The 72,089-nt window shown below is 38.5% G+C and overlaps 2 protein-coding genes across 4 annotated transcripts in view; both read right to left on the bottom strand.

The window, feature by feature from the left end:
* Positions 1–26,278: 26,278 nt before the first annotated feature.
* LOC118017371 (cell cycle control protein 50C-like) lies at positions 26,279–49,993 on the bottom strand. Its single transcript, XM_035015226.1, has 7 exons — positions 49,695–49,993; positions 45,454–45,564; positions 37,907–38,008; positions 36,852–36,939; positions 36,307–36,447; positions 30,709–30,918; positions 26,279–28,080 (listed from the first exon to the last, which is right to left on the bottom strand). The coding sequence occupies exons 1-7, from the start codon at positions 49,884–49,886 to the stop codon at positions 27,890–27,892; spliced, it is 1,035 nt and encodes a 344-aa protein (XP_034871117.1). The 5' UTR covers positions 49,887–49,993; the 3' UTR covers positions 26,279–27,889.
* Positions 49,994–52,958: 2,965 nt separating this feature from the next.
* CMSS1 (cms1 ribosomal small subunit homolog) overlaps positions 52,959–72,089 on the bottom strand; it is a 380,974-nt gene continuing 361,843 nt past the window's right edge. For all 3 annotated transcript variants that reach the window (XM_035015221.1, XM_035015223.1, XM_035015224.1), the window contains exons 5-10: positions 68,474–68,533; positions 67,221–67,323; positions 63,657–63,717; positions 63,147–63,234; positions 54,686–54,774; positions 52,959–53,265 (exon numbers count right to left, since the gene is read on the bottom strand). In XM_035015221.1, coding sequence (XP_034871112.1) covers positions 53,182–53,265; positions 54,686–54,774; positions 63,147–63,234; positions 63,657–63,717; positions 67,221–67,323; positions 68,474–68,533 — 485 coding nt within the window. In that variant the 3' untranslated portion in view covers positions 52,959–53,181. The remainder of the gene's footprint in view (positions 53,266–54,685; positions 54,775–63,146; positions 63,235–63,656; positions 63,718–67,220; positions 67,324–68,473; positions 68,534–72,089) is intronic.

Here is a 72,089-nt window from a genome sequence, read left to right as displayed (position 1 = left end):
TGACTTGGGAAATGATGCAGTTTTAGGACGATTATTTGGGCCTCCTTTCATCGAGAAGAGCTTTTGATTCTGTGGATGCCTATTGCATTTTACCAGCTGATTTCACTAATTATGTACTTCTGATTTCATATTCCTTTTTTAATCATCTTAAATTTAAAAATGTCATATAGAAAACTATTTCTTTTTTTTAAAGATTTTATTTATTTATTCGTAAGAGACAGAGAGGGAGAGAGGCAGAGGGAGAAGCAGGCTCCCCGCTGAGCAGGGAGCCCGACGCAGGACTCGATCCCAGGATCCTGGGATCACGACCTGAGCCGAAGGCAGATGCTCAACCATCTGAGCCACCCAGGCGCCCTGGAAAACTATTTCTGTGGCTCAGCTACGTTTGTAACATTGTCCAGACATACATGCTGGTGTGACATAAAAGCAAGTCGTATCACCTTAGCAAGTACTCTGTTCTCCCAGTCACGTCCCGCTGCACAAGTCACTTCTAGGACAGAGATCCTCTATCCCAACACTGAACTTCAAGCAAATGGGCACCTTACCTGCGATGAGTGACCACTGGACAGGGCCACTTAGACATGGTTCTTGTTCAAAACCTTGCCCCCCACGGCTGGTTTGTCCTAGTGTTTCCAGGAGGTTCATTCCAGTCCAGGTCCACTTCAAGAATACAATCTGGTTTAACTTGGCTTCAGAACTTGCCCTCAAAGGTGGGGGAGTCGGGAGCCTCCATGATCAGGATATTATCCAAAAGGTGGTACTTTCTTCATTGGCAGAGGCCATCCAAGTCGCCTTACAGATGCTTTCCCTCAATCAAGGACCACAGTGCTAATATCCAAGGATTTAGCAAATAAATAAATAAATAAACATGGAGGAACTGAGTTTGGGGTCTAACTCTGAGATCTGAAATTTAAGAAGTTACATATTGTTAATTCATTTGGGAATAAGAGGTGGATTTCAGCGACTTCATCACCTGTCAATATAAGGGATCTTGGAATTGTATGAACTTCTTGGCTTGAAGTATAGTCACAACTTCCAGGGTGTCATGTGGTGTTAAGGTTAGGGTAAGGGAATGAATGTACTGTATACACACTGGTAGAAGACAAAAAAGGTCTAAAGCCAAAATACAGCAGTGGCATTATGGGTGACTTTTATTGTCATCTGTATACTTTTCTATTTTCTCAAATTACATTTTTTTAAAAGATTTTATTTATTTATTTGACACAGAGAGAGACAGCAAGAGGGAAACACAAGCAGGGGGAGTGGGAGAGGGAGAAGCAGGCTTCCCGTTGAGCAGGGAGCCCAATGCGGGGCTCGATCCCAGCTCTGGGATCATGACCTGAGCCAAAGGCAGACGCTTAACGACTGAGCCACCCAGGCATCCTTCTCAAATTTCGTTTTAATGATCATGAATTTGTTTTGTGTTTTATTATTTCAAAATTCAAAAGAAAGAAGAAAAATAAATGATCAGATTTCAACAAAGGAACAGTTATTTGTAAATTACTTTGTTTATGGTGAAATAGCTAGTGTGATTTCAAAAGGGCATTGCACTACTTCCTTTGGATATGGAAATTACTGGACTCTGGTCTGATCCACTGATGGCAAAGGAACACCTGAAAGACTCTTAATAAGATCCTCATAAATACACACAAAGGGAACCCTTAAAATGAGAGTGGGATAGAAATAAAATTTTTTTATAATTTATAATTCTCTTCTTTAATCAAAATGTACTACTATAAGTATGGGATTGTTTTTCTCTACAATGATGTTTTCCATCTCAACCTCATGCTAAAGCTACAAAGTTTGACCGAGACTCAGTTGTGGCTTCCTTTAGCATTTTTTATTGCCACTCATTATTCTTAATATCTCCAAGGTAAAGAGCACCGGGCTTGGAAAAGATGTGGAGGAAATTTGGGCACAACTTTGGCACACCCTAGCAGTGTAAACACGGTCAGGTTATTTAAGTGTTCTGGGTTTCAGTTTTTCCATTTGTAAAGCAGAGCGTGGGTGCTCTTATAACTACCACCTCGGTTATTATAAGAATAAAATAAGAATATATGCAACAAGACTTAAAAGTTTATAGATGGGTTCTTTTGGCAACAGATGATAAGATGGAGTTAGGAGTACAAAAGGTTTTTGGGGGAGTGACACCTGTAAAAGGAAAGGGGAGTAAGAATTGAGCAGCTCAGACTGCCATGCTTCCTCTGCTGGCCCAACAGGGAGCAGCAGAGCAATGGTGGCCAGTTCAAGGAGTGCCTGTTGGATGGGAATGGCCAGTTCCTCGTACCACTGCCTTGCTTCAGTCATTGTTTGGGGGCCACCCAGTGAAGAGTGTGAACTCAGGTCCAATGCAGAGCAGATCTTGAAGGTGTTAGCTAACCGCACTTCTTGAAGCTCAGTACCACGTTCTTTCTTGAAAAGGAAGACCTGAGTGGTGGATCTTAGGTCTGCCACAACCGGCCCCTAATATGAGTCTACCTGGGACTGCCACTTGAGACAGGGAACAAGTTACACCTTGAGATTACTAGTTCCCTTTCTCTGGCCACAAACTTCTGTCCTTTGATACTGTCCACTCTCTCTCTGAGCACTGAACATGCTCCTCCCAACCCCCCTTACCCCTACTCCTCTATCCCTTCCTGTCCTGGCAGTCACCTCTTTCTGATCTCTCTTGCCTCTGTAGCAAAATTCATCAGCTTGGACTCAAGATCTGGCATTTCGATGTTGCCTTCTCTTGCTCCTCTTGATCCTCTGACTGTCTCTCATGCTTGTCAGACTGACTTCTAATTTTGAGTCACCCCATAGTCTGCTCTTTTCCAAAACCTGAGCAATAAGTCTTATTGGAGAAATGCATGTAAATCTACTGAATGGTAAACTACACTTCGGTGACAGCCAATTTAATCAAGGCATTTACTGAAGCAATGCTTTTATCTAATTCTTATTGTCTCTCTTTGCACTTCTCTAACTTTCAGGAGATAATTGACATTTATCCAATACTTCCTTGTGCCAGAGAGAGCTATGTATTTGAAACACTGACTTCCACTCTTCTCCCTCCAAGTTTTATATGGCTGGGTGATACTACCCTGACTCTTGTTCAATACCCAGAACAGTGCCGTAAACTTATTTGGCACTAAAAAAATTGTTGCAGTTTTTGAATAATGAATAAGTAATTGAATGAAGAAAACTAAAACTAAAATTTTTATATGCCTATTGCATGCTAGGGCCAGGATCAAATATTTTATGCATGTTCTTACATTTAATCCTTACAGCATTCCCACTTTATAGGTTTAATAGTTTTCTTTTATACATTTATTTGTTGCCTATCTCATTACTAAATATAAGTCCTTGAGGGCAAATAGCATGTCTGATTAATTTCTGTAGCTTTGTAGTTCCACTTCCCAAGCAATGCCTGATACATAGATGATGCTAAGTATAAGATAGATAAGGGATGAGATAAGAACCAACAAATGAAAGGTCAGTGTCAAGGCTCAAACCCAAGTCTGTTCAACTCTAAGCCTTTTCCCTTTGTGGCTATGTCATGTGGCTCTGTCTGTATTAAGTGTTGTCAGCTGCCCAAGGCCTTACAACAATTTTAAGAATAAAATTTGAATTAGAAGAAAATGATCCTCCACACCATACTCCAATCAAAACCATGAACAGTAATTATAGTTGTCACTTGCTTTATTTACTTCTAAAAAATGTACCTAATATTGTAGGAGGGATAATTGGCTAGTTCATGAATTTTCTGTTTCCTCTTCAAACATTTACTTATAATTGTCTTCTTACCTTAATATGAGGTCATCTGTGGTTCAGTAAATGGTACTGTGTTTGGGCATCATTTGGGTGTTAGTTGAATTCCATAAGCCTTCCATTTCTTACCATGAGAAAGATATTAGCCAAAATTTGCATATGCTAAAAGTAGAGACAAAATTATAAAGCATGAGTTAAGACATTTAGCAGAAAATTATAATTAAGCTCTTAGTTAATTTTCCTTTCTGCTAGAATTTGGCTTTTAGTCAACGGATACTGTTTCACAGTAGTGTTCACTATGTGGCAAGCCCCAGAAAGAAGCTTCTGGACAGCTTGTAGTTCCCAAAGGTATGCAAATCTTTAAACCGTGTATTGAAATTGAGCAATAGAGTTGAGATTCTAGATCTCCATTCCCACCACTACTTATAAAGGAACCAAACAACTGTGAATGCATTTTGGAGATTAATGAGACTGTTACGGAACATGGACAGGATCACCCAATGGAAGAACCAAGTGGCCCTCGGAGATCTTGGAGGATAGGAGGTTTATTTAAAGCCAGCAGGCTCAGAGGAGAGCAGTCGCCAAAGGTCTGAACCCTGAGCACAAAGGGGGCAATTTATACACTTCTACTTCTGCATACTTGGCACTTTTGGTGCGTGCGCGAAGCGGGGCAGGGAGAAGAACTCGGATTGGTGTGCTCGGGAAGCACAGCAGGGAGAAGAACCCGGAAGAGCCCCGGGGCAAGGACTGAGACTCTCCCGCTGGCTCGGTTGGCCATCTTAAGACACAGATTTTCCTTATCAAGACCTTCATTCATATGGCGTTTTATGAACCTTTCAGTGTAAATGCCAACTATTTTTAAATCTTGTGATTCCATAAGGAAAATGTTTTCCTAAACAATTTGGACTGCTCTGTAATAATTCTAATGGTTTCTCTATTTAAGTACCTTTCAAAAATAGCCACAACATGTCTTTTAGAAATAGGTGGATTAAAAAAAAAGAAAAGAAAAAGACATAGATGGGTGAGTATTAACCAAATAGAAGCATACATTGAAGTTTCTGCTAAAGCAATGAAATCAAAATAATCTATAAAATGAGGGAGTTGAACTAAATGATCTCTAAGGCTGCTTTCAGTCATAAGGGAAAAAATCCTATGGCTCTAACTCTGAAAAAGCTTAGCCAATGCTAAAGCCGGAATACAATTCACATGTCTCGTTTTTCATGCCTTACATGATAAATTCTTGCTCATTAATGTAACTCATATCTGGAGGGAAGTTAGCAACCTATGTAAATTCATCCACTTGTTTTTATTAACTTATCATTTCATCTACATGTTTAATAAAACGGTCATAACATAACAAGAACTTCTAGTTAAAGGAAGAGGCATTTTCGGAAATGTGTTTTCCTTATTTATTTTTTTTGCAAAAGTGGTGACAGAATTTCAAAACCCAGTTTTATATTCCACAGTTATAATTTTATGCCATATTTTTATGAAAAAAAGAGCTGTTGCAGCACCTCTCTCAATCATAATAATATCTTACATTCATATCATGCTTTACAGTTTAATAAACTTATTTTTTCAGTTTTTAAATTTCCTATCACATTCACCTCATTGCCTCCTCAAAAGCTTCTCATCACTTCTTGAGCACCTTGTCTCCTGGTCCCCTCATCCTTCATCTTTGATCACCTCAGTGGCCCTGAGGAGAGAGTTTAGCAGATATTCTCATTCAGAGATGAGCAAAGCAAAACTCAGGAAAGTGAGGTAACCAGCTGGTGGGTGATGAGGCCTCAGATTACAATTTATATTATGTCTGTAAAGTCAATTTGAATAAACTTTTTGAATGAAAAGGAATCATTTTGGTAACTGAAAATGGATATACGGCCTGACACATAGCTAAACCAGTATTTGTTGAACTAATAAATGGACTTTAAATTTTTAATGGGACCTCATTTTTTAGAAACTGTTTCTTTGGTACAATTCTTTTGCAGCACAATAAGGCAACATATAGCAAGAACCATAGGAAAGTCTGTTGGATACTCTTTGATCCAGGAATTACATTTCAAATAATTTTTCATAAAGAAAATATCCTATAGAAGTAACATCCTTGAAGATGTTCTCAAAGTTATCAATCCCAACCAAAATACTGAAACAACCTCAAAGCCAAGGATTTAGTATCTGTGAAAGGTATTATTTATGGCTGCTCAGTAGGTTTCTCCCCTAATCACTTCCTTTATCCCTCCTTTATCCCCTAATCACTTCCTTTATTAAACCTAATGGTAGGCACATGATCCAAGGCAACCAGTCAGATTACCCATCTCCACAGCCCACAGTGATTGGTTTAGGGATGAGCCAGTGAAAGTCCTTTCTTATGACTTCTCCTTTAGAATTAGGCAGGTCTCTTCTTGCCTCTATGGTCCAAGACCAGACAAATAAAACCCTGGCATTGTCAGCCACACGGAGAAAGCCCAACTAAGACCAACTAAGGCCAATACACAAGCAGAGGCAAGAAATGAAGAGAGAACTGTCATAGTCCTGAAAACATTGAGCCCTGGCTCCAGTCACACCTAACATCTCTTCCACCCATGCCCACACCAGTTACTCAAGCCATTAAGTCTTTATTTTTTTAGGCTAGCTTAAGCTGGGTTTCTGATATAATTAAGAGCCCTGATTACTACTACAGAAAGGAATGCTATGTAGTATTTAAAATAGCAAGTATGGGGGTGCCTGGGTGGCTCAGGCAGTTAAGCATCCGACCCCTGATTTTGGCTCAGGTCATGATCTCAGGATTGTGAGACTGAACCCCCATAGGGCTCCATGCTAGACTTGGAGCCTGCTTGAGATTCTCCCTCTCCCTTTCCCCCTCCCATCCTCTTAAAAAAACATAAAAAATAAAATAAAATAGCAAAGGCAGAAACATCGGAAAATGTTTACAACAAAATGTTAAGTGGTAGCAACAAAAGAAAAAAGAGTAGGTGTGTATATATAAGTATACAAGGAAGAAGGTGGATGTGTTTAACAGTGCTTACTCCTGAATAGGAGTGGAGAGGTACACTTTTCCTTTATATACTTCTTTTTTTTTTAGGAAATAAACCTGTTTAACTTTATTTAATCCAAACTTCTTTGACTACAGAACTTTTTCTTTCAAAAGTATCACTCAATGGGGTGCATGGGTGGCTCAGTCATTAAGCGTCTGCCTTCCGCTTAGGTCATGATCCCAGGGTCCTGGGATAGAGCCCTGCATCGGGCTCCTGCTTGGCGGGAAGCCTGCTTCTCCCTCTCCCACTCCCCCTGCTTGTGTTCCCTCTCTCGCTGTGTCTCTCTCTGTCAAATAAACAAATAAAATCTTTTTTTTAAAAAAAAGTATCACTCATTAACATTACAAAACACTAATTTTCTATAAAATGCATTGAGAGACTCTAGTATAGACAGAATTACTGATTTACATTATTCAACAGTTGCTTAAAAACTCCCAGTGGCAAGGAATTTATTTCTTTACAATGCAATTTAATGTAATTTAGAAAATTGTAACACATAGGAAATAGTTTTGTGTGTGTGAGTTCAAATTATACTATTTCCAAGAGTTGGTTTTAGATATATTATCTGAAGCAATGACAAAATGTGTAATCCTTCTTTCATGACTGCCCTCCAAATACCTTTCTTCTTTTCTAATTAAAAAAAATTTTTTTTAAAGATTTTATGTATTTATTTGACAGAGAAAGACACAGCAAGAGAGGAAACACAAGCAGGGGGAGTGAGAGAGGGAGAAGCAGGCTTCCCACAGAGCAGGGAGCCCGATGCGGGGCTTGATCCCAGGACCCTGGGATCATGACCTGAGCCGAAGGCAGCAGCTTAACGACTGAGCCACCCAGGCACCCCTTCTTTTCTAATTTTTTGAATGAAGATGCATTTCTTTTTTTTTTTTTCTATTTATTTGTTTATTTATTTATTTATTTTTGATGTAGTGTTCCATGATTCATTGTTTGCATATAACACCCAGTGCTCTATTCAATACGTGCCCTCTTTAATACCCATCACCAGGCTAACCCATCCCCCCACTCCCCTCCCCTCCAGAACCGTCAGTTTGTTTCTCAGAGTATATACTTCTATTACTTGAAAATATTTAGTCACCTGGAAGATAATACGAAAGTATTATTGTGCTAAAAGTTGTGATTTTAGTTGTTTAAAACTTTTAAAAAATAACTTGAGATGATTGTAATTCTTTATTGGCTTTTCAGCAAGAAAAAAGACATTTTATTTTTTTACTTTTTCATAAATAAATATACTTATATATTTATACTCTTTTTAAGTTTTTCTTTTCATTCTAGTTGTTAACATACAGTGTTATATTAGTCCCCTTTATTTAATTAAATTAATTAATTAATTTTTAAAATTTAAATTCAGTTAGCCAACATACAGATAGTACATCATCAGTTTCAGATGTAAAGTTCAGTAATTCATCAGTTGCATATAACAACCAGTGCTCATCAAATCACATGCCCTCCTTAATGCCTATCATCCAATTACCCTGTCCCCCCCCACCTTCCTTTCAGCAACCCTCCATTTGTTTCCTATAGTTAAGAGTCTCTCATGGTTTGTCTCCTTCTCTGATTTCTTCCCATTCAGTTTTCCCTCCCTTCCCCTATGATCCTCTGCACTGTTTCTTATATTCCACATATGAGTAAAACCATATGATAATTTTCTTTCTCTGATTGACTTATTTCACTCAGCATAATACCCTCCAGTTCCATCCACATTGATGTAAATGTCAGTATCCATCCTTTCTGATGGCTGAGTAATATTCCATTGTATATATATATATATACCACATTTTCTTTATCTATTCTGTTGATGGACATCTTGGCCCTTGCATAGTTCTTTCCATAGTTTGGCTATTGTGGACATTGCTGCTATGAACATTAGTTTATAATTTGGATCCTTTGGATAATTGCATTTGTATCTTTGGGGTAAATACTTCGTAGTGCAATTGCTGGGTCATAGAGTAGCTCTATTTTTAACTTTTTGAAGAACCTCCATACTGTTTTCCAGAGTGGCTGCACCAGCTTGCATTCCCACCTACAGTGTAAGAAGGTTCCCCTTTCTCCACAACCTCACCAAAATTAGTTGTTTCCTGTCTTGTTAATTTTAGCCATTCTGACTGGTGTGAGGTGCTATCTCATTGTGTTTTTTTTTTTTTTAAAGATTTTATTTATTTATTCATGAGAGACAGAGAGAGAGAGAGAGGCAGAGGGAGAAGCAGGCTCCCAAGGAGCAGGGAGCCCGATGCGGGACTCGATCCCAGGACGCTGGGATCGTGACCTGAGCTGAAGGAAGACGCTTAACCATCTGAGCCACCCAGGTGCCCCTCTCATTGTGGTTTTGATTTGTGTTTCCCGAAGTGATGTGGATCACTTTTTCATGTGTCTGTTGGCCATTTGTATGTCTTCTTTGAAGAAATGTCTGTTGGTGTCTTCTGTCCATTTCTTGATTGGATTTTTTGTTCTTTGGGTGTTGAGTTTGATAAGTTCTTTATAGATTTGGATACTAACCCTTTATCAGATATGTCATTTGCAAATATCTTTTCCTATTCCGTAGGTTGTATTTTGGTTTTGTTGACTGTTTCCTTTGCTGTGCAGAAGCTTTTTATTTTGATAAAGCCCCAATAGTTTATTTTTGCTTTGTTTCCCTTGGCTTTGGAGACATGTCTAGCAAGAAGTTGCTGCAGCCGAGGTCGAAGAGGTTGCTGCCTGCGTTCTCTTCTAGGATTTTGATGGATTCCTGTCTCACATTTGATTCTTTCATCCATTTTGATTCTATTTTTGTGTATGGTGTAAGAAAATGATCCAGTTTCGTTCTTCTGCATGTGGCTGTCCAATTTTCCCAACACCATTTGTTGAAGAGACTGTCCTTTTTCCATTGGATATTCTTTCCTGCTTTGTCAAAGATTAGTTGACCCTAGAATTGGGAGAAGAATAAAATACATAAACTCTGTCATAACTTTAAAAATTAAAACTAACAAAGGGTAAGAGTAATCTCATTTTTTGGGAGTTTGCTCATAAATTATAATTCCATTGCCAAGTTAATATTTTACTTTAACTTTACGTTGTTAGTGTGGTCATTCAGTGCTAGATTCTTGGTTTTCCTGGCCATTTCCTTACCACTCTTTTTTCTAACTCCTTTTAATGATTGTATGATCATAAAATTTGTTCGAGTTGATTTATACTAAGACTAGTTGTGGAGGAAATCATCATTTCTTTTGCTTTGTATTAGTATTAGCTCTGGTGGTTAATTCCATATAAGATATTTCAGCTCTTGGGGTGCGTGAGTGGCTCAGTTGGTTAAGCGTCTGCCTTCGGCTTAGGTCATGATCTCAGGGTCTTGAGAGTGAGCCCTCCATCGGGCTCCCTGCTCAGCTCGGAGTTTGCTTCTCCCTCTCCCTCTGCTGCTCTCCCTGCTGTTGCTCCCTCTCACTCTCTCTCTGTCAAATAAATAAATAAAACCTTACAAAAAAAAAAAAAAGGATATATCAGCTCTCTTCTAGTCAGATTTCCTCACCTGGAAGATGAGAAATTTAGGTATACAATTTTGTGTTTTTATAAAAAATATATACAGATTTTACCCTAAGATGTGATTAGTTATTTGGTTTGGTTTATTTAATTTTGTTTAGAATAAAAATTTACCAGTGAATAATTTTAAATGGTCATTTCTTTTGGTAACTTTAGAGTAATAAATTTCTACATATTCATATCTACTAAGAGAAGTGTTATATACCTATACTCCATTCTTTCTACCTACATATTGGGACGTGTGAGATGTTGGTATAATTAGTAACTTACTATTGTAAAGCACTACTTCCTACAAAGAGGGGAAAAAAGCACAATTAACACAAGGCACAACATTTCTTCACCTTTAGTGCAATAAAGCACTGTTTTAGCTCTGGCCAACAAAGTGAAAAGTAACTTAAGTACTTTGAATATGTCATTTATTTTCTCTTTACCTCATTTTTTTTTCACTTACAGAGACATAAAAATAGCTTGACAATTTCCTGAGATCTGGGTATCAATTGAGATTAAAAACAAAAATCTTATTGGCGTCTACTATAGGGAAAAGTGCACATAGTAGAAGTATACAGCTTGATGAATCTTTACGAACTGAACATGCTCATGTAATAAACATACAAAAGAGGCAGATGTCACCATACCTTAGAAACATCCTTCATACCCCTTCAAGTCACTGTTCCTTTGCCAAAAGAGTATTCACTATCCTGACCTCTAATACTACAGATTTTGCCTGTGCTTGAACTTTATATAAAAGGACTCATACACTATGTACTCTTTTATGCCTGACTTGTTTCACTCAACATTTGCAGTTATGGATCATTCCTTTTCCTTGCTGTATGGTGTTCAGTTTTATGAAAATATTGGACTTTATTTATACATTTTCTGTTGATGGACATTTGGGTAGTTTTCACTTCGGGCTTTATGAATTTGAAAACAAATATATTCATTTTTGTTGGGTATATAACTAGAGTTGGGATCGCTTGGTCATGGCTCATATGTATGCTTGGTTTTAATAGATAAGCCAAACAATTATTCAAAAATAGTTGATGCAGTTAACACCCCCACAAGTAATTTATGAGATACCTGGTTGCTACACATCTTTGCCAACACTTGGTATTTTCTCTTTTGAGGTTTAATTTACATAAAATAATTTCATAAATCATAAATCTCCTTCAAATGCAAGATATTTCCCAATTTTATTTTGCTAGTTTGTCTTGATCCAAAGTAATTTAGGGTGACTTGAGGGTAACACTGTGCATGTCACTTCATTACTCACAGTTACTGCTCTCTGGAGCTGGCTTAATTAAGCTTCGCCTTTGTTAGGCCAAATAAAAGTAAGCTCAATAACCAAACTGAATTAAACTTTACTAACTTTACTTGAGTGTTTCTCAGAAATGCTAATTATACGCCTTAATTCTACCAACAACAGACTAATTTCTCCCAATTTGGAAAACATGGAGAAGTTAAACTTTATACCACAGGCCAAGAAAATTAACACACAGCAAATACTTGAAATGCAAATCTAATTTCCCATGCAGAGTCAGTAACTCAAACACTAAGAACAGAATTGATCTGATTTCTTTTATGTCCACTGTCTGACTTCTCCACTTCTCTACATCTGACTTTGTGGGCTATTTTGAGTAGTTCTACTGGAGGTGTTTTTTTCTCTTGTTTTTGTTTTTCTGAGAATAAGAGCAATGTTGGATAGAGGAGAGGAAGGGAAAAGCCTAATCTTAGCAATGGCTATGGTTATTAGCAGAGGAAGCACAACTGTGGGTCTATTCTGTGATCTGACAAAAATGCTCAAGCTCTGGGAACATTGATGACCAATTGCCATCTTCCTCCTCAAGTTTTGTAGGTGCTGTCCCTAATCTTCCTACTGCCTCAGTTTCCCCCTCCACTAGCTTTAAATCAACGAGGTTTTGCTCTGTTACTTTCATTTATACCACCCCACTTCTAATGAAGTATTTATAAAATACCTTCTGTGTGCCTGACACTGAGAACCCAGAGGTAAATAAGAGCATTTAAATAGTTCACAGCCTAATGAAGGAGTCAGGTACACATCTGGCTGTTAAGTGCTAAAATAGCAATAGTGAAGAATATGTAAACATAAAAGGACCTTACTTTTTTACACAACTGGGTGGAGGTCAAATGAGCAAGATAGCTTATTCTCCTTCCTACTGCACTTCCATTTACATTGTTACCTCAGTCTTAGGTTACAAATATAGTAATTTATTCAAGTGGAAGGAAAATCACAATCTGGCAAATACAGTTGACCCTTGAACAACATGGTTTTAACTGCAGGCATCCACTTATAATGCAGATTTTTTTTTTACCGTATGGTACTCCGAATGTAATTTCTCTTCTTTTCTTAATAGCATTTTATTTTCTCTAGCTTACTTTACTGAAAGAATACAGTATATAATACATATACAAAATATGTGTTAATCGACTATTTTATTGGTAAGACTTTTTAATGAACAGTAGTCTATTAGTAATTCAGTTTTGAGGTTGTCAAAATTATACACAGATTTTTTACTATATGGGGTGAGGGAAGGTTGTTGCTCATAACCTCCACATTGTTCAAGGGTCAAATATATGTGAATGTAACATCTGTGATGGAAAATGCGCATCTTTCATATTCTTGTTTCTTTGTTTTGCTTTAGGGTTTTTTTGGGGTCGGGGGAGCGGTTGGTGTGCTTTCACAGTTATTCCTGGAAATCACTTGACTCAAAGCTCCTGAGCTGTCTTCCACTGGGTTACTTCTAATTAATGCAGGCTGAGAAGCTTCTCCAAACAGGTTATTCATCAGCCTCACTGTGTCTGTCCCACACTTTCCATCTCCAGCCCCCTTATTCATAGCCTTGTTACATATATTTGATAAGAATTTAGTGGACAGAGGTGCCTGTGTGGCTCAGTCATTAAGCGTCTGCCTTTGGCTCAGGTCATGATCCCAGGGTCCTGGGATCAAGCCCCGCATCAGGCTCCCTGCTCCACGGGAAGCCTGCTTCTCCTTCTCCCACTCCCCCTGCTTGTGTTCCCTCTCTCGCTGTCTCTCTCTCTCTCTCTGTCAAAATAAATAAATAAAACCTTAAAAAAAAAAAAGAATTTAGTGGACATTTTCTTTATTACTCCATATGTGCAAAAATAAATTAGAATACCAACAATTAAGCAATTAGGAGATTGGTAAAGTGTACACTAATGGGTCCCAAACCTTAAAGTGCATAGGTATCCTGGAATATTCTAAATGTAGACTTTGATTCAATAGTCTGGCCCAGGGCCCAGGAATCTGCATTTAACCTATTGATGCTGATGGAGATGGCTTTTGGACCTTATTTTGAGAAACCTCACTTTGGTTCCCATTTAACAATGATGCAAATGCCTTCCATGACTGAGAGGATGCAAATCTGTCTGGCCCTGTCTTCATGCAGATAGCTACTGCTATCCCTTTCATCAACAGCTATCTCTCTCTTTTTTAATTAATAGACTGTTTTTTAGAGAAATTTTAGATTTACAGAAAAATTAAGCAGAAAGAACAGAAATTGCCATAGGCCTCCTAAAAATCCCTTGTGCTCTATCTATTCATCCCACCTTCCCTTCTCAAACCCTTGGCAATCATTGATTTTTTTTTTTTTTTCTGTCAGCATTTGATATTGTCAGTGTTTGGGTTTTAGCCATTCGAAAAGGTGTGTAGTGGCATCTCATCATTGTTTTAATTTGCAATTCCCTAATGACATATCCATATTGAGCATCCTTTCATATGCTTACTTGCCATCTGTATATGTAATTGCTAATATCATCTACTCCCAGTCTGTATAAATATCTCCACTGGGCTGATGTCTCTTAATTCTTTCCAATCCCAGGTTGCTGTTGGCTTCAGGCTGTCCCCAGTAGACATCTTGTTCCTTATATCCTCTTTATTCCTATGCTTCATTAGAACTGAGGGCCCTGGATTTTTCAAACAATATACCAGTTCCTCTAGAGGCTTTGACTTGGGCTGCTGACAAAGAAATCTTTATTAAATCATTGAAAATGATATTATTCAAGAGACACACAAGGGAAGTAAGTGATGAGAAGAGGAGGTACTATTATGAAAGTGGCCCCAGGACATTAGGTTTATCACAAAATCCTTTCTATGAGTCAGTTCATCTTTTCCATTTCAGTTTTAGGAAGGATATTTGACCCCATGGAATTAGGAGTCCTTTCCTACTTTTGCCAAACTGCTAATGTCAGTGAATATTCAAGTAAAACCTTATCCAAATTTGGGGCTCTGCTGACCACAGAGGACCCTCTGCCTGAGTTAATGCTCCTGAAACTTTCACACAGATGTCTCTGGAGAGCACAGAATGGAGGCCAAGTTTCTTGGATGAGCTGCAGTAAGTTTTCCAAGGATGTGGTTGATCCCAGAAAGTGCACAGCTAATTTATAAGAGACTAGGAAGAAGGCAGCTGCCTTGAGAATAACATATTGAGGATTCTGGAGGTCAAGAATTGACCTCAGTCCATATGGGAAGCTTTCACTACTGTGAACTGAAAAAGCTTGCATGAATCTATAGGCCATCTAAAACCTCTGACAATGCTGTTTTATGTTTTAGAATGAGGTCAAAGATTAAAATCTTGAAATGCAGACATTGTCTCTGCATTGGCTGGGAGATTGATGGTATCTGAGCTGACTGGAAGGAGGTTGGGGTGTCAGAAACTCCTTTTTTATGCTGGTGCTAGTCCTGATCCTCGGATTTAACTATTCTTTTCAGTTTAACAGAGTCCAGTAGGTCTATATATTTTAATCCTATAGGAGAATTTTTCCACAGTCTTTGAGTCTCTAGAAGACAATAAATCACATTAAAAGAGGCCCAGAATATCTGTCTTCCTTCTTCTTAGTGCCTCTGCAAGATCATGCATTGTCTCATAGGATTGGTATGTGACAGATTCTATTTTCTATTTTAGGTCTTCTGATGATTCCTCCAGTCTTTCTTGAGAACCAGAGTTCAAAAGAATCTGTGCAACTGGAAGTCACCCCCAGACCCCTGAATCTCACAGTCCTAGTTTCAAAGAGGTCAGTGTCTTCTTAAGGGCCATGTGGAGGCTCCAGTGTATTCCCAGGAGAATGCATTCCTTGTATTAAGAAGTTATCTACAGAGCATTTTAGAGTTCTATTTGGTGATGTAGTGACATAAGATGTCTGTGGCTGAAGGATTTTCTGAGTGGTTAAATAATGGGACTGTTTCAGTGAACCCAGTAAACCCTAGTTAATAAAATTCCCCATTGATGGGAGACTATTCATTTCCAATGAAACTAGCAAGAGAGGAATCTCACACAACAAGCATGCTGTCCTAACTTGTTGGAAGATACTGCAGCTGAAAGCTACAGCCATCATCACTCCATCCCTTTTTGGTATTTGGCTTGTTCGAATGCTTAGCACACATGTAAAAGCCACTCAAAAAGGGTTTTCAGGATCTGTCATTCTAAATTCCAAGCATGGCACGGTGACCCTGAGATTTTTTTGGTTGTGGCGGTAAAATATACATAACATGAAATTCACTTATTTATTTATTTATTTATTTATTTATTTAGATTTTATTTCTTTATTTGACAGAGAGAGAGAGTGAGCACAAGCAGGCTTCCTGCTGAGCAGGGAGCTGGATGTGGGACTTGATCCCAGGACCCTGGGATCATGACCTGAGCCGAAGGCTTAACCGACTGAGCCACCCAGGTGCCCCTGAAATTCACCTTTTTAACCATTTTTAAGTGTATAGTTCAGTGCTATTAAGTATATTCATATTGTTGTGCAACCATCTCCACCATCCATCTCCAGAACTTCCCCTCTCCCCCTAGCCCTGGTTACTGTTCTACATTCTACCTCTGAGTTTGATGACTCTAGGTATTCCTATAAGTGGAATCATACAGTATTTGTCCCTTTGTTACTGGCTTATTTGATGTAGCATAATGTCTTCTAGGTCTATCCATATTATAGCATGCATTAGAATTACATTGCTCTTAAGGCTATTATAACACATAAATTATGTATTACAGTGTACATTATAGTGTACTGTAGTATATTATTATAGCCTGTGTGTGTGTGTGTGTCATTGCTGGATCATAACGTAATTCTACTTCTATTTTCTTGAAAAATCGCCACACCATTTTCCACAGCAGCTGCACCATTTTACATTTCCACCAGCAATGAGTTCGACTTTTTTCACACCCTTGCCAACACTTATTATTTTGTTTTTGTTTGCTTGTTCTTGGATAACAGCCATCCTAATGGGTATGAAGTGATCTCTCACTGCAGTTATGATTTGAATTTCCCTAATGACTAGATATTGAGCATCTTTTTCTGTGCTTGGTGGTCATTTGTATATCTTCTTTGGAAATGTCTATTGAAGTCCTTTGCTCATTTTAAATTGGATTTTTTATTGTTGAGTTGTAGCCTTTAAAAATATATTCTGGATATTAATTCCTATCAGATATAAAATTTGTGAATATTTTCTCCCATTCTGGGGGTTATCTTTTCAATCTGTTGATAGTCTTTTTATGCAGAAAAGTTCTGAATTTTGATAAAGTCCAATTTATCTATTTTTTTTCTTGCCTGTGCTTTTGGTGTCATATCCAAGAAATCATTGTCAAATCCAATGTCATGATGTTTTTCTCCGATGTCTTCTTCTAAGAGTTTTACAGTTTTAGCTCTAACATCTAGGTCTTTGATCCATTTTTTTACATAATTTTTGTATGTGGTGGAAGGTAAGTGTCCAAATTTATTTTTTTGCACATGGAGATTTAGTTTTTCTAACACCATTAGTCCTTTCCCCATTGAATGGTCTTGGTACCTTTACTGAAAATCATTCGATACAGAGGGTCAACTTATGACTTCTCAATTTTACAATGGTGTGAAAGCATTTAGTAGAATCAAACTTTGAATTTTGATCTTTTCCCAGGCTAGCGGTATGCTGTGCAATACTGTCATGATGCTGGGCAGGAGCAGTGAGCCACAGCTCCCACCGGCCACGTGATCGCAAGGGCAAACAACTGATCTATTCTCTGCCCATATGACCAGTGCGTTTTTCACTTTTAGTATAGTATTCGATAAATTAGATAATATATTCAACACTTTCTTATAAAATATGCTTTGCGTTAGATGATTTTGCTCAACGGAAAGCTAATATAAGTGTTCTGAGCACGTTTAAGGTAGGGTAGGCTAGGCTATGATATTTGGTGGGTTAGGTGTATTAAACGTGTTTTTGACTTGTGGTAATTTCAACTTATGATGGGTTTATCAGGACATAACCCTATCAAAAATTGAGGAAGATCTGTATATGTGAGGGCTTATTTCTGGGTTCTCTATTCTATTCTATTGGTCTATGTCTGTCTTTATGACAGTATCATGCTGTCTTGATTGCCATAGCAGAGTAGTAGGTTTTGAAATCAGGAGTGTGAGACCTCCAACTTTGTTCTTCTTTTTCAAGATTGTTTTGACAATTTGGGGTCCTTTGAGATTCCATATGAATTTTAGGATGATTTTCTATTTATGTAAAAAAAATGTTGAGATTTTCATAGGAATTGCATTAAATCTATAGACAATTTTGGGTAATATTGACATCTTAAAAATAGTAAGCCTTCTAATGAACATGTATGTCTTTCCATTTATTGATGTCTTTAATTTCTTTCAGCAACATTTTGTAGTTTTCAGTGATTAAGTCTTTCACCTTTTTGGTTAAGTTTATTTCCAAGTATTTTATTCTTTTTGATGCTATTGTAAATTGAATTGTTTTCTTAATGTTTTTTTGGATTGTTCATAGATTGTATAGAAACACTACTGAGTGGCACCTGGGTATAGAAACACTACTGAGGTTGTGATCTCAGGGTTGTGAAATTGAGCCCTGCGTTGGGCTCCACATTCAGTGCAGAGCCTGCTTGAAACTCTCCCTTTCCCTCTGTCCCTTCCTCCCCACAAATCAATAAATCTTAAAAAAAAGGAAGAAAGAAACACAACTGATTTTTGTGTGTTGATTTTGTATCCTGTGTGTGTGTGTGTGTGTGTGTGTGAAATTTTTAGGATTTTCTACATAAAAGATCGTGTCACTTGTGAACAGAGATAATTTTATTCCTTCCTTTCTAATTAGTATGGCATTTATTTCTTTTCTTTTTTTTGCCTAATTGTTCTGGCTAGAACTTCCAGTACTGTGTTGAATCACAGACCTGTACCCCTGAAACAAATAATACATTATATGTTCATAAAAAAGAAAAACTAAAAAGTACATTAATTAAAAAAAAAAAGAAGTGGTGAATTTCACAGTGGACATCCTTATCTTGTCCCTGATCTTAGAGGAAAAGGTTTCGTTTTTTCACCATTGAGTATGATATTAGCTGTGGGTTTTTCATATATGGCTTTTATTATGTCGAAGTAATTTCTATCTATTCCTAGTGTGTTGAGTGTTTTATTATGAAAGGTGTTGAAATCTTGTCAAATGTTTTTATGCATTGATTGAGATCATGGACTCTCAGATTTTGTAACCCCGGAAATGGTTCTGATTCTCAGCCCAAAAGGTATTGGGAGAGGCCTCAGCAATTAAGAAATTACAGTTTTATTTCATAGATTGTTCTCTTGCATACTTCTTAGGAAAGCCAACCACTATTTTTAGTTGCATCAATCAGATATAGACATTCCCCTTCCTTCACCTGGCTACTATTTTCTTAAGCCCAGCAAAAACTTTAGCATCCCCTCTTTCTTGCTAGCAATTAGAAGAAAAAGTAAATCAATTTAGACTTATCTATGACAGTCTAGAAGCCATTTTTATGGGATGGATTTAATTTTTAAATTATCATACAGTAAAACTGACTTCTTTAGTAGTGTACAGTTCTATGAATAAACACACATACAGAATCATGTGACTACCACCACGATCAGGATGCAGAAGGGTTCTCTTGCATTCTATCCCTTTATTGTCTCTCTCTTGAATTCCTGGAACCACTAATCTTCGTCATTACTATAATTTTGTCTTTTTGACAATGTCATACAGTGTGTAACATGTTCTATTTGTGAGTAGAAGCCTAAGTGTGACTGATGTCTTTGCTAGCCATCATTTTGAACAACAGAATTATCTTAAACCATGAGCCTGGTATCATCATCATGGTAGGAGAACATTATCATAGATTCAGTATGTGTATCAGCCTCAGAGTATCAGCCTTTGAACTTCTATCAGTCTGCTGAGAAGAATGTTAGCCAAATTATAAGAGTAATGGTTGAGGACTGGGACCAATCTTTTAGCAACTGGGTCACAAGAAATAATAGGAAGCAAGATTACCATACGTGGTACATGGTCATTTTATGGACTACTACATGCTATCATCCACACATGAAGGACAGTGAAGAGAAAATATATTAAGCTGTAAACTGCAGGCCTGCACAAGAAATGATTTCCAACAGATTATAAAGCAATTATGTTTTGTTTCCACTGTGATGGCCAGTGAATTAATTTTTTGATCTGTTAGATGAAACACATCTAGTAGAGTAAAATGGAAATAGTCATATTTTATCTATTAGCATGCTTTTGGCTGAAAGTAACAGAATATCCGGCAAAAAGTGGCTTAAATAATCAGGGGGTTTCTTATCTCACATAAAAAGTTCTCTAGAGGTAAGTGGTTCCAGGCCACTGAATCAGTGGTTCTCAACAAGGTCATGAAGACTCCAGTTCTTTCCATCTACTATCCTCAGTATGAAAAACTTTTAGCCCTCAAGAGTTTTTTTCCTCTTGGTTGCAAGATGGCATCATGTCCTCCTACAACTGCATTCATAAGTAGGAAGCAGGGGAAGGTGAGGTGACAAATCTCTTCTCATGTATGCTTCTTTTTTTTGTTTTGGAGGAAAATCTTTTCCCAAATCCCCCCAACAGCTTTCTCTTAAGTCCTATAGTTAGAACTGGGTCCCTTGGTTATTCCTACTTGAAGGCAAAATATGTATCTAGCATTTTTATATTTATCACGTGAAGTGGGCTTTGATAGGGGGAAGAAGGGTAAGGGAAATAAGTTCTGGGAAAGTAACAGATCTGCCTCATCCCATTGTTGTGAAGATTAAATGCAGTAATGTGGGTAAGGCACATCTAACTGGACTGGGCACATAAAGGGCTCCATCCTCATTTCTTTGTTTTGTTCTCCCTTTCTCCCCCTTCAGGTTTCCTTCCTCACTCTCTAGCTTTAAAAGAAAGGTGGAAATCCAGAAACTTTACTCACCTTTCCTAAACAAAGGCACTGCTTGTCTCTTTCACCCCAACCTACTCTTTGGAGTTCTGCAGTTCTAGTTTCCACAAACTTTCTGGAATCTCCCTGACCTCTCAAGAAAGTTCCTGACCTCAGACTGAGAAATACATTTTTATGGCCAGCCCATGGATGTTGATTATAAAAAAGAAACTGAAATGTCAACTATATTTCAATTAAAAAAAATAAACAGAAATCTTTATAGAACAAAAAAAGAAAAACACAACAGAGTATAAGTTATTTCTATAATGTTCGTCTGCACTAAAAATCATCTGTTTCAGTGGAGCAAAGCTCTTTGCATCAAAAAAGGAGCAAAAGGCACCCCTGTGCCTATCTGTACCGAATGCTGGCTCTGTGAGCACCATAAGATGTTTCTTGCCATCAGAGCAATGACTTCAGTTTTTCCATTCCAACTGTGGTGAAAATGAATAAGAAAACCATATCCTGCCTCTGAAAGCAGGACACAGGCTCCACACTAATCAAAAAAGGAAGATTCATTATAAAACAATATTTTACTATCCAGATTCTGAATCATTTCATGGACCGCCACAGGATTAGAATGGGGATATTGTACAAGCCCAAACCTTTGGAAGAAAGTTGTTTTTTCCTAAATGAGCTCCTCTTGCTGTTCTCTGATTCACTGCAATCCAAATCTCACAATTTCACCTCTTTCTCTTTTAATCATATTCAGAGATAGCTATTTTAAGGGGGCCTGGGCATAGTGGGGGGTTGCAGATAAAACAGGGGCCAGGGCTTATCTGAAAATGCATGAACTGAGAAGTGCCAATGAAACAGTGGCACTGTAGAGGCGCCTGGGTGGCTCAGTCGTTAAGCGTCTGCCTTCGGCTCAGGTCGTGATCCCGGGGTCCTGGGATCGAGCCCCGCATCGGGCTCCCTGCTTGGCGGGAAGCCTGCTTCTCCCTCTCCCGCTCCCCCTGCTTGTATTCCCTCTCTCACTGTTTCTCTCTCTGTCAAATAAATATACATAAATAAATAAATAAATACTGGCACTGTAGACAGGTAAAAGGAGAGTAACATTTTTAGAAACCTGGTTAGTAGCAATAAAGACTTAAAAGGGCTGTGCTTTATTTGCCAAACCAAGGTTGACTTAGCAATGGACTCGTGAACCAGTCCTGATGAGAGGCACTCTGAGCTGAGCACCTGAGTGACTTCCCTGGCTCCAAGAAGGGAGAATGGGTTTCCCTGTGTTGTAACCATAAGCGAAGCCAGGTGAAATCTGCTCTGCAGTGCTATCATTCATGAACATTCATAGACAAAAAAAGTTGACAACCACAGACCATGCTGCTGTGGGATTCTGCTGGATACACTGCAAAGGAAAACCACCAGCAGCTGTCTGAAGCTGGGTTTCTTTTATTAACATTTGGTTAATACAGCCTTTGCCATGAAACAAGCCAGATGAAAAACCAGCCTTCATTAGGAAGTCCTTACTTAGTACAGGCTGCGACACATTATGTTGTTGTGACCAAGTCAGGAGGTTTTCATTAACTTGCACACTGTTCTGTGCCCAGCATGGACTTAAGTGCTCTGGGATCATATAGAGGGAGTTGGAAGCTGGGTACCGCCTTGTGGGGGCATGATCTCTCTTCCTTTCGGGAGGAGGGAGGCAGACTAACATTCAGGAAACTGAAAGAAACCTATGTAAGTTGAGTGTGGGACTCATGCTCAATTGTGTGGGACAAGTATGAATAGGTTTAAAAGGACACAAGAATCCATGTGAGTTGAGTCCCTTGAGAGCAAGAGCCCCAAGTGGCTCATTTTGGTATCTTCAGTGTTGTGAATTTGTCACACAAGGTGGGGGTTTAATTGGTAAATTTCAAATAAAGTTCAACTCTATTTTTTTATTTACCCATCATTTCAATCCTACCCAATTTTATACCTGCTGTCTCTGCCTATGCACTTAGAATATACATCTAAATTAAAGCACCTCAAAACACCAATGAAGTTTCTAAACAGTCACACTCTAACACATGCATGAACACACACACTCACGCACAAGCTCTCATTTATTCTCATTTTTATTCTTGTCTCTCGTGATCTCGTGCTTTTTCTCACTCCAGAATTGTTTCTAGGAGTTGGAGAAAGAGTAGAGTAGCACCTAGTTTTTCTAAGCCTTCACCTACCAGTTCACAAAAGCACAAGGATTAAGAATTAGAAAAGTAGAGGAAGAAGACAAGAGCATGATGATGGGGGAGAGAAGAGAAATAATAGGAGAGAAAGAAAACCAGAAAAATCAAGCTTCCTATTGTGAATAGGGAGTTAATTGTAAACGATGATACTTTTACCCTAACAAGGAGAAGGAGGATGGCTCCCAGATTTTATAGTAGGGTGATCCTCTTGCAAAGACTAACTGCTTTGGGCTTGTTGACTTGTGGAGAAGCAGAAAAAAGGAAGTACATTCACATCTCCATTCTGTAATAAATTCCAGTGACTCATAGTTCTTGAATAGTTTAGTTTCTTGTACATAGACTTAGGTTTTGTAAAGGTCTTTCCCACTGAGCCAACTCTCATATAAAATGAAATGAGGAGTACCTTTTTGGGAAAAGAGTTGATTACTTAATGAATGCAGATGCCTTCTGTGGTGATTAATTTTATGTGTCAGGTTAATTGGGCCCTGGTGTATTTGGTCAAACATTATTCTGGATGTTTCTGGAAGGGTGTTTTTGGATGAGATTTAACTTTTTTTTTTTGAGACTTAACATTTAAATTGGTAGATCGACAAGCAATCTGTGACAAACGAGGCAGGAATATATAATGAAGAAAAAAGAGTCTCTTCAATAAATGCTGCTGGGAAAACTGGACAGCTACATGCAAAGGAATGAAACTGGACCACTTTCTAACACCATGCATACACAGGCGACACACAAACACACACACACATACACGCACACACATAACTTAAAATGGTTTAAAGACCTAAATGTGGGACCTGAAACCATAAAACCCCTAGAAGAGAACACAGGCAGTAATTTTTTTGACATTGGCAGCAGCAACATTTTTCTAGACATGATTCCTAAAAAGCAAAAGCACAAATAAACTATTGGGACTATATCAAATAAAAAGCTTTTACACAGCAAAGGAAACCATCAACAAGACAAAAGGGAACTGTCAACAAAAGAGGCAACCTACTGAATCGGAGAAGAGATTTGCAAATGATATATCCATTAAGGGGTTAATATGTAAAAGATATAAAGAACTCATACAACTCAACACCAAAAAACAATCACATTAAAAAATGGGCTGCATATGACATATCAGATAAAGGGTTAGTATCCAAAAATCTACAAAGAACTTATCAAACTTGGGGCACCTGGGTGGCTCATTTGTTAAGCGTCTGCCTTCGGCTCAGGTCATGATCCCAGGGTCCTGGGATCGAGTTCCACATCGGGCTCCCTGCTCGGCAGGAAGCCTGCTTCTCCCTCTCCCACTCCCCCTGCTTGTGTTCCCCCTCTCACGGTCTCTCTCTGTCAAATAAATAAATAAAATGTTAAAAAAAAAAAGAACTTCTCAAACTCAACAACCAAAAAGCAAATAATCCAGTTAAGAAATGGGCCAAAGACATGAATAGACATTTTTCCAAAGAAGACATACAGATGGCTAACAGACACATGAAAAGATGCTCAGCATCACTCATCCTCAGAGTAATACAAATCAAAACCACAATGAGATACCACCTCAGACTTAACAGAATGGCTAAAATTAACAAGTCAGGAAAAAATAGATGTTGGTGAGGCTGCAGAAATACCATATGATCCAGTAATTCTACTACTGGGTATTTACCCAAACAAAACAAAAAAACTAATTTGAAAGATATCTGCACCCCTATGTTTATTGCAGCATTATTTATAATAGCCAAGATATGGATGCAACCTAAGTGCCCAATGATAGATGAATGGATAAAAAAGATGTTATATAATATATATATGTATGTATGTATAAAAATATCAGTCAGCCATAAAAAAAGAATGAGATCTTGCCATTTGCAACAACTTGGATGGACTTAGAGGATATTAAGCTAAGTGAAATAAGTCAGACTGAGAAAGACAAATACCATATGATTTCACTCATATGTGGAACCTAAAAAACAAAACAAATGAATAAACAAAGAGCAGAATCAGACCTATAAATACAGAGAACAAACTGATGGTTGCCAGAGGGAAGGGTGGTGGGTGGATGGGCAAAATGGTTGAAGGGGAGAGGGAGATACAGGCTTCCAGTTATGGAATGAATAAGTCACGGAAATAAAAGGCACAGCCTAGGGAACACAGTAAATGATATTATAATCGTGTTGTATGGTGACAGATGTTAGGTACACTTGTGGTGAGCGTGGTATAACATATGAAGATGTTGAATCACTATGTTGTACACCTGAAACTAGTGTAAGTAACACTGTGTGTCAACTATACTCAAATAAAAAAATTTTTTTTTTAAAGATTTTATTTATTTATTTGAGAGAGCGAATGAGAGACAGAGAGCATGAGAGGGAGGAGGGTCAGAGGGAGAAGCAGACTCCCCGCCGAGCAGGGAGCCCGATGCGGGACTCTATCCCGGGACTCCAGGATCATGACCTGAGCCGAAGGCAGTTGCTTAACCAACTGAGCCACCCAGGAGCCCAAATAAAAAAAAATTTTTAAATGACACTAATGGACAATAAAATTTAAATAGAACACATATAATACTTTTTGTTTGCTTATTTATTTTTGAATATATTCATCTAACATCTGGTTTAATATAAAACAACGATATTTCCCCAAAAAAAGTTGTTAAAGATTTTTTATTTTTCAGTAACCTGTACACCCAACTTGGGGCTTGAACTCACAACCCTGGGATCAAGAGTTGCACGTTCCTCTCATCGAGCCAGCCAGGCACACCAACCCCCTCAAAATTTAATTTAAAAAAATGTGATAGACTGAGTAAAGCAGACTGCCCTCTATAATGTGAGTAGTTTCATCCAAACAGTTGAAAGCCTGAAAGAAAAAAAGGCTAACCTCTCCTGAGCAAAAGGGAGTTCTCCAGCGCAGACTTCAGGATTCATCTGCAACACTGACTCTTCCTGGTTTCTCCAGCAGACCGTGTTTGGCTTGAACTGTAACTCTTTCCTGAACCTCCAGCCTGCCAGCCTCCTGCATCAGATTATGCACTTGTCAAGTGTGTGCATGTGCACATACACACGGTTCTCTGGAGAACCTTGGCAAATACAGCATTCTATATGCTGACAAACAAAACTGAGATGCAGCAAACGTGTTCGTGCCTTTCTCCAGTCAGCACCATAACTGAGAAGGTGAGAGTCCAAGATCTGAGGTCAATGGCCTGGTTCAGGTGTGAGCTCTGTTCTCTCTTAGCCCTCTGTCCTGGATAGTTCACCTAAACTTGAGAAACAATTGCCCAGGAGACAAGAACAGTGCCAACCCCTAGTATATTAGTTTTGTATGACCGCTGTAACAAATTACCACACACTCAGTGCTTAAAACAACATAAATTTATTCTCTTACAGTTCTGGGGGTCAGAAGTTTCAAATCAAGATGTCAGCAGGACTTCTGGAGGCTTCAGGGGAGGATGTTTTTGCTTTTTTCAGCTTCTAGTGGCTGCTTACATTCTTTGGATGACAGTGCCTTCCTTGTATCACTCCAATCTCTTGCTTCCATTGCCACATCCCTGCTACTCTTCTGATCTCCTGCTTCTCTTATAAGGACCCACACAATTACATTGGGCCCACCCAGATAATCCAGGACAATCCCCCCCATACAATACCCTTAATTTAATCACATCTGCAAAGTTTCTTTTGACATCTAAGGTAACTAACATTCACTGGGTTTTGGGATTGGGCCGTGGCTATCTTTGGGGTGGGAGGTAAGGCATTATTTGGCCCACCACACCTGGATACCAGAGGTCACTGGTTACAGATGGAAGGTGAGATAGGGGAGGGGTTCTGAGATTTCAGCGTTGCAACTTGAAATTTGGTCCTTTTGGAAAAGTACTCAACTACTTGGTGAATGCAGGAAGTTGCAACAAAGAAATTATTTCTTGGCTGCTAAAGAGACAAATATGTGTTGGTACTGTATTTTTCTTTAACAGATGAAAGTTCTCCTAGAGACATCACAGAGTAAAGATTCTTCCATCTTAAAAAAGAAATATAAACATGTTTTTTAAAGTCTAGTATTCAGATCTATGTACACAAATCTGTGGGGACTCTTCCCCTGGCAGCTTTACCAAGTACTTTGTTCAGTCTCCTTTAAGTTACCTTTAGCAGGAATTCAAACATTTTTTGAAATAAAGGTTTTATTTATTTATTTGTCGGGGGCAGGTGGAGGGAGGGAGCACATGCATGACCAGGGCGAGAGGCAGAGGGAAAAGGAGACTCCCTGCTGAGCAAAGAACCCGATGTGGGACTCTATCCCTGGACCCTGGGATCATGACCTGAGCTGAAGGCAGACGCTTAACTGACTGAGCCACCCAGGCATCCCAGGAATTCTAACATTTTAAGATGGACCCTGAAAAGCTCCCTCAACACATGTAATTCAGGTATCATAAATACATGTCATCATTTGCATTCCAGAATATGTCATCCCAATATAAGTTTGAGAATTGTTTTGTGCCCTTAAATGATGAATACAACTTTTGAGAGAATCAGTAACTTTCAGTGCTTCCCTCTTGGCTACATGAATAACTTCAGAGAAGCCTCTGGCCTTTCTTTTTGGTGTACTGCTGTATTGTGAGTGTTCAGGGCACTCCACAATCTTTGCTTGGTATATTCTTAGCAAAGAAAACTTAGTTTTGAATCCATAGAAAAGAGAGAACATTGAATAAATCAGTTCTCAAAAATCATCCTGATGGCTCAATTTGATGCTCAACAATTGTTAGGAAGTCTATAATTTCGACCAGGCAATGAAGACTCATGGTCCGAGCCTGATTGAGGTTAAAAGGATTCATCTAATCTTGGGGACCCCAGGCTTACTTACTCTTGTCTAATGATGGCACTCTCTCCTAGGCATTCACCTACCTTCAGGCACAAGGGCTTCAAATAAATACCCAAGACTTGGTTTAGAACTCAAGGATGATTTATCTTCCCCATTCCAAGGACATTTTACTCTACATAACTATGTCTTTTCCTCCTCCTTCTGTTCCTCCCTGTCTTCCTCCTCATCTTCACTCTGAATCTCTCATTATTTATCTATCTGGGATTGTACTTGGTCAGTCAGTCCAGTTCCCCTTGATGAAATATCCCAGTCATTTCGAGCGTTGTCAGAAATCTTTGGCTCTGTTAGTTACTTCATTGTCCAATTCTGTGTTTTCTGCTTTTCTTCTTAAAACTTGGCTTTACTGCTGGATGAAGAGCATTTTCCTGTCTTTCAGCATCAAGTGAACTGCCATCATGGAAAACGAAGCCAACCATGTCACCGCTCCTGTCACTGTGTAGGCGAGACCTAAGAAAAGGCTACTGCCTCCACTCCATGTCAAGGTGGAAAGAACAACTGATTTTTCTCCTCTGAACCTGGTTACAGGAAAATCTAAGACAGGAAGACCTGTTAAGGATCTATCTCAAAACTTCTCAGCTCTACCACTGTATATCTTAAATATATTACGTTGAACCATATAAAATTGTTGTGTTTGTAGGTTTAAAAAAATGGTTGAATGTTCAACTTCATATTGTCTAATCTTTACCAATGTTGTATCTTGTTGGAATGAAATTAAGTAAAAGTAAGGCTTCCCTCTATATAGTTGTAATCTATAAAAGAGATACTGACACAAATAGATCAGACTGACTTACAGACAACTAAAAAAATGGACAAATATATTTAATTTCCTTTGGCAGACCCCAGGAAATGAAAAGAATAGAGATATGCTTTACAGCAAACCTAAATTTTTGTTTGTGAATCAGGAGACCCAGAGTAGGCTAAAGTCCTTCATAGACTAAGGTTTGAATTTCTACCTTAGAGAAATTTCTACTTCAAGACTAGTGAAGAAGAAAAAATAATGAGACAGATGGCAAAACATTTTTTGGTGGGAAAGCTAAAGGTGGTGCATTCATCTGGGTTTTGAAAAGGCAAACAACCTTCACTGCTGGGGAGAATATATTTGAAGTGGGTTTGCTATCGTTAGCATTTCAATGATGTCATTTTGATTATGCATGTGGCCTGAGGTTTTTAAACATCTGGTGCCTTTTGTAAACCAAACTAATAAACAAATAAAGGCTTCTCATAGCAACGGCACAGGACAGCGGCATTTCCCAGCAAAGCTCTTAAAAGGCCTCGAGTCACTTGGCAACATGCAATTTAAAGGCACAAGGAACCTGGTTAGGAAACAAGTTCTCTCTCTCTTTCTTTTCCATCAAAATTCCTCACTGTCACCAGGTCCCTGCGTGCCACCTTGACCCGCGGCCTGTTTTCTCTTTCCTCAGTTCCATTGAGAAGGCATTTTCCTCATACACAGAACATCTTCTTCCCCTTAGGAGTGGTAGGTGTTTGCTGCAGCTCAGATTTAGTTCTTCTCCTGGCCTGGCAGCCAGGCCTGAGGCAGGCTGGATACTACTCACACAGGGCTCAGCTCCGGTAGTGCAAGTATAGGACCGAAGCTCAGGATCTAGGTTCTGCCTGCAAGATTTTGACTTGAGAGTCATCAACATTAAAATATGACTGTGAGTGAAGTCACCCAAGGAGAGCTTGACTCCAGAGGAGAAACAGAGTGTCTCCTTTGTTTGGAACATGGACTCCCTTATGCTTCCCTCAACTCAAAACTCCCTGTCATGCATTGTGAGGACAGCAGTACATGATAGGTTTTTTTTCTTCCTGTTTTGTGATTGCAACTCTAACTGCTTTACTGATAAGGGAGTCATAGACAAAGTTGGGATCAGAAAGTCTAATTTGGGAGACCACTGTCAAGCAACTTTCAATCTCAAATTTTGGGGGGGGGCTTGCTGAAATCCTATTAAAAAGGTAATATTCTATGGTTTACTCTTTGATCTGAATGTGTAATGCTGCATAAGAGAAACAAGTTTGTGGCTTTCATTTGTATTTAGGGAGAAATGAAAATGAACGAACTGAAGGCAAACTGTACTGATCAGTGAACAAAAAGGAGGCAACAAGGTGAGAAGTAGAGATGCTGTCTCATCAGTGGGGGCATTTCTGATTGAGGAATATCCCCCTGTCAGAATGGAGATGTCCATACTCTAGGATAGAAAAGAAAAGATGGAGCAGGGAACTGCAGCACACACAGTCATTCACGTATTCTAAAGTATTTCTCATTCAAGCTCCCTGAGAGGTAAAGAAGAAACTAAGGAGGTAGACAGTTTTGTGGTAAGATCTTCTGGCCTGCTGGAGGGGTCCCACGAACAACTCCTAGTCAGTAGCCCTGAGATTGTGTATAAATATATAATTTTTGGGAGATAGTGTTTGGAGTCATCTTGAAGTTAAATCTTTTTGTTTTTAAGTCAAGAGTTACATTTGTATTTTTGAATTAAGTGAAAAAATTCAGAATCCCACATTAAAGCATGTGTCTCCTACCTTGGACCTTATGTCCATAACCAAGGCACTGACTCCTACTAGCTGGCTTGGTATCAAAGAGAGGGAAGGACACAGCGTCTTCAGAGCAGAACTTATAGCGCACCTCACACGGGTTGGATGGACTGCACCTGCATCTTGAGTCCAGGGCTCCCTTGGTCTATACTTTTGTTTAGAATAAAAGATTCTACAGTGTCTCTCAGTTTTCATTATTTTTAGCACATATTCTAAATTTACTACTTATTGAATCGCTCTCTCTTATATCCCTGGTCCTCCACCTCATCCCATCCGTCTCTGGTACACATCTCTAGGCCCACTGGTATTTAATCTTTCTTGGGGGATAGAAATAGTCCTTCCTTATGTGTCCATCCCTACTTACCTGATACTGCTATTAACTCTTATTCCTAAAAAAAAAATAAAAATAAACAAAGTACACATTTGATTACATAAATTGGAGACAAACTGCTCTCTGGTGACAAGTGACAGTATTACCTATAAGAGAACTATGTGTTTCTTCTTTATATATACAGATTAAATTGTAGAATAGAAAAGTACAAAGTGAAATAATTCAACAACTAGTACCCAGATGGATGCTGATTTTCCTTCATCCTCAGGAAGAAGAGCAGTATAAAAGGATACTATAGGTAATGTTGAAACTATAGTTACCAGCAGGCAAGCCCTCAGTAAAATACTGTATTCGATTGAGTCGACGGTACAGTTTTTTGAAAGTGGGAAAGGCGGCTGTCCGCATCCACACAATGAAGTCATCATTGAGAAAGCCATTGTTTCCTGGATCCTCTTCATCCAGTTCATAGACAGGCTTAGCCCAGGATGGGGGCTTTGTGGTCCCTGTGGGAAGAAAATCATTGACATGGTTGAGAGAAATCATCTACACCCTTCAGTTTTCCTTAGACTAGAGAGAATGAAATAACTTCAGCATTCTTGAGAAAAGAGAAATAAAAATTAAGACTTTAAAAAAAGTGTGTGTGTATAAGCTACCTAAGTAGGCAACCATTAAAAATAATGGATTATAAAAACTCTAAGGAAATATGGGGGAAATAATGATGATGTGTCATAGGGTTAAAACAGAACAGAATATCAAATTATATGTATATTATGTTTTTAACTATATTAAATGCATATAAAGCACTGAAAAAATAGGGCAAAAGGGTAATAGTGATTGTATTCAGGGATAGCATCATAGGGACTGTCTTCATTTTCTTTAGCTTCACTAGTAATTTAAAGACAGGAAATTAAAACAAGATATGATCATTTCATCTAAAACTTGGGTAATAGGTAAAGAAAAAAAGGTGACAACAATTGATGATGCAGTGGAACTAGGAACTCTTGTGCAGAGCAGAGAGATGTGTGGATTAATAATATCACTGGCAATCTAGGAACATGCATCAAAAGCTTTAATATATTTTGCACATATTTTGGCCTAGATATTCTACTTCTAGAAATTTATTCTAAGGAAATAATCATATATGTGCATGAAGACTATGTTAAATATTCTCTGCAGCAATGTGCTTAAGAGCTCAAAGTTGGAAGTAAGGAGGAGGAACTGATAAAGGGGAAGAGGCAGACAGCAAAGGTGTTATAAGCCTGTTTTATTTATTTTTATTTATTTATTTTTTTATTATATTATGTTAATCACCATACATTACATCATTAGTTTTTGATGTAGTGTTCCATGATTCATTGTTTGTGTATAACACCCAGTGCTCCATGCAGAACGTGCCCTCTTTAATACCCATAAGCCTGTTTTAAAGATAGGAGGCCTCACAGGTTTGGGTGTTGTAGGGATGTTGGAAGCACAGGATGGAAGGCCAGTGCCAGGGAAGGAGTCTACTGAGTTTACCTTCGTTCTCATACTTCCCACTTTAGCTCAGTGTGCTTGTCTGTCTCTCCCACTATACAGCATACTCTTCAGTACAGTGTCTTTTTTCCACTGGCATTTAGTCTAGTGCCTGACACATGGCAGGCATTCAATAAATGCTTGCTAAAGGAATGAGTGATTCCAATGAAAGCTGACAGAAGATAATAAAATCCATATTGAATTTTAAAGAATGAGTCAGTAAGAGAAAATTGTTTAATGAACTTTTTCGTTCTAGACAATTGTTTCTACTATTTGTAGAATCCAAATGCAAAAGAGGAAACCACTCTTTCTCAGCTCAATTGACTAAACTATTTTCTTTTAAAAGAAACCCATCCTGTTTTCTAAGCATGGTACTTGTAAAAGCAAGTGCTAAGTTTGGTTGGATTAATCTGTTGAAGTATGTTTGTACACTTAAACTTCCTCTGGGAAAAAATCCTTTGCTGAAGAAACTTCCTCTGTAAATATTGTGGAGCTCACCTATTTTGGCCCCCCCCCCCCAAATTTCAATCACTGTTGCTAGAATTTTGATGAAAATTGAAATTGCCTTTGGTACCTCCACTGTGGACCTTACTCTCTCATGAGCTCATGCCCCAAGACAACAGGTCCTGTAAGACACTGACATCCTAATCACCCAGGGAGCTTGTTAAAAATGTAAGTTTAAGCATGCCTTTCCCTACCAAGCCCTGATCCCACTTTATCCCATTTCCAGAGAATATGAGACGTGTGATCTAAGAGGCACCAACTTTCTTCCTTTTCCAAGTTGGGTCATTTGTATTTATCCATTCATTCAACAATAAGCACTTCTTGATTGCTCACTATGTATCAAGCACCAGGGATACAAAACTTCTAATTTCCTCAAGTAATTCACAGACTGAAGTGGGGATGACAAGTATTCAAACAGATAAGTACAGGATAATGTGCTAACTCTTACAGTAAAGGTAAGAACAGAGTGTAGCAGGAGATGAGAGAACACCAAGGACCCTTTGGTGTTGTAGGCCTGAGGTTATGTGGCAAGAGAAAACAACAGAATGTTCCCAACTTCCTTTCAAAAACTAGGGATTCAATCATAGGTACAGTGACCATAAATGCTAGTTTGTCTAAGATAGTCCTAGCTTATGTCCGTTGTCTGTTATCCCATCTGACTTAGCATTTATCCCAAACAAATAATGTACGTATAATTTCATCCTTCCACCTTCCAGCCATGGTCTTAGCTAGTAGTGTGTGAAATACTTATGTGCAGTGAATGGAATGCTTACTTTAACATGTGATTAATGAAGGATAACCAGAGATCCTTTCAATCAAAACACAACATATTCCTGTGACCCCTACCAGCTTTTTGACACTCCAGCCAGTTAGGACATAGCCTCTGTGTTGGCCTGTGAGATGCATGAAGCTGCCAGCCTACAAGTCAGTGGGATCAGTGGGAAATGTGGGAAATAAGAGGTTATGTTATACGTACTTAACATAGTGTGGGAAATAGATGCTAAACAGTTTTGCTGAGTGTAGGTTTGAACTCTGTGGTTTTATTATTTATTATATGGTACAAATATATAACTATTTTATTGTTTGGTATCAGTTTTTATTTGCTAGTAAGTCCTTTTAGCTGTAAAGAGCTAAAAAATAGAACATGTATGTTTAATGTAAAATTAAGTACAGTTTCTTGAGAAAGTTGATGAATGCGAAACTTGCAGTGTTGGTTGACATTTACCGCATAAGGGAACCATTGTGATGTCAATGACAAACCGAAAATTAAAAGACATGAATCTGCTGAAGAACATCAGAATCTAATTCAGAAATTTGTGGTTATTTTTAAGAGTGTATCCAAAGACAATGCTTTACCTCAGGTAGCTACCGAAGGTGTATTTATATGTCATTATGTGAGCATGACTTTTCATTTAGATCAAGTGAGCTTCCTTCTAGTTTCAATTTTTTATTAGTTTTTTTTTTTTTTTGGTAAAGGAAAGCTTTGTGTTGCCTCCATTAGTACAAAAAGAACTTTGTATACAGTTAAATGAGGCCAGTTTCACATCAGCATCTTCAAATGCTTCAAAATAGAAAATCAGTTAAGTTAATTATAATAATGGTTTGAATTTTTTGGTTTGACCTTTCATGGAATCAAAGCAAAGCTTTTTGATATTCAATCTTGAAAAATAAAAACTCTAACATTATAATAAATATTACTATAAATTCAGCTAAAAAATAAAAAATCAAGTGTAAGTTTTTGGTTTTGTAGTGATAGCATAAATACAAATTTGGTGGAGCACAGCATCAGAATAAAGATAATGTTCTTTTTTTTTTTTTAAGATTTTATTTATTTATTTGACAGAGAGAGACACAGTAAGAGAGGGAACACAAGCAGGGGGAGTGGGAGAAGGAGAAGCAGGCCTCCTGCAGAGCAGGGAGCCCATTGCGGGGCTCCATCCCAGGACCCTGGGATCATGACCTGAGCCAAAGGCAGATGCTTAATGACTGAGCCACCCAGGTGCCCCAAAGGTAATGTTCTTAATAAATTGAGAAATCTACAGATCAATGTACTTAAAATTGGTTGTGGTACATACATAATTTATAATTATATCCAAACAAGCTACAATATTTTACTAATCAAAAGAAGAGCCATAGTTGTGCAAATTTAAATATTTTTGTATATTCACAGTTAAAGAAACTGAACTGTAAAATTTTTACAATAATATGGATAATTAATAAAAGAAATACTTTAGGATGGTAGTATATGTGGTCTGTCTTTGCTATGCACCATCCAGCAGAATTTTAGAAATGTTTGAGCCTTTGAAGAACTATTTTGTATACCAAATGGTGTGTCCTACAATGATCCTAAACTTTTTTGGTAAATGAGCCTCTAACTTTTTGTTGAATTTTAGTCAAAATAGTTTTAAAATTTTAAACAAAGTATCCAAAATATGGAATGCCAAAAAACTTCATAGTTTTTGATTTAGTGAATTGTAATTATTGAAAGCCAATCTTGCAAACAAGAAGATATTAAAATTTACCCCTAGGAAAACAAGGGAATAATTGAACATATTATATAATGAGAGTTCAAAATGTGGACAAATTTAATTTTTAAATTCTACAATTGTACTTTAGAATATTTCAATTTAGGTAAAAACTTTTTTGATGGAGCTCCTATTTTTAACTGGATAAAATTTTTTCTGGGGTGCCTGGGTGGCTCAGTCTGTTAAGTGTCTGTCTTTGGCTCAGGTCATGATCCCAGGGTGCTGGGATCGAGTCCATCGGGCTCTCTACTCAGTGGGGAGTCTGCTTCTTCCTCTCCCTCTGCCCCTCACCCCTGCTCGTTCTCACTCTCAAATAAATAAATAAAATCTTTAAAAAAATGTTTTTCTCTCCCAGAATTAAATGATATCAAGAAGGTTTAAGATTTTGTAGCATCTAAATATAGGAATACACTTAGAAGAATCAGAGATAGAAAAAAATGTGAAATAAAAAGACAGTGCCTATGAAAATATTTAGGTTATAATACTAGCATATTTCAATACAAAAAGATTGAAAATGAAAATATCCTCCATTTAGTAAAATTGGCTATGAGTGTAATAGGTACCTCATCATCTATAGATATCTTCTCAATTAAAAAAAAAATACTAGGTTAAAAGAGAAGAATCAATTAAAGGTGCCAACAGTGTCAAATTGATTAACCATAAAGTTCAACTTCAAAAAAGACTGCAGATAATTTTGTGAAAAAAATATTTTAATAAAATATTTTTTAAAATAATAAAAACAACAAATTCATTAGAAAAATACAGGGGCATGCAATGAAGACAGATATGACCAAGAAACTGATTAAAATATGTGACTATATATCCAGAATAATTATTCTGCTTATGTTATCTTTTAATGTTTAAATAATAAAGTAGTTTTTTTAGTTGGCTTAATATACACAGATAGGTTATTTTAACTTTTGAAAGAGTTGCCTTTTAAAATAGTTTGTAATGGAATTATTTTATAGGTCCACCAATATGGTAATGTCAACTTATTGATCAATAAATACAAATTTCAAATAAATATATAACTTTAGTTATTCTAGTGCCCCCTTTCACTCTCAAAAGTGCACCAGCTTGGACAATAAATTACATGGTCACCCTAATTATAAATGAAGCAACAAGTTTCTTAAAACACTGCCTTTTTCCTAATGTAAACTGAAAGGAACTAGGGCATCAATCATTTCATGTTTCTGATAGGTATGTGATGGAGGTGTCCACAGGTAGGGGAAGTCAGAGCAAAAGGGAGGTCAGCAAAAAAGTAAAGAAGGAGGTATTATAAACATTTCCTCACACATAAAAAAGTTTCTATAAAGAGATAAGAATATTTAGCTAATACATGGGTCTTACCTGCAAATGCGCTAGAAAGATTAATGTAACTTGGATTCTGAAACTTGACATACTTATCTGTCCACCACGTAATTCCACTTCTTAGCATTGGAACTTTGATAGGTATAGATGAATTAAGGTTGTATGAAAGAATAATGGTATCTGTAAGGAAATTAAAAATTGTGCTACAGATGCAAGCAAGCATTTTTGCCCCATTTCAAAGTACAAAACCAGACACAGCTGAAAAATAAACCAGGGTTTTAGCAGACTCTCGACATGCCTACATGCAATAGATGTTGGAATTAGAAAACTATTCTTTTTCTTGCCAAGGCCCCAATTACTGGAAAATACTCTCAAGCTCCATTTAGCTCATGTTCCCTAACTACTTCAAATCTCTGGTAAGGGAGAAGTTATTTGCAAATGAAATACCGTAAGTCAGTGGATAATGTATACACAATTATTTTTTTTTTTGAACTGCTACTCACTTGCAGAGGTGATCTTCTGGACATTTAGGTTATTACACGCTTATGAAAAGGCACCCCATGGAGACAGGAAAAGTCACCTACCATTGAATATGCTGTTGGCAATAGCACCACAAGGAGCGATGGGAGTCCCATCGTGGGACTTGCTAAATGGAGCACAGTTTCCAACATCCTGGAAGCAAGATGATACAGTAAAAAGAAATACTTTGGTAAACTCTCTTAGAATGTTAAAAATGAGAACACTAGCAATGTAAATCAACCCACACTAATTTATTGACACATAACAAGATTATGGACTGCTACCTGTTTTTCCCAGACTTCTGGCTCACTTAGACTAGGAAATTTTTGTGTTTTGGAGATGTGTGTGTGTGTGTGTGTGTGTATAGTTTTTTTCCTTATTAACAATACATATTCATACCAAATATGTCTGCAGGAAGGAACTTACTTTGTGGGCTCTGCTAAATATCACACTAAGCCTACACCGGAATACATTATTAAAACTTTTTTTTATTGAAGTGTAATTCATATTCTGAAAATGATACAAATGGTAGTGAGTCTATACCCTAGATGACTTATCACAGGGAATCCATCCACCTAACTAGCAGAATATATTTTAAAAGAGTGGTTGCTAGAAAAAAATCATTCGATTATCACTTTCATATAATAATCTCAGTCTGGAAAAGATTTCCTTCTAGTTTTTTTGCTAGCATGCTGAGTATCATTTATCAAGAGTAAAATTTTATAATCCTAGGAGTGAAAGGCTATTTAATTAAACCAAAGGCTTTTAATCAATCAAGTAGAGCTCAATTTCCTTAAACATGGCTGGAGTGAAGGCCCAAATTATAGGAAGGGCAATGGTAAATATACAGGGAACTGGACTGAGACCACCCACTCAAGGTTACTATCAAAATGGTTGATGCATGAAAGGATAACCATTTAACTGGACAAGATTCACTCCTCTCAATAGCAGATACACTGAATACCCAGCCCCTTCAATTTATGCAAGAATGAAATGAGCATTCCTGCCTTATAAAACCTTAGGTTTTTAGTTTATTTCCCCATAACCTCTTTTAGACTTAAAGATCCACTTCGTTTAAAAAAAAAAAAAGAGTATTATACCAAATTAAATAAAGCCTTACCTTTAAGTCTGTACCCACCAGTTGGCTATTACTTCTGGATAGAATATAACGATAGAGATTCTGATAGAAGCCATACAATTTGTAGTACATATAAACATTACCCTGTAAAATGAGAAAAGCAAGAAGAGGAGAGTAAAAAGAATTACCTGGAATATTAATAAACATGGACAGGATTTTTGTAATAAAAAGTACCACAGAGGGCGCCTGGGTGGCTCAGTTGGTTAAGCGACTGCCTTCGGCTCAGGTCATGATCCTGGAGTCCCTGGATTGAGTCCGGCGTCGGGCTCCCTGCTCGGCAGGGAGTCTGCTTCTCCCTCTGACCCTCCCCCCTCTCATGTGCTCTCTCTCATTCTCTCTCTTTCAAATAAATAAATAAAGTCTTTAAAAAAAAAAAGGTACCACAGAAAGAATTGATAGGAACCGAAAGTTTCTTTAAATCAAGCAGAAACCCAAGAAATCATTTTAAAAAACCAGTGTTGGAAAATCCTTGTCTAAACAGAATTACTAAAATCACCAAATAAATTATTTTCAATGTTTTTGTAAGGGCTACTATGTTCCTGCCATGAAAAAATTTTAAAACCAGGTTTTGTATTCTCAATATATAAAATTGATGCTACAAATACTGTTATTTCTTAGCAATACCAGGAAAAATGCTTTGCCTCGGGGTTGTGGTAGGCATCAAAGTCAATGATTTCAAACCAAATCCTTGAACATATTTGAAGCTGGAGCCATCTGGGTGCATATGAAAGGCATGAGATTAGCTCCTTGTGGTCTGGCTCCAGGGGTCTTTGTCTTTTTATCCCTAGAATCTAGCACAGCACCTGGCACACAGCACTTGCTCAAGAAATGGTGAACCGTTTGTTATGGACAAAAAAAGAAGGAATAGAATAATTCATGGATCTGAAAGAAGGGTGATTTTCACCTTGGCAATAAGTTGCCTTGTTGCCGTGAGAGATGGTCCTTTTCATATATGCTATCCTATGAGGCTGTCTAGTCATAGGCTATCATCATGCTTACCTTTATGATGACATACCAACATTCTCCAGGCAGACTTGATACAGATTTTACTAACAGCACATATGATGCAAATGGAAATGCCCAATGTGGCTATTTATAATTAATATACTACCTACTTCCAAAATAATGAAGGCCTGCATCCAAAAAGATGAAGGCCTTTATTAAGTGCTCCCCATATGTTAAGTGCTATATTCAGTACTAGAAATACAAACGTATCCTTTTACAATCTCCTGATCAATTGATTTGCTTTTACTATGAAAAAATGGCACTTTTGGGATGCCTGTGCTGCTCAGTGGTTAAGTATCTGCCTTCGGCTCAGGTCATGATCCCGGGGTCCTGGGATCGAGTCCACACGGGGCTCCTTGCTCGGCGGGGAGCCTGCTTCTCCCTCTGCCTACAGCTCCCCCTGCTTGTGCTCTCTCTCTCTTTCTCTGACAAATAAATAAATAAAATCTTAAAAAAAAAATGGCACTCTGGAAAGGCTTCTGGTCTCACCCTGAGCACATGTAAGAGGATGAGTATGGAAAATGTGAGCCGGTACTCAGGGCAGGCTGGAAATCAAGGTCATGGTAAGGGTGGCCATTTACAGAAAACAACAAAGTCTCAAGAACTTAGTCACTTGTAAGAGAAGTGTCTGGAACACCGAGAAGGGGAGATGTTGGGTCGTGACAAAGAGGCAGGCCACAACATCATAAACAGAGAGCATGGGTGTGAAGGCGAACAAGCCAGGCATAGTGGGAATGACTGATTACACTTCCTCAGCCAACGAGGGAATCTCTACTACTGTTGACCCATAACTATAGAAAATATGAACCCCACGGAGTGGAATTTACCATACATTTTCTTGGAAGCTAAAAAGAGAGTTTTACTTACCCAAAGTGATACATTCACATAAATGACAAAATAAACAGGCAGAGAACACTCACCATACCAGGGATAGAAGAGTTTTAATAACCTTTTTTCAGTAATTCTTTGTCCAAGATTTAGGTTAACAAGGGCTCCCATATCATCATCTTTTTTATTGGTCCTAGAGGCACAAGGCACTTTATGGTGTTTCTTCTCTTTAAATTCAGTGGCACTCTGTGCAGGATTCCTGGTTTAAGGCAGTCTTGTGTGAACTCATTGCCTAGTATGTGTAATGTGTGCTAACTGGTGAACCGAAGGCTCTGTGGTTGCACTAACTAGTTTGGTTGGATTTTTATGAGAAAGCCTTTGCCTGAAAGGAATGGTTACCAGCTGGTAACATTTATTTGACTTCAAGGTTTCAAAGTACACAGACAGATGGAAACTGAAGCCCTTTAAGATTTTATCTTTTGGATTTTTTTCTTCAAAAATGTAAGTTCTCTGAGCCTCCAAGAAGGAATGGACTCTGCTGCACCTTGATTTCAGACTTTTGTCTTCCAGAACTGTGACAGAATAGTTTTCTATTGTTTTAAGCGTCTTCACCTTCCTGCCAAAATTAAGCAACACTAACTTTCTTTTTCAATTGAAGTATAGTTGATACACAATATTACATTAGCTTCAGGTGTACAACACAGTGATTTGACAAAGTCTAAACTTTATGTTATGCTCACCACAAGTGTAGCTACCATCTGGGACCATACAGTGCTATAACAATACCTTTGACTATATTCTCTATGATGTACCTTTTATCCCTGTGACTTATTCATGACATATCTGTAAGCCTGTATCTCCTCCCACTCCCCTTCACCCATTCTTCCCATGCCCCCACCTCCTCCCCTCTGGCCATCACCAGCTTGTTCTCTGTGTTTATGAGTCTGTTTCTGATTTTTAAGCAACACTAACACTAACTCAGCATGGTGAGTTGAGGAAGGCACGAAAGGGCATACTATAGATAACTAGAATCTTGACCTGTAAGAACACATACATAAAACCTCCCTCACTGACTTTATATAGATATCACTTATAATCCAAGTACAACTCAGTAATTTCCTTATAGTTTATATCTGACTTACTCACAAAATTGCTTAGCACTAGCCATAATCAATATGGTTGTATTCAGAATATTACTAATGCCAACATGCTTTCATTTGGGATCAAGAGAGAAATAAGAAAGGGTCACATAAAACCAAAGCTTCCTAGAACATAAATTCATTTAACTTAGCAGTTTATCTTTCCTCCATTCATTTAATCTTTCAACATTTTCTGAGCATCTACCACATAAATATACTGTGTTATGCACTGTGGAAGAAGCAAAGATTCATATGTTCATTCAACAAACATTAATTGAGCACCTACAGCGTGCCAGGCATTGTCATAGGTGCTTAGGACAAAACAGTGAGAGACAGACAATAAACAACACATATCATAGACTATTAATTTATATGGTATGTTAGAAGGTGATAAGTACTATGGAAAAAATTAAAATCAGAGCAGGTTAACAAGGATCAGGAGTATTACAAGAGTAGGGTGGGTAGACAGGTTGCAGTGTGAAATAGGACTGCCAGTGTAGGCCTTACTGAGGTGAGGGCTGAACCAAGACCTGAAAGAGATAGGGCAGTTGGCCAAGTGAATATCAGGTACAGGGGGGCAAGGCAAGAGAATGCCTGACTTGTTGAATGAGCGAGGAGTCTAGTGTGGTGGGGGTGGGGCTGGGGGAAGAGAATGAAGGGATTAGATCAGAGAGGAAGTAAGAAGCCAAATCATGCAAAGCCTTGTAGGGACTTGAGCTTTTTCACTGAGTGGAAAGAGGAACCATTGCAGGGATTTTTTATTTTTATTTTTATTATTTATTTATTTATTTATTTTTGAAAGATTTTATTTATTTATTTGACAGAGAGAGACACAGCGAGAGAGGGAACACAAACAGTGGGGAGTGGGAGAGGGAGAATCAGGCTTCCCGCTGAGCGGGGAGCCTGATGCGGGGCTTGATCCCAGGACCCTGGGATCATGACCCGAGCCGAAGGCAGACGCGCTTAATGACTGAGCCACCCGGGCGCCCCAGGGATTTTTTTTTTCAAAGTTTATTTATTTATTTATTAGTAATCTCTCCTCCCAATGTGGGGCTCAAACTCATGACCCTGAGATCAAGAGTTGCATGCTCTTCCAACTGAGCCAGCCAGTGGTCCCACTGTAGGGATTTTTGAGTAAAGGAATAACATATGACTTTGGCTTTAAAAAGCTCACTCTGGGGGTGCCTGGGTGGCACAGTTGGTTGAGCATCTGACTCTTGGTTTTGGCTCAGGTCATGATCTCAGGGTTGTGAGACTGAGCCCTGTGTTGGGCTCTGTGCTCAGCACAGAGTCTGCTTGAGGTTTTCTCTCCCTCTGCCCCTCCCTTCTCTCTCTCTCTTTCTCAAAAAAATAAATCTTAAAAAAGAAAAACTCATTCTGGGTGCTATGTTGAGACATGGATATAAAAAGGGAGACCTGTTAGGAGGCTATTTCAGAAATCTAAGTGAGAGGTGAATATAGCATGTTGCTGGGTGGTAGCAGAAGAAATGGGCGAAGTGGACAGAGCCTGGATACATTTTGAAGAGAGAGCCAACAAGATGGATTGGATGTGAAGTGTGAGAGAATAAAAGGAGTCACAAATGACTCCTAGGCTTTCGGCCTGAGCACCAGAAAGATGGAGTTGTTTTCAACTGAGATTGAGAAGTCTTTGGATGGATTAGGTTTTTTGTGGGGGTGGGGGGTGGTACAGTGGATAAGGGGAGAAGTGGAAACCAGGAATTCAGTTTTGGAAATGCTGAGCTTCAGATATCTATTAGATATCCATATGGTGACATTAGGAAGGCAGCTGGACATACAAGTGTGGATTTGGAAGAAATGTTTGGGCTATGGATATAAAATGGTGTTGGCAATAGATGGCATCTAAAGTCTGGAGGTAACTGACTTTCCAAAAAAGTGAACGCAGTTAGAGAGGAGAAGGCTAAAATTAGGACAAAAGTGCTGCCTATCTCAACATAAGGAGTTTGGGGAAAACAGGAAAAGCAGCAAAGGAACTGAAGAAGGGCAACCAGCGGGTTAGGAGGAAAACCAAGGCAGTGTAATATCTTGAAAGCCAAGAGAAGAAAGTATGTTGAGGATGAGGGAGTGGTCACCTGCGTCCAATGAGTGACAAGGCACTAAGGACTGACTGCTGAATTTATCAATGTGGAAGTCATTGGCGTCCTTGCAATTTCACTGAGTGTTAGGGGTAAAAACTTGATTGGAGTGGGTTTAAGAGAGAATGAGAAGAAAGGAACTGGAAGTAGCCAAGATAGACAACTCTTTTGAGTTTTCCTGCTAATGGGAGGTAAGAAATGGGCAAATAGCTGGCAGGGAAATTGGGAGAATAGAAGAGTAGTTTGTTTGTTTGAAGATAAATGAAATAATATGTCTGTATGCTGGGAATGACTGAGTAGAAAAAAAGCAGATGATATAGGAGAGGCCAGAACTTCTGAGTTAAGTCCTTATAAAGGCAAGAAAAGATGGCATCTATGTACAAGTGGAGATAAGCCTGCAGATGGAAACAGGGATAGTTGACCTATGGTAAAGGGAGGGTGGGGGGAAGGTTGAGTGTGTAGTGCAGATACTTTTGAGTAGGTAGTTGTGGTGTAACATGTAAAGCTTGTCCCTATCCTCAGGGAGGTTCCTCTAAGTAGAGGAAATGAGTCCACAGGATATTATTATACAAGTGATTATAATAAGTTCATTGGAATAAGGAAACAGTGCTCCCAGGATACAAATGAGGGCAAACTGTTGCTTGAGAAAAGAGTGAAAAGGAGGCTCAAGGAATGTCTAGGCATGTTAGGGGTTTAAAACAAGTGGCAGTGAGTGCAGAGACTTTCTAGGCAAAACAACAGTAGAAACATAGAGAGTTGTATCATGGGAAAGCAAGTTGGTCAGCTGTCCAGAATACAAGGTCTCCTTCTTCCTCTATCTTTTTATGAAAAGATTGCTAGGCCTCAGGTGGTTGAAGAGCAATCTGAAAGAGTGCTTTTTTGGGGGCGGGGAGGATGGTGAACTTAATTTGCAAATAACAGCTGGTTTAAAGTAGGGGAAGCCAAAGGCAGGAGTGCAGTTAGATAGCTCTGCTACTGGACCAGGAGGCCTGAACTGAGGCAATGCCAAAAAAAAAAAAGAAGAGGACAGGGTGGTTGGAGAGATGGATTGAAGAACAGTGTCCACACATCAGAGGCTTAGATGAAAAAGCAGTTGGCAGAGTAAAGTCAAAGAGGAAAGTTTGGAGTCTTAGTGATGGGATCTTTACTAGGAAGGGAAGTAAGGAGGGTTTTCCAGATGATAATGAGTCTAGTTTGGGACCAGCTGAGTTTGAGGTGGAAGCGGGGCCTTGAGGTAGGAAGCTCAAGGGGAATGCTCAGTGGGAAGCTCAAGAGAAAGCCTGCCTATACTTAGATTCATCCCATGCAGAGTCATCTATGAAGGGGAGGGAGGGGGATCAACCAGGTCAGGGAGGAGGACACTGTTGGGGGAGAGGTGTGGAGTCGAGAGGACAGGACAGGATCTTTGAGGAGTTAAAGGGAATAGTTTTTCATTTATTTGGTTAAGTCTTGACTACCAGGTAAGATTGTGGAGGCCCTGAAAAGGTGCCTCTTGGGTCTCCTACTACAGGGACAGTAATTGAGTAATGACCCCAGATGTCATTGCTCTAAAATCATCCTGTGTTTGCATTAAGGCCATGCTGCTCCCAGCTGCTCCTAATGGCTGAGCACAGCAGAGATACTGAGGCAGACTCCTTCAGGGACTCTCTGTTGGCCTTGCTGAAACTTTCTAAAGAATACACTGCAGTCTTAGACTTTCTCCCTAACTTCCTCCCTTCCTTCTCCCCTTCCGTTTTCTTCACAGGGGTCAGAGCTGTGTTGTGACCTGACAGTTCTCCCGGGATCCTCTGGCCTTCTCCCCATTTTCCCTCACAGGCAGTTCCCCCAATAAATCTCTTGCATGTCTGATCCTGTCTTGGCTTCTGCTTCTCAGAGGACTTGGACTAACATGAGACTTTAATCAGCCCAAGAGCAGGGACTTCTTTTAATATTTCTTTCGCATTTCTCATAATGCCTGACAGCCAGGCCAAGAGTTGCCCTTAGGGATTAGGCAATTGCAAATGTAGAATGACTTGAGGGGGAGGAGTAAGGGGGGGATGGGGAGAGTCCCAGCAGGTGTGTGACCCCTGACACTAACCTTGTCCAAGTCACTTAACCTCTCAGCCCATTAATTTTCTCACTATAAAATGAGTGGTTAGATTCAATGATCTCTATGGTCTCCTCTTGTGTTGACATTTGGAATAAAACCTGTCTGACTGATATTAAGAATTATGTTACAAAGTTGGGTGGGTAAAAAGTCTGGAAACTTAGAAACAAAGGAGAAGAATAACATTCCAAAGGAAAAAAGTAGGGGGAGAGTCGCGCATGAACTCAACACTTTGAAAGGTCCCTCACCAGTACTCTGCTTTATTTTTTGTATTTTCAGTTTTGGAAAGCACTTGGTGGAAATCATGAACTTATTGCCAAGTGTGAAATAGGAGTAGATCAGTGTACAGCTAATTGAAGACTCTTGAATTTCACTTACCTGCATTGTCTCTGAAAGGTAAAAGGGAATAGAGCAGGTGCATTCTTTGTCAAAATTGGTGGCATCTTCTCGCAGTTTTGCACAATTTCCACAGATTTCTGTGTATTTAATCTGTCAGGCAGGGAAAAGAACAATTACAAATTAAAAGTTACATGAGTTCATATTTTAAAAATCAAGGCCCGAGTCCACCTAAGTCTTCAAGCTCTCTGTGTCAAGGGCATGGACTCTGGGACATGAATGAAGGATAGTCCACTGTTGGGGACAAAGTGTTTCTGCAGATGCTTGGGAGGAGTGGGCCCTTTTACAGTCTTTCATTTTGGGACCTGGCAGTATTTTGCCACTGACCTGGAATTCAGTGTTTCTATTGCATATTTATGTAACCTGTCGTGATGTAGGCTTATGTCTCGGTCATAAAGAGGTGTCATTAGGAAAGTATTAGGCAATGACTCACGAGAACTGGGCCTACTGCCTGAAGCTAATCAGCTTTATGGGGAAGTCACTTCAGTTTTTCCACTATTGTGCGTAAAGTATTTGTACTAATGAATTTTTCTACATGACATCTAGAGGAAGTTATTAAAAAGGACCAAACACAGAAAAAGAAGGGCTTCCAAACTGTAGGGTTATTGATATGGGTGGAATAATTCTGATTTTAAGATGTTATCACATTCTGTTTCTTAGAAGTTAAATTCTGTTTAAAATGGTACCATGGACTCTTTAGAAAAGGGTGGTGTGTTTCAATCGAGCAAGTCCTAGGAGTTTTGGCTCAGAGCCTCACTTACGTAAAGATAGAGCTGTTAGAAGCTTAAGAGAGCGGGGCTCACAGAGAGCACAGAGGCTGTGCACCTCCCTTCTGCCCTTTCCTCACTGAGCTGAAGAATAACTGGAAGATTATGGGAATGGGAGGAGCAGGAAAGCAAGCGAGTGGCCTTCTCCTTGGTAAACTGCCAACAGGATTTAGGAGGGAAGACTAACGAGAAAGACAGGATTTTTTTAATCCTTGCAAACCACTGGGAATTTTGAAGCCAAATAGCCAAAGATTAGCTAAAAGGCTACTTAATTGTACTTAGATGCTTATATTTGCTTAAATCATTCTTTATTTTATACATGTACGTATGTATTGTTTTTAAATCATTCTTTAAGTGCACAGCAAGGCTTTAACTATTATTTTGGAAAATATCGATGTGCTGTTTGTGAAGCTGCATTCTAATTTTTAAGAAGCTTTAAAGAACAGGCCTGTCTCATAACTGACAGCACACTGAACTGCGACTGAGGAAACTGGGGTTCAGTTCAGTCAATTTTTGACCTTGAGTTAAATACTTAAACTCAGGGCCCACATTTTGTTCATCAGCATCATTTTGTCTAGCAATTAATTGACCTGTGAGCTTGAGGTAGTAGTATTCATTCTACTCCATGGATTCTAGTCAGAGTTCTATTAATGCAGAATTAGAAAAAAAATGTGTTTCATGATCAAATGATCTTTGAGTAGGTGATATCTAAGGTGCTTTCTAGTTCTAAAGTTTTATGAGCTAGCCAAATTATAAAAGCAGCCCAAGTATCCATAGACTGATGAGTGGATAACTATAATGGAATACTACTCAGCCATCAGAAAGAACGAAATCTTGCCATTTGCAAGATGTGGATGGAGCTAGAGATTATTTTTTCAAGATTTTATTTATTTATTTAAAAAGAGTGAGAGCGGGGGGAGGAGCAGAGGAAGAGGGAGAGAGAGAATCTCAAACAGATTCCACTGAGCTCAGAGTCTGACACAGGGCTTGATCTCACACCCCTGTGATCATGACCTGAGTCAGACACTTAACTGACTGAGCCACTCAGGCACCCCTGGAGTTAGAGAGTATTATGCTAACTGAACTAAGTCAGTCAGAGAAAGACAAATACCATATGATTTCACTCATAAGTAGAATTTAAGAAACAAAACAAATGTGCAAAGAAAAAAAAAAGAGAAACAAAGACTCTTTTTTTTTTTTTTTTAAGATTTTATTTATTTATCTGAGAGAGAGAGAATGAGAGAGAGCATGAGAAGGAGGAGGGTCAGAGGGAGAAGCAGACTGCCCGATGAGCAGGGAGCCTGATGTGGGACTTGATCCCGGGACTCCAGGATCATGACCTGAGCCGAAGGCAGTTGCTTAACCAACTGAGCCACCCAGGCACCCAAAGAAATGGACTCTTAACTATAGAGAACAAACTGGTGGTTACCAGAGGGGAGGAGGGCGGAGGGATGGATGAACTAGGTGATTGAAGATGGAAAAAATAATGGCCTTGTAAACCTATAGCTCTAAAATGACAGCAAAGGTCACACAGTCTGCTTGCTCCTCATAGAATTTTGGAGAGGCAGAAATGCTCATTCTTGCTTAAAGTGAACCAGAGAAAAGTCACTTCCTTGTTGTAGCCCAGGGCTAAGTGAGAAGAGGAAAATCACTTAGAACTCTTCTACTAGGTCTGTGCTTGATCACACTGGCCTGGGGTATGCACTTCATCTTATCACTCAATATAATGAAATACATCCATGTGCAAAAGAGAATCTCACTATCACAGCGGTTTCTGGGTTTCTTGTAGACAAGCAAAATGTTAGAAATAGATCTATCCTAAGTGACTAGAAAAAAGGTCTATTGGAAAATCTCCTTAACATGATAAAAATCATTCTGTTGAAAGCGGTTTGCAGAGTGGCCTTAGTGAACCATGGAGTGAAGTTCCCTTCACATGCATGAGGTGACATCATTTAGCAATGGCTGCCTCTTAATGGAGGCTGCACTTCACAGTGAGTGAGGGTGGATAACCAGAGGGGAAGAAGCAAGGAAGACATGGGAAGGGTGGGAAAACCAGAAAGAAAGGGGTTGGTGAAGAAGAAAATAGAAGAGTAAATAGGAGCTGTTTGTGGAAATGAAACAACCTTGTAAGCCACTTATGCTATGCTTTTCAATAAGGCAAGTTTAATTTTCTCCTGCCATTTTTCATCTGCTATTTGTGGGGCCTGGTCATTTACATCTCACACTGTGGGACTCAAAAGGACCTAGGGGCATTTAATTCCTGGGGAGATAAACTGCTCAGAGCTGGGAGCAGAAAATATAAGTGGAAAGGCATGAGAGTAGTGTGGTTTGGTAGGAGGAGTGGGACCTGAAATGATGTTTTCCTACTTAGAGTCCTCACTATTTGCCCTAATCCATTCTTTCACTAAGTTTGTGCCTACTATGTACTGGGCAACGTGCAAGGAAGGGGTTGTGGATGTGGTGAACGAGGCAACCATGGCTGAGCTCTCTGTTCTTATCACATACTACCTTACCTACTCTATCATTAGCTCACTGAGGGCAGGACTCAACTCTTACTTATCTTACTCATTTGCAAAGCCAACAGAACTCTTAGCACTTTCAGACACTCATGAATGTTAAGTCAACATTGACAGACCTGGCCTTCATGACTTTGCTGCTAGCCATGTCAGGAGAGGGAACAGATCAGCTTTCCATGGCTGCCTTCAGAGTGGAGGTCATAGACTGGGATGCCCAGTAATCTGCTCAGAGCTGATTTGAATTAAACATTTGCTTAATTTGTTAGACTGAATGCGAGCAAGGCTGATCTAACCTTAGGCCAACTCTTATGTCCCCTCCCCAGACCAGCTTCTCAAGGTTCTCATCCTCTAACAGCTTGTTAATCAAGTTGGCAAAGGCTTGTAATGGAGCGAAGGTATGCCCTTAGGTTCAGCTTTTCTCAGTCTTGAGTAGAATTTAGTTAATTTTGCTAAGTGTCCTTAAGAGGCCAGAAAGATTCGGGTTCTTGCCTTTCCTCCATTAAAGTAATGATCTCGGAGTTCGTTTGCAAAGGGAAAGATACAATGCTTGAAAGTGGGACAAAACTGAAGACCTCTTTGTCTCTTTACTTTTTTATCCATATGATTCATGGGCATCTGGCAGGCATTTGACCCTGCCTCTCCTTCTCCTACCTCTATCAATCCTTGGTCAGCACTCCACCAGTTTAAAAAACTTCTGACTTTGCCACGTTCCTGGAAATGAATGGCTGAGCGGACCAGTGTGAGAGTGATTGTCCTCAAGAGGGAGCAGGGATGAATAAAGCCAACATACAGAGGCTACCACCATCTGCACCGGTTGACTGAAAAACGGATGTTCTAGTCTCATCTGTTGAGGGGATGTGTTCTCAAACTGGCCCCTCACTTATGGTCCCAAAGCTGAAAACTCTTAGAATCTGCATTAAAAATGTAAGATGGGACAAACCTCTATTTCCTTGGTACTCTTTGCATTCAATATAAGGATGATGCCCACACCAAGGCAGAACACTCCTGTGGCAAAAAAGCCGGAGAGGACTCCAGTGGCTGAGAGCTGCAGCCGGTAGGCAGGCAATTGCTGCTGCTTCAAGGCAGTGTTGTCCGGCAATTTGCACCGGCCGTCCTTGGACGTCCTCTTCATTCTGGTCCTGCGGTGACTGAGATACACTTACAAGGCATGTATAACATTATTGCTCCTGGTAACACTGCATAATGGTGGTGCTAAATTAAGAATTAGGTGACCTTTCCTTTGTAGTTGCAGTCTACTTCCCAAAATTGTTCCTTAACTGAGCCTGAGATTCAGCAGGAACACAGCTGTCTTCAGTCAGCCACTGGTATAGTTCACTTCAGGCTCAAAAAATGTGTGCTAAATGCCATGCCCAGGAGGAATAGTCCCCAGCAGAGTCTGCACAGACCGGCATCTGGCCACATTGGGAAGCAGTTATCATGGGCTATTTCTGGGATGTGGTGACTAATTCAAGGCAAGCCCTTCCTGAAAGGGGGAAAATGGATTTATCTTTGAGAACTTGCCTAATACCTTGGAGATTAATACAAAAAATAAAAGTTAGGGCTATCAGCTTTTTTCCAAACATGGCTGCTTCTAACATAAATATAAACTAAATTGGAAAAATGCTCTCAGATTACAGCTAACTTTGCTACTTGTGATAATGAGGAAGAGGGAAGCAAACAGGGATTGTGGAACACAGATGTCTAATCTCAGCAGCTGCCAGTTTTTTCATCCATAAGAAAGACTCTAGTAGAAAATGTACATTAAAAACATCTCCTCCTAAATTTTTTCCAAGCAAGTGCTTTGGAGTAGCTCAAATGAGGCGAGAGAAAGGAAGGGCAAGATAGATAATCAATTAAATGTTCAATATTGCAATATGGTATTATTAGTTTGGCTTGGGGTTTCTCTCATTTATCAGAAATCCCCTAACATTTCATTAGGCTGTTAATAATTACTTCCTTTTCTTTAAAATGTATTTAAGATATAGAATTAGAATTTTAAAAAAATAGGCAAGTTTCTAATCTTCCTTTTTTATTAACATTAGGCAGAGAAGCCATGCTGGACTATTTTTATTTTTATTTCATTTTGTTTTTTTAAGGGGGGGCAGAAAGAGAGGGAGAGAGAGAATCTTAAGCAGGTTCCACACCCAGCGTGGAGCCCGATGCAGGGCTCGATATCATAACCCTGAGATCATGACCTGGCCAAAATCAAGAGTCAGATGCTTACCTGACTGAGCCACCCAGGTGCCCCGGACTATTTTTATATTAAAGAAGGCAACGACTTTGGCAGGTGTACCTAGTTTAAAAGCATACAAAATAAATGCCAATACTTACACTAGACGGTATCCAATTCAGAGTCAAAGCTTCCCACTTGCAAAGCTGGGAAAAGCAAATACCAGGGGGAAATTTTCAGCACATCACTTGAATCTGGCTTGGAGACGGTGACGAGTATGGCTGCTGGTATCAGCCTTGTGTGAGTAGATGGTGGTGAATACTTCTAATTCACGTAGACTATTTGTTTTACTCAATAAACATGGTTGAAAACTTGGGTTGAAAATGCGGCAACAGCCTACAAGATTATATTACATGTGCATGGTTGGCCTACAAAACAATCAGGTATGTTTGCCACCTGGGAACTTGGTCCAACATTGGGTGGGATTATACTACATAGATAACACCTAGCAAAAGGGTCATTATAGTAACAAATCTGTAAGAACAGAATTTCTTAGGCTTTTTATAAAACAACAAAACCAAACTAACCAAAATCTCAAAGTAGAAGGAACTTTCATTTAGTATATTAGTCAGGGCTCTCCAGAGAAACAAAATTAATTGGATGTATGTAAAGAGATTTTATTAGAAGGAATTGGCTTACGTGGTTATGGAGGAGGCTGGCAAGTCCAAAATCTGCAGAGCTGATGTCTCGGTTTGAGTCTAAAGGCCAAAAGGTGCTGTAAAATCACAAGAGCTGAGGTCCTAGATTGAAGGCTATCAGACAGCAAGAGTCAATGTTTCAGTTGGAATCAGAATTCTCTCTTATTTGAGGGACGGGGGTGGGGGGCGGGGGAGGGGAGTGGTTTGTGGAGGGTGTGTGGGGGTGGGCAGTGTCAACCTTTTGTTCTATTTAGGCTTTCAACTGACAGGATGAGGCCCACCCAAATGAGGGAGGACAATCTGCTTTAAAGTCCACCCTTTTAAATGTTAACCTCATCCAAAAACACCCTCACAGAAACACTCAGAATAATATTTGCTCAACTATCAGGGCAACCTCTGGCCCGGTCAACTTGACACATAAAATTAACCATCACAGGTATTAAGGGAACACATTTCTGGGGCAACATTCCTGAGATAGCCAGATCTCACTTTACATTTTTATATTTACATATTTCTCTTCTAAATAAACCTACTTCAAGCATACAGATATACTTCATATACTCTGCTTTTCAAGTTTCTAGAATTGGGTTTCCTTACCCTCAGTACTACTGATTAGTATTTTGGGCCAGATACTTTTTTATTGTGGGGGCTGGCCTGTAGGATGGTAGAACGTTGAGCAGCATCCTTGACTAAAGGATACTACCTACTAAATAACTGCCAGTCACAACTCCCCACTAGATGCTGGTAGTATTATCCCCATGCGACAACCAAACATATCTCCAGACACAGCAAATGGACCCTGGGGGGCAAAATTGTCCCTGGTTGAAGATCCACAGTTCTAGATTGATATGGATATGACAATTTGCTAGCAGTTGTTATATTGTGGTATCATGAGAAATTTCAGAGAGTAATTTTTCAAGCCCTTGCTTTCATTTCTCTCTAATGCTGTGTAGATAGCTTCCCCAGGTATTACCAGACATTTTCTGTAAATCTGATATTCTTTTAAAATAAAAAGGTACAAAATAATTAAGATAGTTGTAGATATTGTTATCTTTCATATATTTGCAAAGTGCCACGTACACCTGCAACTCTTTCTATCACTACCACTGCACCCTTCACACTGGGACCAGGCTTCAGTTTAGGAGTCTGTTCCACGAGTACCATCACATGGAAGCCTCAACAATCCTAGGAGATATCATTCTCATCTTGTGGCTGATGAAACTAAGGCTCAGAGAGGGAAGTGGCCTGGCTAAGGTTGCCCAGATGCTCTTTTCCTTCTGCAAAGTCACATCAGAGACCAGTTGGTGAAAGAAAAATTCAGTCTGCTCAACAAAAATCATATACAAGCTGGTGATACTTTATTATACAAAGAAGTTGGCAAAGGACAGCTTCATTTTTGTCAAAGAATCTCCACCAAAAATTTCTAGTGATTCATCTGGTGATGCAGTTAACATAATAAAACAACAGCTGATATTTACTGAGTCCTTGCAGTATTCCAGAGCCATTAAATGAGATGCAAATCCCACCATAAAAACTGGAATTTTCATTAGGACCCAGACTTAGAAAAGGCCCAGCTTCAAAGATTCAGACTTGCATAGACTGAGGACTCCCATTTCCAGAAGTTCAAAAACTTCCTTTCTTATCTAAATGAGAAAAAAAAAAAAAAAAAGGTTAAGATCAAGAAATGATGGTCTTGGTGAATAAATTCAACCATCTGGACTTCTTGGTATTTGTGTAGCTGTTATGGCCAGAATCAGGGAGGGCAAAAATCCTAACCTATGTTTTATTCAGAATTGAAATATTTACTTAAGTAAAGGGATAGGTACTAAATAAAACATCCATTTCATTAAAGTGCCCTTTGTAACCATTCCAACTAAAATATCATAAAAAAATCTTATACAAGGGTGTTTCAAAATACCTAAAGTATGGCTATATTGCACACATATTTCAATATAGGATAGCTGATAATGATGACATCAACATAATACAAATAACTGGGTGACAAGGTTTTTTCTTTGACACAATTTCTCCTTATCATTATAATTAAAAAACTTACAGTGGATTACTCAGATTTCACACTGTACCTGAAATAAATATGGACTTATGTGCCTAACATCAAATTTGTTGAACTGGTTTTAAAAAACCAGTCAATTCAGGGCACAGGGGTGTGTGTGTGTGTGTGTGTAGGAAACTGAAAAAATTGTCTTTTTACCTGTACTGATGTCTGATTTAGCTCACTGATCAATCATAATCAGGTTGGTCATTCCGGGGATATAGCTTTACGTGGTAAATTAATTTATTCAGCATGTTTGGAGGATTAATTCCAAATCTCTTTGATATTTACTGCCATGATTAATTAGGTTGGTGACTGGTAGCCATTTTTATTATTGGACAAAACTTCTTCTCTCCAACAGATACTTCTAAACATCGGGCTAGATTGAAAAATTAGCCCCATGATACACAGTAGGTGGCAAATCAATTTTTTCACATTTTGATGATAATGGATTACTTTCATAAATACAGAATGAGCTAATGCTGTGGCCACAAAGGCAATCAATCAGTTTTAATCCACGGAGATATCAAAATAATTTCCCCACAAAAACAAAAACAAAATAGCCCTCTATATTAAGTGAGGTTTTGGGTATGGGAGATGCAGGCCATGAGGCAAGTTTGTGCCCCTACTTCCTCAAACATTTGTAAGGATGAAAGACAAAGACGAATATGTCTCTAAAAGCAAGGCACAGAAAAATGTGCCAAGTCCTCCAGATCCTCCTGTTTCTCAAAGGTTCAGTATAGATATAGTGGTCCCCAGTGGGGCAGAGGTCATTGGTCATATAAGGAAGAAACAAAGCTGATTACTATAAGACACATGGAAAGGATACAGTTAGGTCTAAGGGAGTGAGATGGACTCTATAATTGCAGTTACTTCAGAGTTAAAAGATAGAAATCATTTCAATGGCCAGAATGTGCTGGCTCCCCACGTGAAAGACTTTATTACTGTATTTGAACTCAAGTTCAAGTTGAAGAAAAAAAGGTTAAAGGCAATTGCTGGTTACATGGTACCTCGGGAATGTCCATCATCCTTCTCAACTTCTGATCTCTCCAGTTCCAGTCAAAAACCAGGAACTTTAAGGGGTTCAAATTAAGGCCACCTGAAAGAAACACAGAGAGAGTTGCTACAGCAGACCTCATGACATAAGCTTACTCAAATGACTTTTTAGTCTCCTCGTTGCTTTTTGCCTCATTTGCTGTCCTCTGCCCCAGCAACTAATCTCTACACACTGAATGCAGCCAGCCCTTGCTTGATGGAAAACAAATGCAGCACTCTGAGATTGCTTTCCTTATAATCTTATCACTGATTCTGAGGGAAGCAGAGAAGCTGCTCAGCTTGTCAACTGCTGGCAAAGAAACAATCCCAAACCTCCATTTCATGAAGCCCCAGAGCGTGAAGTCTCATTCCTGACAGGAATTTGATAAGATGGATCCTGCAGTCTGGGTAGTGGCCTTTCAGAGGACTTGAGTCCAATGGAGTGTGAGTGACTATGAGGAGGTGAATGGACAGAAGGATGAGGCTGGGCTTTGGGGATTAGACAGAAAAGGAAGTAAATATGAATAGGCTCTATTCAAAGTCTGTTATCATTTGAGAAGACTAGTAAACGACTTAAGGATTCCATTTCCACTTTCTTCCTATGTATCTAGACAATTATGGAATGTGGGGCTGGAGGGGACCTCAGGGATTGTCTGTTTCTCAGAAGTCTCAGAATTGGGCACAGTTAGTTCTTCCCACTCCCCAGTTCTTTCCATTGCCCCAGGCTGTTTCACGTTACATGTGGAAACATAACTGAAGCCTTCCTTTACTCTGCAGCACTTCCCCTCATCTCTGTGATTATTTCAGTATTTCCCCTTCGGCCCAAAAGACTTTTCATTCTTCTTATAATTATAATGCCTCTTATTTATTTAATGATTTTATTTATTTACTTATTTGAGAGAGAGCGAGCGAGCACCCGAATGCACTTGAGTGATGGGGAGGGGCACAGGCAGAGAGAGACTCTCAAGCAGACTCTGCACTGAGTACGCCCTGACGCAGGGCTCAATCCCACGACCCTGAGATCATGACCTGAGCCGAAATCAAGAGTCAGACACTTAACCAACTGAGTCACCCAGGGGCCCCTGTAATGCCTCTTATTTAAAATTCTGTGTAAAAAGCATTTGACAAAATACAGCATCCTTTCCTGATTAAAACTCTTCAGAGTATAGGGATAGAGGGAACATTCCTCAAGTTCATAAAATCCATCTATGAAAAGCCCACAGCAAATATCATCCTCAATGGGGAAAAGCTGAGAGCCTTTCCCTTAAGATCAGGACCACGACAAGGATGCCCACTCTCGCCACTATTGTTCAACATAGCACTAGAAGTCTTAGCAACAGCAATCAGACAACAAAAAGAAATAAAAGGTATTCAAATTGGCAAAGAAGAAGTCAAACTCCTCTCTTTGCAGATGACATGATACTTTATGTGGAAAATCCAAAAGACTCCACCCCGAAATTACTAGAACTCATACAGCAATTCAGTAATGTGGCAGGATACAAAATCAATGCACAGAAATCAGTTGCTTTCTTATACACTAACAATGCAACTGTAGAAAGACAAATTAGAGAAACGATTCCATTTACAATAGCACCAAAAACCGTAAGATACCTCAGAATAAACCTAACCAAAGAGGTAAAGGATCTATACTCTAGGAACTACAGAACACTCATGAAAGAAATTGAAGAAGACACAAAAAGATAGAAAAACACTGGAAGAATAAATATTGGATTGGAAAGAACAAACATTGTTAAAATGTCTATGCTACCCAGAGCAATCTATACCTTCAATGCCATCCTGATCAAAATTCCAATGACATTTTTCAAAGTGCTGGAACAAACAATCCTAAAATTTGTATGGAATCAGAAAAGACCCCTAATGGCCAAGGAAATGTTGAAAAAGAAAAACAAAGCTGGGGACATCACGTCGCCTGACTTCAAGCTATATTACAAAGCAGTGATCACCAAGACAGCATGGTACTGGCACAAAAACAGACATATAGACCAATGGAACAGAATAGAGAGCCCAGATATGGACCCTCAACTCTATGGTCAAATAATCTTCGACAAAGCAGGAAAAAATATGCAATAGAAAAGACAGTCTCTTCAATAAATGGTGCTGGTAAAATTAGACAGCTATATACAGAAGAATGAAACTCAACCATTCTCTAACACCATACACAAAGATAAACTCGAAATGGATGAAAGACCTCAATGTGAGACAGGAATCCATCAAAATCCTAGGCAGTAACCTCTTTGACATTGGCCACAGCAACTTCTTTCAAGATTCATCTCCAAAGGCTAGTGAAACAAAAGTGAAAATGAACTTTTGGGACTTCATCAAGATAAAAAGCTTCTGCACAACAAAGAAAACAGTCAACAAAACAAAGAGGCAACCCACAGAATGGGAGAAGATATTTGCAAATGACACTATAGATAAAGGGCTGTTATCCAAGATCTACAAAGAACTTCTCAAACTCAACACCCAAAAAACAAATAATCAAGTCAAAAAATGGGCAGAAGACATGAACAGACACTTCTCCAAAGAAGACAAACAATGGCTAACAGACACATGAAAAAATGTTCATCATCATTAGCCATCAGAGAAATTCAAATCAAAACCACATTGAGATACCACCTTAGACCAGTTAGAATGGCAACAATTGACAAGGTGAGAAACAACAAATGTTAGAGAGGTTGTGGAAAGGGGAACCCTCTTACACTGTTGGTGGTAATGCAAGTTGGTACAGCTACTTTGGAAAACAGTGTGGAAGTTCCTAAAAAATTAAAAATAGAGCTACCCTATGACCCAGCAATTGCACTACTGGGTATTTACCCCAAAGACACAGATGTAGTGAAAAGAAGGGCCATATGCACCCCAATGTTCATAGCAGCAATGTCCGCAATAGCCTAACTGTGGAAAGAGCCGAGATCCATTCAACAGATGAATGGATAAAGAAGATGTGGTCCATATATATAATGGACTATTACTCAGCCATCAGAAAGGATGAATACCCAACTTTTACATCAACATGGATGGGACTGGAGGAGATTATGCTAAGTGAAATAAGTCAAGCAGAGAAAATCAATTATCATATGGTTTCACTTATTTGTGGAACATAAGGAATAGCATGGAGGACATTAGGAGAAGGAAGGGAAAAATGAGGGGGCGGGAATCGGAGGGAGAGATGAACCATGAGAGACTATGGACTCTGAGAAACAAACTGAGGGTGTTAGAGGGGAGGGGGCTGGGGGAATGGGTTAGCCTGGTGATGGGTATTAAGGAGGGCACGTACTGTATGGAACACTGGGTGTTACACGAAAACAATGAAGCGTGGATCGCTACATCAAAAACTAATGATGTATGGTGACTAACATAACATAATAAAATAAAATTAAAAAAATAAAAAAATAAAATTCTCTCTGTGGGGTGCTCAGTGGGGACTGAGTCTGGGATCAAGCCCCACATAGGGCTCCCTGCTCAGTGGGGAGTCTGCTTCTTCCTCGGCACCTCACTGTACTCTCATGCTCTCTCTCAAATAAATAAATAAAATCTTAAAAAATAAAATTCTCTCAGGGCACCTGGGTGGCTCAGATGGTTGAGCATCTGTCTTTGGCTCCGGTCATGATCTTCAGCTCCTGGGATCGGGCCCCGCATCGGGCTCCCTGTTCAGTGGGGAGTCTGCTTCTCCCTCTTCCTCTGCCTCTCCCCACTGCTCCTGCTCTCTCTCTCTTGCTCTGTATCTCTCTGTCTCAAATGAATAAATAATAAAAAAAAAATTTACAAAAATAAAAATAAATAAAAAAAATAAAATTCTCTCTGCAAAAGTAAAAACGATAAATTGAGAAGGAAAATGGGTTGGCAGTCTTCCCTTCAAAATAACTTACTATTAGTGGGAGAGCAAACAGGTACATCCTCACAGGAAGGCACTTGAGCATTATATAATAGGAGCCTTAAAATACCTACTATTTGATAAAATAATTTTCTTTCTATGACAAATCCCAATAAATGCATCAGAAACTTAAATATAGTTAATGGGGTGCCAGGCTAGCTCAGTCGGTAGAGTATGTGACTCTTGATCTTGGGGTTGTAAGATCAAGCCCCACATTAGGTGTAGAGATTACTTAAAAACAAAATCTTAAAAAAAAAGAAAGAAACTTAAATATAGTTACTTGCAAAGATGATCATTGCTATTTATAATAGCAAAAAATTAGAAATAACCCAGGTATCCTATCATAATTGTATTGCTAAAAATATATATATATATAACTTGGGATAAATATCCAAAATATATAAAAAAATTCTGCAAATCAGTGGCAAAAAACACCAAACAATCTGATTTAAAAATAGAGGAAATGAATAGATACTTTGCCAATGAAGACATCCAAATGGCCAACAGGTACATGAAAAGGTGCTCAGCATCACTAATCATCAGGGAAATGCAATTTAAAACCACAATGAAATATTACCTCACACCTGTTAGAATGGCTATTACCAAAAAACCCCACAAGAAGTAGTAAGTGCTGAAGGGATGTGGAGAAAAGGGACCTGTTGTGCACTGTTGGTGGGAATGTAAATTGGTGCAGCCACTGTGGAAAACAGTATGGAAGAACTCTCAAGAAATTGAAAATAGAATTACCATATGATCCAGCAATTCCACTTCTGGGTATATACCCAAAAGAAAACAAACTCACTATCTCAAAAAGATATATGCACCCCTATGTTATTGCAGCATAATTTATAATAGCCAAGACATGGAAACAACCCTCAGTGTCCATCAACAAATGAATGAAGAAAGAAAATGTCACACACACACACACACAGAGGAATATTATTCAGCTGTAAAAGGGAAGGAAATCTTGTCATTTGTGATAATAAGGATGACTCTTGGCATTATGAAATAAGTCAGACAGAGAAGGACAAATACTGTATGATCTCACTTATATGTAGAATCTAAAAAACCTAACTCATAGATACATAGAACATATTGGTGGTTGTCAAAGGTGGGGGGTTGGGGAAAATGGGTGAAGGTGGTTAAAAGGTAAAAACTTCCAGTTGTAAGGTAATTAAGTTCTGGGGATGTAATGTGCAGCACAGTGATTGTAGTTAATACTGTACATTTGAAAGATGCTAAGAGAGTAGATCTTAAGAGTTCTCATCACAAGAAAAAAATTTATAACTATCTGAGGTGACTGATGTTAAATAAACTTATTGTGGTCATCATTTCACTATATATGTATAGAGTCATTATACTGTACACATTGGACTAATACAATGTTATATGTCAATTATGTCTCAATAAAACTATAAAAAACAGTAGAATATTATGTAGAATATTATATAGCCATTAAAAATGAAAAATTAAAACTATTTCATGACCAAGAAAGTCCTCATAAGATATTTTAAGTGGAGGGGTGCCTGGGTGGCTGAGTCAGTTAAGCATCTGCCTTTGGTTCGGGTCATGATCTCAGGGTCCTAGGATCAAGCCCCACGTCAAGCTCCCTGCTCTGCGGGGAGCCTGCTTCTCCCTCTCCTTCTGCCGCTCCCCTTACCTGTGCTCTTGCTCTCCCTGTCAAATAAATAAATAAAATCTTTTTAAAAAAAGGTATATTAAATGGAAAAGACAAGTTATAAAATTATGATATACAGTTTGATCTCCACTTACAAAAATAAATATATAAATGCATAGAAAAAAAGACTAAAGAAAATATATTCAGTATTAACTAACAAGTGATTATCTCTAAAGTGATTTATTTTCTTTTCTATACTTTTGCACTGTTGAAAGGCTCTCACTGTTAGAAAATCTCCTTCATTATTAAATTAAGATTAAAACAATATAATTCAGTCTATAATTGTACAGATCCCACTGTCATGGGATATCTTTGTAAGTTTGGAAACTTTCCTTAATATATCATATATATAAACATCTTAAGTCATAAACAGCTACATAAAATGAGTTATGTGCCATTTGTTTTGCTTTGTTAGATTTTCAGTTTCTAGAGTGCTGGAATTGTTCTCCCCCTTTTTTTCTTTTTTAAGATTTTTAAAATTTATTTGAGAGAGAGAAAGACAGAGTATGAGTGAGGGGGGGGTAGTGGCAGAGGGAGAGGGGGAAGCTGACTCCCTGCTGAGCAGGGAGCCTGATGCAGGGCTCAATCCCAGGACCCTGAGATCATGACCTGAGCCAAAGGCAGATGCTCAACCAACTAAGCCACCCAGGCACCCCTGGAATTATACTCTTTAAATGCTTTGTATATTGCTTAACACCTGTGGTTAGTGAACATTAAATCTTTCATCAAATCAGAATCAGAAGTATGTTATTTTCATGTATTATAAAAAATCAACAGCTCCTTAAATGATTTTTCCACTTCTTAAATAAGCTTTCATACTGAGACCTCACAACTCTATGGAAATAAAATTTCAACAATTTGTAGAGCTTTGCTTTTTCTCTTTTAAATATGGAGAACTGTGACCCTATTGCATGGGGCGCCTGGTGATACACGAAGAACCCTCTGGAATCTAGGGAGGGGTGAGGTGAATCTCTGGCTAAGAGCTGTGGGAGAGGCAGGGTTCACCCCTGGGCTCTCCTGCTGCCCAGCCAATCTCTCCCAACTCTGTGTCTCACAGATATGCTATGAGCACCTCTCATCTGTTCCTTCACTTCAATGCCCTCCCATGTCCATAAGGCAAAAATCCAAACTCTTCAGCTTAATGTTCAAAATCCTGCCTCCACACTCTTTCTTTCCGACTGAATCACTAACTACTAAAGCCCATGAAGTTTCCAACCAAGAAAGTTGGTCTCTTTAATAAAAATAAAAACTAGCATTTGATTTCTTGGGGTGTGAAACTCATTGTGCCAAACTCTTTACTGGCATTTTATTATCATACCAATCCTTTGAGGAAGATACTACCACTATCCCTGTCATTTGAATACAGAAACAGATTTAGAGAGGTTAAGTAACTTGCTAAGGTCACAGAGCTGGTCAGGTGCTGGACCTGGGATTTGACTCTAGACTGAATCCATAATAGGGGCTTGTAAACTCAACACTGTATCTCAATCATGTGTATCTCCTGCCCTCTTCTGATGCAGTGGTTCTCCCATTCCTGATTGCTTTTCTCACATCTCCGTACTTCAAAGATCCTATTTTAACCCTTCTCATACTTCAAAGATCAGTTAAAGACCCTTTTCTTTCTAAAGCCTTCCATTCAGATTCAGCCTCCGTAAGGGTGTATTTCAACTCCTATAGGACTTGGAAGTGCTCATTCCGCCCTTGGCATTTACTGCCTTATGTTGTCAATCTCCTTCTGGGTATATTTATTTCTTCAAGGATCAGGAGCTCTTTGAGGGGGAAAAGCTCTGGAACTAGGAAGGCCTAAACTGAGAGACTGTGGGAGAGCCACTTAACCCTTCAGAGCTTCAGAGTGTTTTCTTATAAGAAATAAAAATGCTAGCCTGCACTGGTGCCATGAATATTTAATGAGATACCTAAGAGTGTTTAGTGTAGACCAGTGCAAGTATGAACTCAAAAAATATGTTTCCTTTCCTTATCCGGGGCTGCTAAGTTTGTTACTTCTTTGTAATTGCACAGCCTTTGTATATAGTGGGTTCATTTAACCCTGGATGGCTTTCATCTGGAAAGAAACATTAGTATTTTAAGCTTTTGTTTGCTTCTTGGCAAATGCCCATCTCTATACTGAGTCATTACATTAATGAACCCATTTCTTTTAGATATATAAAAAAATCCAGGAATAGCTCCAGTTATAAAACAAAGTTCTATAAGTATATTAAATAAGTAATTTGGAAATGTGTATTGAAAAGAAATCTTTAATCCGTCTGGCAGGTAAAACAGGTAACAATATCATCAGCAGATTAATAGGTTTTAGGCTACTGACTTTGAGAGAGCCAACAAATTATAAAAACCCACTGTTGGACGCTGTCTGGAATACTTTCTGGGTAAGGTACTAAAAGAGAAATGCATTTGGGAGAAATATTCTAGAATACCATATGAAATACCATTTCATCCATAGAAACTGCATTTTTGTTTCAACATGTTTTATACAAAAGTCCTCAACTGAAATGGCAGTCTTGGGGAACCAAGATCCAATTAATTAAGAGGGAAATACTCAACTCATCCAGCTCTACAAATTCTAGAGGTTGCAGATTGGTGAAATGAATTGTGGATCCACTAACCTGCTTAAAGCAACTGGAATTTGAATGTGTTTAGGCAGGCACATGTACCACAGTCTGCCACAATCCTTACTATTCCCTATTGCACTATACCTTCTGGCTAGCTTTATTGACGAAAGACTGTTTCCAACTCCCAGATTAACACAGAAATCTGGTTTCACAACATCACAAATGTGGTTTCCTAAACTCACTTGGGGGTAAGGGAAAGTCCCAGTTCTGAGTAGGCATATCAGTGCCTCTCTTCATACCTTGTTTAATGAGTTCTTTAATTCTCCCTGGTGTTCCTACACCCAGGTGCACAGCACGCTTCTCCAGCAACTTTATCTGCTCCTGGACCTATTTATTTCAAGATGGAGATGAAAGAAAAGAAGAGTCATGAGAAAGTGCAATCATAGTCACTTCATCTAGAAGTTAAAAAGTAAAAAGCAAATACGGCTATGTTTAGGCTCAACTTCCAGTGCAAAGAAGGTTAATTAACATCAAGATAGAAAAGCATCATTCTGTAAAATTGGTAAATCTTCAAAGAAACGAGGGACCAAACCTCAGCTTCTGTGCAGGAATCTTGGAGCACAGAGTAGCGACTGTTGTTGGGGCAGGTCATGCAAAGGCAGGGAATGTAAAGAACACCAGAACAGTTGTTAAATATGATATATAAGGAGGCACCAAAGAAAACACCTGCTAAGGAGATAAGAAAAAGCTAGGAGTGGCCCTTAAGGATAACTTACAACATCCATCAGCAACCACAGGCCCTTGCTTACCTTTATGTGTTTTGCAAATAATTTCATAACTTTGCTGTCTCCTCTGAATGCTGTCATTGACCTAATGAAAAAAAAAAGATTAATAAAAAAAGATGAATGCTTAAGAAAACTTATTCATTGCAGGCCACATTGACAACTTAAGTATATCTTGCTTTAAAGAGAATATATGTGTTTATATGTGTAACTATGAGCATATGCACAGATACAAAAAACAGATTTACGGGTCAGCCCATCTCTGGAAGGAAAGTGAGGAAGCCTTTTATTCAGGCAGGTATCTGGATTGGCTTCTACTTTTCATACACAAGGTTAACTTTACTTAGGTTTCCTTGATAACTGAAACATAATGGATCTGCCCTTCATTTGTAATACAGAATTTCTGTATTACAGGTCCCTGGCAGAGAATTCATCTTTAAACTCTGCAGTATAGTTCTCATACAAAATTTGGTTGTAAGAAATACCTTGGAGCAGTGATGTCAGCCTGTGCTCTGTGGAGCCCAAACGCATCTACAAGTTTGTATGTTATTGCCATGGTGGGTTGCTGGGAATGAGCTGACAGGGAGGAGAAGAAAGGCTTATGTCCTTCAATCAGAGCAATGCCCCACTTTTATCTACTTTGCAGAGTGAGCTTTTCTGCAAAATTTTATATGTGGAAATGTTCCCGGTATCAATAGACATAAAAGAACAATCAATCCTTTAATTGATGTTTGGAAATAAAACATGGGAATATGCTTGGAAATATTATTGCCAGTAGGAATATATGAATTTGCAAGATAGTAAATTATACTATCTAAGTTCTGTTGTATTTGACTTTTACTCATACATAAGCTTTCTCCATGGCAAGGTTAACTAGGAAGACAGTTTAGGGGACATATTTAACATTAATTCATGGTCCTCAAAAGAACAGATATCCTTATAAAAGTTAGAATTATTCACTATTAGTCTTTATGAACAGGGCTTGTTGTGCTACCTCAGAAATCCTTTTTTGCAAATCACCTAACCTTGAAGTGGATCATAATACCAAAGACACAGAAGAACACGGAATTGGTAAATGAAGTGTGACAACACAGTGCTTTTATGCCCTTCAGAAAGTTATTTATGTACAGTAAAAGCTCAAATCAATGTGACAGCTTGTTTTTAAGAGGCCATCTCCAGGCCAACCTCTTTGCCATTAATGTTTGGATCCGAAATGAGTTCTGTGGTGGTAGTTTCTAAAACACTGAAAAGTCAATGTGAACTACTATGATTTCAGAACCAGCAAGTACAGCTGCCCAGAAACAGTTGGAGTCTTGAAGATCAATTGTGTTCAGAGCAGAAATAGTTGCAAGAAACACTTTTGTTTTACTGAGAGCTGGTGTGATATAATATTATGTGTGTGCCTTGGCGGCGAAAGGAGAGTTTGAAGAACTTAAAAACTACCTTTCTAAATTTGTAATCAGATTAGTTCATTTAGAAAAATAGATGCTAAATAATTACTGAGAGTCTACATGTGCACCTTAATTTATTTTCTCCAGGACTTGGATTTTCCTTTGTTTTGTCTCTTGTCAAACCCTGGTGCAGAGCCTGGCCCTGGAAGAGGGCTAGTTCCAGTAAATCCCAATTTACTCTGACGGCTCTTCTCTGAAAGCTCAATGTTACCACTGATCCAGTGGAAGACTTTTTGTTTCTTCTACTATACTACAGTAAATGAAAAGGTATGTGAAAGCACTTAGTAAAGCACTGACAAATTATCTTTAAAACATAATTTTTATATTTAAATTTTCAGCCCATTTGGAATTTACCTTGGTATGAGAAGTGAGATAGGGCTCCAACTTACTTTTCCAGATGGTTACCCAGTTGTTCCAACACCATTTATTAAATAATCCATCTTTCCCTACTGCTTTGTTACCTTTGCCATATGCTACGTTTTCATATGCATATGGGCCTATTTCTGAACTTCCAATTCTGTTCCACTGGTCTGATCTGTCATGCATATGCCAGTTCCATCCTGTTTTAATTAGTGAGACTTGGTAACATATATCTATTGGTAATCTGATAGATACTATAGGCATAGTATCCTCTCACTAATATTCTTTTTCAGAATTTCCCCAGGTATTTTTATCTTCTGTATTTTCTCTTACGAACTTAGAACTATGGCTTATCTTTAAACTTTGAACTTTAGCTTATCGAGATAGAAAACCAATTCTATTGGAGTTTTGTTGGGAATCTGTGAAATTTATGTTATTCTAGGTAAAACAGACATCTTTACAACACTGACTTTTTTTTTTGAAGATTTTATTTCTTATTTCACACACAGAGAGAACGAGCAAGTATAAGCAGGGGCAGCAGCAGAGGGAGAGAGAGAAGCAGAAGCTGAGCAGGCAGCCCAATGCAGGACTCCATCCCAGGACCCTGGAATCATGACCTGAGCCAAAGGCAGATACTTAACTGACTGAGCCGCCCAGGGATCCCTACATTGATTCTTCCTATTCAGCAATATCGTATGCCCTTTTGTTCAAGATCTTCTGAGTTGTGGGGCACCTGGGCGGCTCAGTGGGTTAAGTGTCCAACTCTTGATTTTGGCTCAGGTCATGATCTCAGGGTTGTGAGATGGAGCCCCACATCAGGCTCTGTGCTGGGCATGGAGTCTGCTTAAGATACTCTCTCTCCTCTCCCTCTGCCCCTCCCTGCCCCCATCCCCTCTTAAAAAAAAAGATCTGAGCTGCTTATGTAATATTTTCTTTATACAGATTTTGGTAGGTTTATTACTTGGTCTTCTATTTTTTTCTTGTTATTATTTTAAATTAGATCTTTTCTTTTATTATTTTTTCTAACTGGTTATTGCTTATTATTTCCTTGCTTTTACTCTTGCCCTGTATAACGTGTGTTCTCTGCACAGAAGCCAAGGTGATCCTTTAGAAAGATTATTCAGATCGGGCGCCTGGGTGGCTCAGTTGGTTAAGCGACTGCCTTCGGCTCAGGTCATGATCCTGGAGTCCCTGGATCGAGTCCCGCATCGGGCTCCCTGCTCGGCAGGGAGTCTGCTTCTCCCTCTGGCCCTCCCCCCTCTCATGTGCTCTCTCTCATTCTCTCTCTCTCAAATAAATAAATAAAATCTTAAAAAAAAAAAAAAAAGAAAGATTATTCAGATCATGTGATGCCTCTGCTCAAAATCTTCCAATAGCATTGCATCTCAGGGTCTTTTATGCTTATTGTCCACTCTGTCTGGAATAATGCTCTTCTTCTAGATATCTGCTTGGCATTCTCCTTCACTTTGTTCATGTCTCTGCTCAAATGTCATTCTCCTTAGAAAAACTTACCGTGACAATCCTTTTAAAAGTAGCCCCCCAACCCACTCTATCACTTTGCCATGCTTTATTTCTTCTTATATAATTTAACACTACCTGACATTATAATATATATTTATTTGTTCATTGTCTGTCTCCCTCACTAGATAGTAAGTTCCATGACAAAAGGGATTCTGTCTGTTTTGTTCATTGTTACATCTCCAGCATATACAGCATATCAACTTGACACATATCAGTTACTCAGAAAACATTTATGAAACAAATAGGTGAAGTGTCCAACCTAATGAGCTCTAAGGCCCGGATAGCAGAGCTACAGATGATCAGCATTAGGACCGATTTCTTCTCATTATGGTTCTTCCGAAGTTTTACCCACTTAGGGCAGACTGAAAAAATACCATAAGAAAAATATTACTCTAAATATAGCAAAATAGGGCTCCTATTTATTTTAGGTCCCTAAAGTTGAGTATTCTCCAATTACTCTTTGTTAGTATTTAATTAAAGTAAAATATAATGGGTATTGTCCAGATTCTATTCTCTGGTTATATAAGATATTAGATTAAAATGAAATATCATTAACTTATAACATAAAACACATAATATGCCAAGTAGCTAAATGTGACTAGTTTTAGGACCAAGTAAAAAAAGTGTTCAGAATAATACATTTTTGATAATTTACGTTTGATGCTTGTTGGCAAAGACTAAATAGGAAAAGAACTCTGATTCAATAATGTTAAATTTTAAAGAAACACTCAACATAAGATAAAAAATGGAAATGACATTAAAATAATAGCAAGTATTTATTAAACACAGACACTGTTTAGTTCTCATAATCCAGTGAGATTGATTCTATTATAACCTACATTTATACTTGCTGAATTTGAGGTGGAGAAAGGTTTATGAACTCAAGTTGAATGCCATCAGAACTGATTTGAGTTTGAAAAAAGAATGCTAAATCTCTATATCTAAACTATTTCATTGTCAGCCACAAATAGATGACTATCTAATATGAATAATCTGGCTTTTGGCTACACACAATAAATATTGAAAAGATGAAATTAGATTGTGCAATAGCCATGGTCTGAGTTCTGAGCATATGAACAGAATTTCAGAATTTTACAGCTAGAATAAAGATCACATGTCCAACTCCCTTATCTGTCAGATAACAAAATCAAGTCCCAGAAGAGTACTCAGTGACTTGTCCCAGGTCAAACAGCAAATTAGTGACAGACCTGGAACTAGAACACTAATTATTCTCCGGATTCCTTCACCAATATTTCTAGTGTATTATAAACCAAAAAATGAGACCAAAACTCAAATTCTCAAAGCCAGAGCAAAACGAATAAACTTAAATAAACAGAAATTAATATCAAGATGGACTTTAAGAAAAACCTCCACTTCAAATCCATTTGAGGTGGAAAGTTTTGCTTTTAAATGTAGTTTTAAAAGTTTTAATTTTAACGAGATGGATCTTATGTTTTAATGGAGTAATAACAACTTGGTGAATAACTTAAAAGAAAATCAGAGTTTACTTACTTTCTTTTAGGTATGATGAAAGACTATGAGTCAAATCATTGGCCTTGAGGAAACAGGAGTCTAGAATATGACAAACATGCTTTGTAAGAGGATTTTGCAAACACACACATGATCAAAATAGATTCATTGTGAATGGTGTCTTCTTGAATAAGGTTGTAAAACATTAGTGAATGGGGGCTCATTATATATTTTAAAGTGTTGTCCAGTATTTAAAACAACAGCAGCAATAAGAACAAGTAAACTTTTAACTGTCCATAATTTCTTAGAGTAGTGAAATAGAAGCTTGTTGTATCATTCAATGAACTAATGAAGCATGTTTATTTTTCAAATTCATGGAATAGGCAATATTACAAAGGTAAAGGGGATATAGCTAACAAATCTGTGTAGAGAGGTTCAAACTCACTAGTCATCATAAAATTGTATATTACAATGATGAGGTAATATTTCACACACACATCAGAATGACAGTTGTTAAAAAGATGTATAATACCAAGTATTGTCAAGAATGTAGGGTGATAAGCCTCTTGTGAAATGTAGGTGGAGGTATAAACTGGTAATAGCTATTCTGGAAAGTAGTAAAATTAGGTTGTATACACTCTATGACCCCATGACTGCATTCCTGAGTAAATAATGGAAAGAAATTCTTACGTGTTCTATAAAGAGATATACACAAGTATATTCATCCTATCATTATTTGTTATAGCGGGGAGCAGGAAGCAACCTAGGTGTCCCTATCTGAGAAAATGGATGACCAATACGTGGTAGATGAAATCATTGGCATACTATATAGCATTTAGAAGCAATGAACTTGATGTGCATAAAGCCATATAGGCATATCTCAAAAAAGTGCTCAGTGAAGAGACAGAATGAGAAGTTCAGCACATCATTTAGATAAATTGTAAAATGTACACACATACCAACAACATGACATTTTACGAATATATATACATATTTAAAAGCATGTATTAACACATTAGCGTGAATGCTATGGGGAAGGTAAAGAGGTGTGTGGACTGAGGAAGAGTGGGAATAATGCATCAAAACACAACACAACACAACACCAGAGTAAAAGTCAATATAACAGTAAAATAAAATATAGGGGCCTTGCTCAACCAAGGACTATCACGGTCTGGCAATTATGTAGCATTATTAACTCTGTACCTGAGATGTGAAAAAAAGCAACATCATGTTTATTATTCTAATTCTTTCTATAAGAAAAAGGTTTTCTATAAACACAGAAGAGTGCTAGGGAGTAAACTATTACTAAATTAAATGACATTAATATTGTGACCCAGCATATATAAGTCATATTATGTAAGTTAACTTCAAAGATGTTGCTTCCTATACAGCTGTAGAGACTTCGATGGTCTTTAAAACTGTAATTTCCCAAGCTGAATATGATCAGACTCACCTGGAGAACTTTACAAAAGGTAGATTCCTAGGATGGACTCCTTCTGTTAGTAAGTCAGAATTCCTTGGTGGGGGGTGGCCCTGGGAATTTGCTTTTTAAGTTCTTGGGTGATTCAGTTGCTGCTAGCCTACAGGCATTTAGCACTGATCTAAACCACACTGCAGCTCTCAAGAGGACAGCGGAGTTAACTCCAAGAAATTCCTGCCTCAAAACTAATTAAGTGCCCATGTGTATGACATTAACAATGTAAAGTGAACAATATTAATTGAAAAGACATGTTCCTGCCCTACAGACACAAATAACCTCAAATCAAAACCAAGTTAGACACTCAGCAAACTAATAGGAACAGTACTTCATTATCTATATTCACTGTATATTTATGCCCCTGCCTCTGCCTGTTCCAGATAACCCACAGTGTGTCCCTCCTCTGCCCTACTGTGGTTCCTCTCTGTCCTTCCATATGTAGGAAACTAGGGTCTTTTCTACTAAACGTTCTCATGATGCCTTATTCACTGTGTCTCAGAATGGCCTAATTTCTTAACTGAAAATGAAAACCTGTTCTTTTTGTGTATAAAATATTTTTAACATATTTTTAACATTTTCCTTTCTTCCTAAACCAAGCCATGACCATACATTCTTGTTTAACAAGATAACTGAACTGTAACAGAGCAATTATATAATGTAAACTCACTATAGAACTCAAAAGACTCTTAAAGGTTTCTTCTGACCTCTGTATCTCTGTAATGCTAGAAAATTAAAATTTATGATGTTCCATAAGTATCCAGAGTAGCAGTGATCCCACTATCTCACAAATCCTTCCTGAGTTGAAGGTGTACTCTAACAAAGAACCAGAAGGACCAAGCAACCACTGAGTCAAACTTCAGTTAAACTTTGAACAGAAGCTTGTTGTAACACTTTGTTCCTGCGATACAGCAGTCAGGACAGAGCTCTCCTCAAAGGAACTAGGCCTGGAGAGGAGTGGTTTCTAACTGCTGTTGGAGCCGTCTAGGCTTTGTGAGTCTAAAACTCCAGATCTCACTCATGTGGAAATGTACTCCTTAAATTCTGGAAAAGAAACAGACACGGGCACTCCTGTTTCCAAACTCAACGTCCTTTTTTTGTTTTGTTTTTTTAAAGCACATCACAAAGGAATTATAAAAATTCAGGGAATGGGATGTTTTTCAGCTCCTTAAGCCTCTAGAAAGCATAAAGTTGTAACAGAAAAGGGAAATCAAGCTACCCTTGACTTTTTCCAACAGCAGTAATTAGGTATACCTAGTAATCTATAAATAGCTCATCTGAAAGAGTGGTACCCAAACTTTGTGTGGTTTGATTTTGTAACAACATCTCTTTAATCTCTGCCCCAAAGAGTTACAGGATGTATCAGAATTTTCAAAATTAATTAAAATCAGTTGTTACAAGACTTTTGCAATATCTTTTTAACTTAATTATAAATATTCTAAGGCAGTAGATCTCAAACAATAGTAGGTTTAAGAATCACTTGGGGTGAGGTGTCGGCTTTGCTAAAAATGTGGAATTTTATTCCTATCTTTAGATACTTTGCTTGAAATAGTCTGGCCTGTGACCCAAAACACTACCATAAAAATAAAACTGTAACTAGAAATCTGTGATAAGGACAACAAAACTAAGATGCTTATTAAAGCTAAAGTTTGGGCACCTGGGTGGCTCAGTTGGTTGAGTGTCCAATTCTTGGTTTCAGCTCAGGTCATGATCTCATGGGTCATGAGATTGGGCCTGGCATCGAGCCCCTGACTGACCTTTGGGCTCCCTTCTCAGCATAGAGTTTGCTAGAGATTCTTTCCCTCTCCCCATCCCCCCACTTGTGCGTGTGCACTTCTCTTTCTCAAATAGATAAATCTTAAAAAAAAAAGCTAAAGCTCTTGTCTATAGAGGATGAGTAAACTAATGTTTCATATCTATACTTTTAAATGTGTGCTTTATCTTTACTTTAACTTCTTTCCTCAACTAGGGATTCTTACTCCTTCAAGAATGCTAAAAAAAACGCACACTCAACAATTAGCTTTTTTTAAAAAAAGCAATTACAAACCTTGTTTATTTATTTTTTTAATTAAAGATTTTATTTTTATTTAGTTGATGGAGAGAGCACGAGAGAGCACAAGCAGGGGGAGAGGGAGAGGGAGAAGCAGGCTCCCCACTGAGCAGGGAGCCCGATGTGGGGCTCGA

Source organism: Mirounga leonina, unplaced genomic scaffold (genome assembly GCF_011800145.1).
Source record: "Mirounga leonina isolate KUSES-001 unplaced genomic scaffold, KU_Mleo_1.0 Mir_169, whole genome shotgun sequence".
Lineage (NCBI taxonomy): Eukaryota > Metazoa > Chordata > Mammalia > Carnivora > Phocidae > Mirounga > Mirounga leonina.
Note: the sequence above shows the minus strand (reverse complement) of the source record. Positions and strands in the feature narration are given on the sequence as shown.

Bases quoted from the DNA above. Each gene is read 5' to 3' on its own strand.
- LOC118017371 (XM_035015226.1), bottom strand. From the start codon at position 49,886: ATGAAGAGGACGTCCAAGGACGGCCGGTGCAAATTGCCGGACAACACT. The intron at 30,919-36,306 runs GTAAGACCCATG...TTCTTCCCACAG, and splicing joins TCTTTCTAGCGCATTTGCAG to GGACCACAAAGCCCCCATCC. The intron at 28,081-30,708 runs GTATCCTTTTAT...TTCCTGTCTTAG, and splicing joins TAGTTTCAACATTACCTATA to ATTTTCCTGTAACCAGGTTC.